Source organism: Phocoena sinus, chromosome X, assembly GCF_008692025.1.
Source record: "Phocoena sinus isolate mPhoSin1 chromosome X, mPhoSin1.pri, whole genome shotgun sequence".
In the NCBI taxonomy this organism is placed as follows: domain Eukaryota; kingdom Metazoa; phylum Chordata; class Mammalia; order Artiodactyla; family Phocoenidae; genus Phocoena; species Phocoena sinus.
Window position 1 is genome coordinate 97,597,452 of NC_045784.1, and position 72,089 is coordinate 97,669,540.

Sequence of the window (72,089 nt, forward strand, 5' to 3'; positions counted from 1 at the left end):
GTTCTTTTTTTTTTCTTTTTTATTCCAAATGTCCACAAAATCTCATTGCCTTTCTATTGTTCTTGTGTTAAGGACAAAATTATTCACGATACTTGCTAAAGACAGTAAAGAAGACTTTATTCAAAGGGGGACTATCGTGAGGTGTAGGGATCTTACAGTGGGGGAGAGAGATTGGTTTCAACCCCGAATACAAGGAAAAATGGGAAATTACAGTCCAGGAACAACGTGTGGTCAGTGGATGAAAAATTACTGAGAGAAAACATCATGGGTAAGGGCAGAGTGTGTCTGTCCTTAATAGGATTAAGGATTAAGTCAGACACACATAGGAGTGTGTCTGACTTAATAGGATTCTTGCTGAATGCAGGCCAGGGTGATTAGACGTCACTTAGGAGAGGGTAGAAGATAACAAACCCAACTAGATATCAAGAGTGATCAAATACGGAGGAAGAGGATTCTGATTAAACTGACTTAGGATTCTTGCTAAAATTTGACAATGCACACATGAACACAGAACTCCAAAAGTTGAGGTCCAGTTGAATAAGTACTCAGAGGAGCCTGTGTAGAGTTTGTCATTGCACTTAGTTTTAAATTTGATTGGGAGCTATGGTACTCCTATGAGGAAAATAAGAAGAGACCTTTATACTTTATGGTCAATAAAAATCATTGTTGCCACTCTCTCTTAGATACCATTGGTAATCAATTATAAAGCAAAATAAAACTTTAAATTATAAGTTTTTTAAGCCCTATGACATCTAAGTTATCCAATCATACAATTGCCCAAAGCTCATATCTTTTCACTATTGATGGTATTTTGCTTCCCTTTACCTAGAAAAGGCTGCTCTCAGAGGCCCCATCTGATTGGGCAGTTAAAAGTTAAAAGGCAATTTTTGTACAAAGTGAAGTACCACAGCTTCATATGTATTAAGAAATGTATAATTTGAGCAGCAACACCCAGGTAAAGCCTAAGTAGGGAATATTATTCTAGTAATCACCCATTAGTATCGAAAATGTAAGATGGAGATGAGCAGAAGAGCAAAATGGAAACCAGTCTCTGACAAATCCTCCATCCAACCAAAAAAAATCCAAACACAGAGCAGTGGCCTATAAAAAATTATATCTTTGTCAAGGAAAACTTAACTTAGAATCAAGAGAAAGTGTTGGGAACAATTAGCTTTTAAAACTCAAAGTTAGTAAATGAAAGCATCAAAAAGATGATACTTTAACACAAATTGGGGTTTTTCTGAATTTTATTTTATTTATTTTTTTATACAGCAGGTTCTTGTTATCCATTTTATACATATTAGTGTATATATGTCAATCTCAATTTCCCAATTCATCCCACCACCACTCCCCCCACCACCACCATCGCTTTCCCCCCTTGGTGTCCATACGTTTGTTCTCTACATCTGTGTCTCAATTTCTGTCCTGCAAACTGGTTCATCTGTACCATTTTTCTAGGTTCCACATATATTGTTTTAAGACCTCTGTTACTTTGAACTTCTGTTTGATAGAGTTAATTCGTACATCAGAACCCACAAAATGGAGGCTGCCCCAGTGGTCGCAAACCTAAACCTAAGTCAGCCTGCATTTATGGGAAGGCCCTGTCAAGAAAATTTAACGTATTCCAATCACAATCCTCCAACTCAGCTTTAGCTAGCTCACCTTACCCTATAAAACAGGACTCACTACGCTTATCAGGAAATCCCTGACCTCCTAGCCAATCATGCCCTGTTTCCACATTGCTGCTTCTAATGCTCTGTAAAACTCGCTTTTGCCCAAAATCCCTCAAGAAGGGTGCTCTACTGCTTGTGAGACACTGTACTCTCCCAATCCATGGATTGTTTTCCTTAAATAAAAGGTATCAAACTTGTTACTAAATTGTATTATTTTTGTCATTTGACATTATTGTCACTTTCCCTCATATTGAAATGGCTCCAGATAATTTTAGGATCCAGCTCAGGAGAGGTAACACATAAAGTGACACATTTATTTTGGTTTCAGTGGGATATGTTTGTGTTTGCCAAGCGTTGTGGTGGAGAGTTAAGTTATTGCTAGCTGTCCCAGTGTAGGAAGGCTTCAATGAATTCTCCTGCTCATCCTGCCACCCAACCATCATGACATAAGAGTGTAGGGACAGAGATTATTTCACCCAGCTGCATAAGTATATAGATGATGGAGGCACGACAAAAGCAGTATGCAAAAAATTAACCTTTATCTTAAAACTCGTATAAGAAAGAAACTATACAGGTTTTCCAAATTTGAAAAGAATTTAAAATATAATATAAAACATTAAATAACAACTTTTGAAGCTTAAAGAAAAATTTCTAATTATCAAAGACAAATTTTGAATAACTGTCCTAAAGGAGAGAAAAGCCAAAAGGATGAACAGAAAATATAAATAAATATATTGGACAACACTAAAGAAAAGTTTTTCTTCATTTTATTTTTTATATTATATGAGACTATGAAAGTTGCATATGTGATTGCAGGCTCTACAAAAACATTTTTATTGTCTTAAATAATTCCCTTAATGAGCTGAAATAAAAACAAAATGTTTATAGTGAGTTTTCAAATACACACCCCAAAGAAAAAGAAAATACTCTAACAATAATATTATCCCTAAAGACAATTATCATTTTATCGTTTTTACATCTAATATGTTTTTGGTGGGGAGGAGCTACAAAGAATTATAGACAGACTTATTTAGAGTTAGGGTCTGGAATTCCTGGTAAAAAAGATATGTTAATATTTAATCTATTTATGTATCAAGAAATATCAGCTGTACTCTGATGCTCTGAGATTACATTAGAACAATTTTGTTATTCTGAACTGGCAAATTCAAGAGAGGGAATATACTTGGAAATCTTGGAATTTCCAAGTGTATCTTGGAAATCTTCTAAAGATTACTTTTAGAGAGTTAAACTTTATAGTGAATGATATTTTTTCCTAGGGCCAGGCCAGTTTTCACTTCCTAGCTTTTGTGACACTTGTATACCTTAGAACTAACTGGTACTTTTAATAATGGAACTGAAAAAAGATTTTTTTCAATGGGGTACTTTTTGTTGCTTCACGTTTTTGATGGGATGCAAACTGCAAGCTATTTAACATAGTCAAAGTGCTGTTAGAAAAAGCTATCATTAGCATTTTGAATGTCTTTAAAAATCCTATCAGTATGATGGAATATGTATGGGATGATAATGAAGTAAGAGGAATGATTTAACGAATGAATAATGTTTTTCTATTCACAGGTACCATATCCACAATGACAACTAGAGCTGAGTAAATGGTCATGGAATAGTTTTATTCAAGCATGCAAAAAATTTTGGTGTGGGGTTTGAGGAACAAATTATAACTTGAATTCCTCCAATGTTGTGTCAGTTATGAAAAATGACACTGTAGAGTAAGACAGCCTTGCTGGGAAATTCCAATTTTTATTGGAGTGTGCAAAATTAATTTTCCTTATTGGTTATAAAAGCAATTTGAGATATCAAACTGTTTAAAAACAGAGAATTGGGAAAGAGTGAAAACTTTAACTTTAAAGGTAAATTCAAAGTGTCATACTCAAGAAGTTGAGACAAGTTGGTAGAGTATGAAGATCCTGGGCTCGCCTCCTCCTATGAACACACCAAAATTACGACTACATGTAGAGAGACTATTTCTGAGAATGACCTGAAGACTAGCAGAAAAGATTTTCCACAACTAAAAGATGAAAGGTAAAAGCCACATTGAGATAGGTAGGAGGGACAGAGATGCAGTCTGTCCAGGTCCCACACTCCTGGCACTGAAACCCATAAGGCAGAAGGGATGCCATAGCTTCAGAGGTTCCCCTGAACTGAGGGCTCCGAGCCTCACATCGGGGTCCCCAGCCCAGGTGAACTGCACCAGGGAGACAAGCCTCCATAAGATCTGGCTTTGTAAACCCACAGGACTTACATCCAAGAGAGCTAAAGGGCTGCAGGAAACCAAGACTCTGCTCTTAAAGAGCAGGTACAAAACTTCAGTCAACCATGTCCTAGTTCAGAGACAGCAGTCTGAAAAGCATCTGAGTCATATGTGGAGATTCATTGACTAATTTTAGAATGTGTGCCCGAGAGGCAGGGACCTGTTGGAACTTTCTCTGGGTACAGAAGAGCTGATGGGTGCCATTTTGTTTGTTTGTTTATTTGTGGCTCACCTTCTACCTAGCTGGCCCAGCACTGTCAGGCATTACTTCTGACTCTCCCCATCGAACCAATTAGTACCACTCAACCTGATCTGTATTCACCTGTGGACCTGACAGCAGGGGCTCCTCCAAAGTGGCACCACCTACTCCACCAGGACCAGTGGCTGCTCTTGACCAAAAGCAGAGCCCCTCCAAGGCAAACCCCCATCCCTCCAGTCCTAGCTGGCACCCTAGGTCAGCAATGGAGCCCCTTCAATGTAGCTCCATGCTGCAACAATCCTTGCAAGCACCTCTAAAGGGGCCCCCTGCCCTATCAGAACCAACAGATGCCTTAGGCAGCAACAGTGTACCCCGAAGAGCCAGCCTTACACACCAGAGAGCCGGCAAGAATTGTGAACAGTCCTTACAGCCAGCTGCTCCAGGGACAGCCCCACATAATAATGGCCCTGCAACAAGTGTAGACCAGCCACAGCAGGAGAACAAACACAGTCCACACAGGGGATACTTCTAGAGCACCTGGCTCTGGTGACTGGGGGGAACAAATTACTGGATCCCCCATGACACATTCTACACAAAATCACTCCTACAAGACTAGGAGATGTAGCTGATCTACATGATACATAGAGTTAGGCAAAATGAGGAGGCAAAGGAATATGTTCCACGTGAAAGAACAACAAAAAAAACCTCAGGAAAAGAACTACATGAAACAGAGGTAAACAACTTTAGAGGTAAGAAGTTCAAAATAATGGTCATAAATATATTCACTGAACTTAAGAGAAGAATGGAGGAACACATTGAGAACTTCAACAAAGAGAAAATATAAAAATGAACCAATCAGAGCTGAAGAATACAGTAACAGAAAAGAAAACTATACTAGAGAGAATGAATAGATTAGATGATGCAGAAGAAATGATCAGCAATCTGGAAGACAGGCTAGTGGATTCCCCCAATTTGAACAGCGAGAAGAAAAAAGAAGCCAAAAAAATGAGGATAGTTTAAAGGGACCTCTTGGACAACATCAAGTGTACTAACATTCACATTATAGGGGTCCTAGAAGGAAAAGAGAGAAAGAGAGGGACAGAAAACCTATTTGAAGACATAATGGCTGAAAACTTTCCTAAGCTAGTGAAAGAAACAGACATCTAAGTCAAGGAAGCATAGAGCATCCCAAACGAGATGAACCCAAACAGAAACACACTAAGATAAAATATAATTAAAATGTCAAAAGTTAAAGAGAGGATCTTAAAAGGAGCAAGACAAAAACTACTACTTATATATAGGGGAGCCCCAATAACACTATCAGCTGACTTTTCAGCAGAAACTTTACAGGTCAGAAGGGATTAGCACAACATGTTCAAAGTACAGAAAAGAAAAAAACTTACAACCAAGAATATTCTATCTGGCAAAGTTATCATTCAGAATTGAAGGAGAGATAAAGAGTTTCTGAGACAAGCAAAAGCTAAAGGAGCTCATCACTGCTAAACTGACCTCACAGGAAATATTAAAGAGACTTCTTTAAACAGGCAAAGATGTCTTTAAACATAACTAGAAATATAAAAATTATGAAAGAAAAAAATCTCACTGGTAAAGGCAAAAATATACTAAAAATAGTAGATCAACTATATAACTAGTATGAAGGTTAAAAAACAAAAATACTAAAATTATATATATCTACAATAATTAGTAAGATATACACAAAGTAAAAGATATAAAAAATTATGTCAAAAACATAAAACATGGGGGATGGGGCCAGCAAATACACAGTAGTGCTTTTAAAACACACTCTACAAGGCCAGCCTCAGTGTGAGAACAAAACCAAAGATACCACACACACAAAATTACAGGCCAATATCCCTGGTGAACATAGATGCAAAAGTCCTCAACAAGATACTAGAAAATGGAATCCAACAACACATGAAAAGGATCATACACTGTGATCAAGTGGGATTTATCCCAGGGATGCAAGGATTTTTCAATATCTGCAAATCAATCAACATGATACACCACATTAACAAAATGAAGGATAAAAATCATATGATCATCTCAATAGATACAGGAAAAGCTTTTGACAAAATTCAACATCCACTTACGATAAAAACTCTCAACTAAGCAGGCATAGAGAGAATATTCCTCAACATAATAAAGGCCATACATGACAAACCCACACCTAACATCATACTCAATGGTGAAAAGCTGAAAGCCTTTCCTCTAAGATCAGGAAACAAGATAAGGATGCCCACCCTTGCCACATTTTTTCAACATAGTATTGGAAGTCCTAGCCACAGCAATTAGACAAGAAAAAGAAAAGGCATTGAAATTGGAAAGGAAGAAGTAAAAATGTCACTGTTTGCAGATGACTTGATACTATACATAGAAAACACTATCGACTCTACCAAAAAACCTATTAGAATAAATGAATTTAGAAAATCTGCAGGATACAAAATTAATATACAGAAATCTATAAAATTTCTATACAAAAATAACGATCTATCAAAGAGAAATAAAGAAAACAATCCTATTTACAATGGCATCAAAAAGAATAAAATAAGAATAAATTTAACCAAGAAGGTGAAAGACCTGTACTTTAAGAACTGTAATTAATGAAAGAAATTGAAGATGACAAAGATCAATGGAAAGATGTACTATGCTCATGGACTGGAAGAATTAATGTTGTTAAAATGACCATACTAGCCAAAGTAATATACAGATTCAATGCAATCCCTAACAAAGTATCAATAGCATTTTTCAGAGAACTGGAAAAAATAATTATAAAATTTGTATGGAAACACAAAAGACCCAGAATAGCCAAGGAAATCTTGAGAAAGAACAAAGTTGGATGTATCACACTCCTTGATTTTAAACTATAATACAAAGCTATACTAATCAAAGCAGTATAGTACTAGCATTAAAAACAGACACATACATCAATGGAACAGAATAGAAAGCCCAGAAATAAAAGTACACTTGCATGGTCAATTAGTTTTTGACAAAGGAGGCAAGAATACAAAATGGGGAAAAAACAGCTTCTTTAATAAATGGTAGTGGGAAAGCTGGACAGCTACATGTAAAAGAATGAAACTGGACCATTTCCTTACACCATATACAAAAATAAATGCAATCAAATAAAGACTTAAATGTAAGACCTGAAACCATAAAACTCCTAGGAAAAAAAATAGGCAGTACACTCTTTGACATCAGTCTTAGCAATACTTTTGGATCTGTCTCCTCAGGCAAGGGCAACAATAAACAAAGAGAACTACATCACTTGAACAGCAAAGGAAACCATCAACACAATGAGAAGGCAACCTATTGAATGGGATAAAATATGTGTAAATGATATATCTGATAGGGGGTTAATATCCAAATTACATAAAGAAATCACAAAATTAATATTTTTTAAAATCCATTTAAATAATGGTCAGAGGACCTCAATATACATTTCTACAAAGAAGACATACAGATGGCACTAGACACATGAAAAGATGCTCAATATCACAAGTTATGTAAATAAACTAATGTAAATGTAAATAAAAGCCACAATGAAATATCACCTCACACCTGTCAGAATGGCTACCATCAAAAACACAATAAATAACACATGTTGGTAAGGATGTGGAGAAAAATGCAACCCTCATGTACTGTTGGTGGGAATGTAAATTGTTTCCCCCAGTATGCAAAACACTATACATAAACACATCAAAACACAATAAATAACACATGTTGGTAAGGATGTGGAGAAAAATGCAACCCTCATGTACTGTTGGTGGGAATGTAAATTGTTTCCCCCAGTATGCAAAACACTATGGAGATTCCTCAAAATAAAATTGAAAATAGAACTACTGCATCATCCAGCAATTCTACTTCTGGGTATTTACCTGGAGAAATCAAAAAACACTAATTTGAAAAGACATACGCACTTCTATGTTCACTGCAGCATTATTTAAGAAAACCAAGATATGGAAGCAAGCTAAATGTCCATTGATAGACAAATGCATAAAGAAGATTATACACACACACACACACACTCAAAAAAGAATATTACTCAGTCACAAAAAAAAATAATGAAATCTTGTCATTTGAGACAACATGGATGGACCTGTACAGTATTACGTTAAGTGAAATAAGTCAGACAGAGAAAGACAAATACCATATGATCTCACTTACACGTGGAATCTAAAAAAACAAAACAAACAAAACAATACAGAAACAGACTTGTAGATACAGAAAGCAAATTGGTGGTTGCCAGAGGGGAAGAGGGGTGAGGGGGTGGGTATAATAGGTGAAGAGGATTAAGAGATACAAACTTCCAGTTACAAAATAAATGTCATGGGGATATAATATACAGCATAAAGAATATAGTCAATAACATTCTTGTAATTTTCTATGGTGACAGATGGTTATTGAACCAGTAGTGGTGATCATTTCATAATGTATTTGATTGTTCGATCACTATGTTGTGCACCTGAAACTAACACAATATTGTATGTCAACTATACTTCAATTTTTTTAAAAGAAGGACTGATTTAAAACCACATCTTGCAACCTTAAAGGAAAAAAAAACTCACAGAAAAACAGATCAGATTTGTGGTTACCAGAGGCAGGGGATGGGGGTGGCACAGGGGAGAGTGAATGGTTGAAAGGTACAAATTTCTAGTTCTAAAATAGATAAGTACTGGGAATATAAACTTATTGCAGCAATCATTTCACAATATATGTATGTCAAGTCATCATGTCGTACATCTTAAACTTATACAGAGCTGTATGTCAATTATAATTCAATAAAATTGAAAAAAAGTAAAAATTAAAAGGCAAAACAATGTGTCAAACTAAAACAAGTGTAAATAGGAGGGAAGAGATTTCAGTATTATCTTGCTACTCAATTAGTGTAGATTTCTTACCAGTCTAAAAAACAAAATTCAAAATGAAGTGGTAGAATTTAATCAATTAGGAAACACAGGAAAATTCCTTGAGGGGAGCAGATTTTACCATCTCAAAATGTGCCTCTTTGGTATATCAATTCTTTTAAGCTGGTTATTAAAAGAAAAACAGCAGACATGAGAGAATCTGTGAAAACTGAGCATAAGTTACCTTTTATAAGAAACATTTACAAGGGAAATCTCCATTTGTGTCTCCCTCTGTGTACTAGGAAGAGATGGATGACGCTGAATCTCTAGAAACTCTTATCAATGGAGAAGGCACAACTTAAATCTGCATAACAACCTTACCCTTGTTTACTGTGATTTACATGGTCACCTCCCATATCTGACTTCCCACCCCCAACATCTTTTCTCTTTAGCTGAGGATGGCACTTAAGGTGATGGTTTCAGCTATTTCAGGGAGTTACTCAGCTTTCCTTGGTCTCTCCCACGTATACAAGAGGTATACATCTTATTAAACTCCTGTTTGATTCTTCTTCTGTTAACCTGACAAATCAGTTTAATTATTAGACCAGCCAAAACAACCTAGAAGGGAGAAGGGAAATTTTTTCCACTTCTACATTCCCTTCCTGTGAGCATGGAGTATATGGGTACAACTGTATGCTGTTGGCAAAATCTAAAGAGCTCGGGGCAAAATCTAAATATTTTGAAGCAAGGAAGTATTATCTAGGGGTACTTACCTTAAGCAATCATACGAGTAATGTCATCTTTTTAAACAAAGGGTCTATTTCCTAAGCTACCAAGGATTATTTTTAAATGAGAGAATGAAATTTTTAAAATGACTGCAACCATTTGAGTTATATGGGAAATGCTGCTCTTTTCCTGTCTCCTACATTTTACTGGTAGTTTTAATTAAAGGCTACAATCTATTATCAAGTCCCATTCTACTGACAGACACTGCAGGGTATATAAGTGGATATCATGATCAATTACTTATAGGATTTCTTGCTTTGATGGCATACTTAGTTTTGATTATACAAATTGTAAAGGCTATACTTTTGCATAATATAGTTGGAAAAGACATGGTCTCATATTTATATGTTGAGATACCATTTTCCCCCTCAATTTCACAAATACTGAGTAAATGGCAGTGATTTTCCTTTTCAGTTTGGGTTTCTTTCCTGTTTTATAACTAGAAGTGTCTTCTCTTGCCAGATAGGTAAAAGTTAACAGTAAGGAGTTATTTGTATTGCTGTCAGGCTTTCTTCCCTCAGTCAGGCACTTAACTTTTTAAATTATAAAAGTAGTTTAACTCAAAAAAATGGTACCTCAAGAGGCATATTAAATATCAACTTGCTAGCTTCCGGTATAAAAGATATCACCCTATTACTTTGAACAAAAACATGGTAGTTACAACATTTGCTAGTTAACCTGTATTTTCTAAGACTACTTTATTATATGTCTTTTTTTTTTTTTAACATCTTTATTGGAGCATAATTGCTTTACAACGGTGTGTTAGTTTCTGCTTTATAACAAAGTGAATCAGTTATACATATACATATGTCCCCATTTCTCTTCCCTCTTGCATCTCCCCCCCTCCCACCCTCCCTATCGCACCCCTCTAGGTGGTCACAAAGCACCAAGCTGATCTCCCTGTGCTATGCGGCTGCTTCCCACTAGCTATCTATTTTACGTGTGGTAGTGTATATATGTCCATGCCACTCTCTCACTTTGTCACAGCTCACACTTCCCCCTCCCCGTATCCTCAAGTCCATTCTCTAGTAGGTCTGTGTCTTTATTCCTGTCTTGCCCCTAGATTCTTCTGATCATTTTTTTCCTTTTTTTTAGATTCCATATACATGTGTTAGCATACGGTATCTGTTTTGCTCTTTCAGACTTACTTCACTCTGTATGACAGTCTCTAGGTCCATCTACCTCACTAACTCAGTTTCGTTTCTTTTTATGGCTGAGTAATATTCCATTGTATATATGTGCCACATCTTCTTTATCCATTCATCTGTCGATGGACACTTAGGTTGCTTCCATCTCTGGGCTATTGTAAATAGAGCTGCAATGAACATTTTGGTACATGACTCTTTTTGAATTTTGGTTTTCTCAGGGTATATGCCCAGTAGTGGGATTGCTGGGTCGTGTGGTAGTTCTTTTTAGTTTTATAAGGAATCTCCACACTGTTCTCCATAGTGGCTGTATCAAATTACATTCCCACCAATAGTGCAAGAGGGTTCCCTTTTCTCCACACCCTCTCCAGCATTTATTGTTTCTAGATTTTTTGGTGATGGCCATTCTGACCGGTGTGAGATGATATCTCATTATAGTTTTGATTTGCATTTCTCTAATGATTAATGATATTGAGCATTCTTTGATGTGTTTGTTGGAAATTTGTATACCTTCTTTGGAGAAATATCTATTTAGGTCCTCTGCCCAATTTTGGATTGGGTTGTTTGTTTTTTTGATATTGGGCTGCAAGAGTTGCTTGTATGCTTTGGAGATTAATCCTTTGTCAGTTGCTTCATTTGCAAATATTTTCTCCCATTCTGAGGGTTGTCTTTCGGTCTTGTTTATGGTTTCCTTTGCTGTGCAAAAACTTTGAAGTTTCATTAGGTCCCATTTGTTTATTTTTGTTTTCATTTCCATTTCTCTAGGAGGTGGGTCAAAAAGGATCTTGCTATGATTTATGTCAAACAGTGTTCTGCCTGTTTTTCTCTAAGAGTTTGATGGTGTCTGGCCTTACATTTAAGTCTTTAATCCATTTTGAGTTTATTTTTGTGTATGGTGTTAGGGAGTGTTCTAATTTCATTCTTTTACATGTAGCTGTCCAGAGTATCCAGCACCACTTATTGAAGAGGCTGTCTTTTCTCCACTGTACATTCTTGCCCCCTTTATCAAAGATAAGGTGACCATATGTGCGTGGGTTTATCTCTGGGCTTTCTATCCTGTTCCATTGATCCATATTTCTGGTTTTGTGCCAGTACCATACTGTCTTGATTACTGTAGCTTTGTAGTATAGTCTGAAGTCAGGGAGCCTGATTCCTCCAGCTCCATTTTTCTTTCTCTAGATTGCTTTGGCTATTCGGGGTCTTTTGTGTTTCCATACACATTGTGAAATTTTGTGTTCTAGTTTTGTGGAAAATGCCAGTGGTAGTTTGATAGGGATTGCATTGAATCTGTAGATTGCTTTGGGTAGTACAGTCATTTTCAGAATGTTGATTCTTCCAATCCAAGAACATGGTATTTCTCTCCATCTATTGGTATCATCTTTAATTTGTTTCATCAGTGTCATAATTTTCTGCATATAGGTCTTTTGTCTCCTTAGGTAGGTTTATTCCTAGGTATTTTATTCTTTTTGTTGCAATGGTAAATGGGAGTGTTTTCTTAATTTCACTTTAAGATTTTTCATCATTAGTGTATAGGAATGCAAGAGATTTCTGTGCATTAATTTTGTATCCTGCTACTTTATCAAATTCATTGATTAGCCCTAGTAGTTTCCTAGTAGCATCTTTAGGATTATCTTATTATATATTTTTAAGGCAATAGCATTTTTTTCTTTTTTTTTTTAGCAATATAAACAAAGATGGTGTCCCACTAATGCTGGCATGAAAACAGTCTGAGAACATTCATAAAATATCAGCATTTTCAGACATCTCTTATGTTTTCCTTATCATTGTGAGTTTCATTTTATGATAATATAAAATATATTTACCTTTGCACTTGATTGCTTATGTTTTCATTAAAATTGAAGCATTCAACTCCTATAGAATATGTTTTGTAATATCACTCATGGGAACTTAGATTTGATTATTCTACTCTCTCTAAACATAACACCTACAAAATAGAAAATTTGGTATTATATCATTCACCTCTGAGGAAAACGTAATTCACCTTTCTTAACATCAGCATGGCAAAGAGCAATTTTTCTCTGATCGGTTTCTGTTCAATACATCTATTTACTTGCAGCTCATACAGGGCAGGAAATAAGTTAAATTTCATTCCTTCTTCAGACATGAATATACAAATGTGACAGTGGCCACATTCTAGAGCAAGTAAAGCTCTTTAACAAAATAATTTTACATGACAGCTCTTTGAAACAATGTAGTTTTTTTTTCCCTTATTTTTTAACAAAGTAGAACTTTCTAAAAGTTAAAAACATAATTCATTCCAATATAAAATTAACACATCAAATAGTTATTCAAATTAGTCATTGATGTGAGAACCAGTAAGTTAGCAAACTGGTTCCAAAAGAATCTGGAGAGCTAGATATCTATAAGCAAGTGGATGGGGTTCAGAACCCACAACTCCCAAAATATAGCCCCTTGACATATTGAATATTTTAAGCTGAAAGAGTTTGAGAAAACAGCAGAAGCAGGAAGTCCACTCTGACCTTCCCCTGACCCCACCTCAACCCTGCCCATCTCCTCAGAAACAAGTCCTTAAGTTCTCACATGAGAGGTGCTCTCCCTCTACCTGGGGGAAAGGAGCATCCTTACCTCCAAAGACAAAGGGACACTAAGAAGAATTCTAACAAAAAGACCTTGCTAAGTTTCCCCCAGTTTATTACACTCACCCCATACTCCTATCATATTCCTCCACAACTGTCCACTCTTCATCAAGCCTAGTATGAAAATACTCAAATATGTTTCTTTGGGTCATCATTTCCTTATGAAGGATCCCATGTCATGTAAAACATATTAAATAACTTTGTATGCTTTTCTCCTATTAATTAGTCTTCATCAGTTTAATTTTCAGAACCAGCTAATGACTCTAAGAAGAACCATGGAAAACTTTTTCCTTCCCTATAGTGTTAATAAAAGAAGCCTAGGATACAATTGTTAAGTTAAAACCAAAAGTTGTCAATATCCTTCAAAATTAATAAACTCTGGGGGTTTATTTTTGATTGAAGGTAAATTATTTACATCTCCATCCAAAAAAAATGTGTACATTAACATGTAATTTCACTAATTCTGGTTCTTTGAACCAATAGTAAGCAGTGAGTCAAAGTATATTAACTTAAATAATTCTTGGGTGAGACTGAAAAATATTGCCTCCATGATACTGAAAGAACATTCTTCTTTCCTTTTGCCTTAATTCTAAGTATTGGATAAAGTTTCTTAACAATTCTCTTCATATGCAAAGTTTGAACAAAGCTATCAGAAGACAAAGTTGTCACATTTAAAATACAGTTGTTTTTCTAAATTTTTGAAAGTCATTCTAACCATGGCTTTCTAAACAATCTATTTGATCCAATAAGTGAATTAGATACAGCCTCCTTGAAAGAAACATAAATGAAAAGGGCAGCTGAATATGGTACCTAACAATCTGAGCAAAATTATCAAGTTAATAAAATTGTGCCCCCCCCTTAAATTTCAGTATCATCTGTGGTTTTTACTGTTGTATGACATTTGGGGTTGACCACAGAAAAGTAAATCTATAAAGTCAGAGTTCAGGCATTCTTTCAACATAAAATAAACTTTGGTAAGCTTTATTTAAAATTGAGTAGTATGGGGCTTCCCTGGTGGCGCAGTGGTTGAGAGTCCGCCTGCCGATGCAGGGGACACGGGTTCGTGCCCCGGTCCGGGAAGATCCCACATGCCGCGGAGCGGCTGGGCCTGTGAGCCATGGCCGCTGAGCCTGCGCGTCCGGAGCCTGTGCTCCGCAACGGGAGAGGCCACAACAGTGAGAGGCCCGCGTACTGAAAAAAAAAAAAAAAAAAATTGAGTAGTATGAACTTTCACTAGAAAGTCACTAGAAAAGTTAAATCTTTCCTTACAGATTTCAGGAAAGCATGCCCATAGCCTTTAAGTATTTAATACTTCACAGGCTTCTTGAGTCCCTTACGTTCCTCTCCTATTATTCATATTTTCTATTTTTTAAAAAAAACATCGGAATTCATGAAGGCAATAATTGTATATTCATTTATATATTCCTAGGACCTATTGCAATGTTTTACCCATAATAGGTACTGAGATAACTTATATGAATAGATGGTATATGAATAAATAAATATGATTCACAGTCATTGGTGTCTCTGTCCCATGCTGAAGGTAGGCTTCCCTTCTGAGATTTTATAGCAGTGAGAGCCGTGTCCCCTTTCTTGCTGTATATAACTATATTAAATATAAGGAGACAGGAGAAGATGGCAAAGAGTAGGACGCGGAGATCACCTTCCTCCCCAAAGATACATCAGAAATACATCTACACGTGGAACAACTCCTACAGAACACCTACTGAATGCGGCAAAAGACCTCAGACCTCCCAAAAGGCAAGAAACTCCCCACATACCTGGGTAGGGCAAAAGAAAAAAGAAAAAACAGAGACAAAAGGATAGGGTCGGTACCTGCACCACTGGGAGGGAGCTGTGAAGGAGGAAAGGTTTCCACACACTAGAAGCCTCTTCGCGGGTGGAGACTGCAGGTGGTAGAGGGGGGAAGCTTCAGAGCCATGGAGGAGAGTGCAGCAACAGGGGTGCGGGGGGCAAAGCGGAGAGATTACCGCACAGAGGACTGGTACCGACCGGCACTCACCAGCCCGAGAGGCTTGTCTGCTCACCTGATGGGACGGGCGGGGGCTGGGAGGTGAGGCTCGGACTTCAGAGCTTAGATCCCAGGGAGAGGACAGGGGATGGCAGCATGAACACAGCTTGAAGGGGATAGTGTGCCATGGCTAGCCGGGAGGGAGTCCAGGAAAAGTCTGGAGCTGCCGAAGAGGCAAGAGACTTTTTCTTCCCTCTTTGTTTCCTGGTGTGCAAGGAGAGGGGATTAAGAGCGCTGCTAAAAGGAGCTCCAGAGACAGGGCGCGAGCCGTGCCTATCAGCGTGGACCTGAGAGAGAGGCATTAGACGCTAAGGCTGCTGCTACCACCACCAAGAAGCCTGTGTGCAAGCACAGGTCACTATCCTCACCTCCCCTCCCCAGAGCCTGTGCAGCCTGCCACTGCAAGGGTGCCGTAATCCAGGGACAACTTCCCCAGGAGAACACACGGTGCACCTCAGGCTGGTGCAACGTCATGCCAGCCTCTGCCGCCACAGGCCTGCCCCGCACTCCATGTCCCTCCCTCCCCCCGGCCTGAGTGAGCCAGAGCCCCCGAAGCAGCAGCTCCTTTAACCCCATCCTGTCTGACCAAACAACAGATGACCTCCGGCGACCTACATGCAGAGGCAGGGCCAAATCCAAAGCTGAGCCCCTGGGAGCTGTGAGAACAAAGAAGAGAAAGGGAAATCTCTCCCAGCAGCCTCAGAAGCAGCGGATTAAAGCTCCACAATCAACTTAATATACCCTGCATCTGTGGAATACATGAATAGACAACAAATCATCCCAAATTGAGGAGGTGGACTTTGAGAGCAAGATATATTATTTTTTCCCCTTTACCTCTTTTTGTAAGTGTGTATGTGTATGCTTCTGAGTGAGATTTTGACTGTATAGCTTTGCTTTCAACATTTGTCCTAGGGTTCCATCCATCTGTTTTTTGTTTGTTTTTTAATTTAAAAAATTTTTTATTCTTAATAATGATTTCTTATTTTTTATTTTAATAACTTTATTTTATCTTAATTTTATTTTATCCTCTTTCTTTCTTTCTTTCTTTCTTTCTTTCTTTCTTTCTTTCTTTCTTTCTACTTTTTCTCCCTTTTATTCTGAGTCATGTGGATGTAAGGCTCTTGGTGTTGCAGCCAGGAGTCAGTGCTGTGCCTCTGAGGTGGGAGAGCCAACTTCAGGACACTGGTCCACAAGAGACCTCCCAGCTCCATGTAATATCGAACGGTGAAAATCTCCCAGAGATCTCTATCTCAACACAAGCACCCATCCTCACTCAACGACCAGCAAGCTACAGTGCTGGACACCCTATGTCAAACAACTAGCAAGACAGGAACACAAACCCACCCATTAGCAGAGAGGCTACCTAAAATCATAATAAGGCCACACACACCACAAAACACACCACCAGACGTGGACCTGCCCACCAGAAAGAAAAGATCCAGCCTCATCCACCAGAACACAGGCACTAGTCCCCTCCACCAGGAAGCCTACACAACCCACTGAAATGACCTTAGCCACTGGGAACAGACACCAAAAACAACGGGAACTATGAACCTGTAGCCTGCAAAAAGGTAGACTCCAAACACAGTAATATAAGCAAAATGATAAGACAGAAAAACACACAGCAGATGAAGGAGCAAGATAAAAACTCACCACACCAAAAAAATGAAGAGGAAATAGGCCATCTACCTGAAAAAGTATTCAGAATAATGATAGTAAAGATGATCCAAAATCTTGGAAACAGAATAGACAAAATGCAAGAAACACTTAACAAGGACCTAGAAGAACTAAAGAGGAAATAAGCAACGATGAACAACACAATAAATGAAATTAAAAATACTCCAGAAGGGATCAATGGCAGAATAACTGAGGCAGAAGAACGGATAAGTGACCTGGAATATAAAATAGTGGAAATAACTACTGCAGAGCAGAATAAAGAAAAAAGAATGAAAAGAACTGAGGACACTCTCAGAGACCTCTGGGACAACATTAAACGCATCAACATTCAAATTATACGGGTCCCAGAAGAAAAAGAGAAAAAGAAAGGGACTGAGAAAATCTTGGAAGAGACTATAGTTGAAAAGTTCCCCAATACGGAAAAGGAAAGAGTTGATCAAATCCAGGAAGCACAGAGTCCCATAGAGGATAAATCCAAGGAGAAACATGCCAAGACACATATTAATCAAACTGTCAAAAATTTAATACAAAGAAAACATATTAAAAGCAGCAAGGAAAAAACAACAAATAACACACAAGGGAATCCCCATAAGGTTAACAGCTGATCTTTCAGCAGAAACTCTGCAAGCCAGAAGGGAGTGGCAGGACATATTTAAAGTGATGAAGGAGAAAAACCTACAACCAAGATTACTCTACCCAGCAAGGATCTCATTCAGATTTGATGGAGAAAGTAAAAGCTTCACAGACCAGCAAAAGCTGACAGAGTTCAGTACCACCAAACCAGCTTTACAACAAATGTTAAAGGAACTTCTCCAGGCAAGAAACACAAGCCAAAGAAAAAACCTACAATAACAAATGCAAAACAATTAAGAGAATTGGAAAAGGAACATACATATCAATAATTACCTTAATGTAAATGGATTAAATGCTCCCACCAAAAGACATAGACTAGCTGAATGGATACAAAAACAAGACCTTTATATATGCTGTCTACAAGAGACTCACTTCAGACCTAGAGACACATACAGACTGGAAGTGAGGGGATGGAAAAAGATATTCCATGCAAATGGAAATCAAAAGAAAGCTGGAGTAGCAATTCTCATATCAGACATTATAGACTTTAAAATAAAGACTATTACAAGAGACAAAGAAGAACACTACATAATGATCACGGGATCGATCCAAGCAGAAGATATAACAATTGTAAATATTTATGCACCCAACATAGGAGCACCTCAATACATAAGGCAAATACTAACAGCCATAAAAGGAGAAATCAACAGTAACACATTCAGAGTAGGGGACTTTAACACCCCACTTTGACCAATGGACAGATCATCCAAAACGAAAATAAATAAGGAAACACAAGATTTAAATGATACATTAAACAATAAGGACTTAATTGATATTTATAGGACATTCCACCCCAAAACAGCAGAATACACACTTTTCTCAAGTGCTCATGGAACATTCTCCAGGATAGATCAAATCTTGGGTCACAAATCAAGCCTTGGTAAATTTAAGAAAATTGAAATTGTATGAAGTATCATTTCCGTCTACAGTGCTATGAGACTAGATATCAATTACAGGAAAAGATCTGTAAAAAATACAAACACATGGAGTCTAAACAATGCACTACTTAAAAACGAAGTGACCACTGAACAAATCAAAGAGGAAATGAAAAAATACCTACAAACAAATGACAATGGAGACATGACGACGCAAAAGCCTATGGGATGCAGGAAAAGCAGTTTTAAGAGGGAAGCTTATAGCAATACAATCCTACCTTAAAAAACAGGAAACATCTTGAATAAACAACCGAACCTTGCACCTAAAGCAATTAGAAAAAGAAGAATTAAAAAATACCAAAGTTAGCAGAAGGAAAGAAATCATAAAGATCAGAACAGAAATAAATGAAAAAGAAATGAAGGAAATGATAGCAAAGATCAATAAAACTAAAAGCTGGTTCCTTGAGAAGATAAACAAAATTGATAAACTATTAGCCAGACTCATCAGGAAAAAAAGGGAGAAGACTCAAATAAATAGAATTAGAAATGAAAAAGGAGAAGTAACAACTGACACTTCAGAAATACAAAAGATCATTAGAGACTGCTACAAGCAACTCTATGCCAATAAAATGGACAACCTGGAAGAAATGGACAAATTCTTAGAAATACACAACCTTTCAAGCCTGATCCAGGAAGAAATAGAAAATATGAACAAACCAATCACAAACCCTGAAATTGAGACTGTGATTAAAAACCTTCCAACAAACAAAAGCCCAGGACCAGATGGCTTCACAGGCGAATTCTATCAAACATTTAGAGAAGAGCTAACACCTATCCTTCTCAAACTCTTCCAAAATACAGCAGAGGGAGGAACACTCCCAAACTCATTCTACAAGGCGACCATCACCCTGATAGCAAAACCAGACAAAGATGTCACAAAGAAAGAAAATTACAGGCCAATATCACTGATGAACATAGATGCAAAAATCCTCAACAAAACACTAGCAAACAGAATCCAACATCACATGAAAAGGATCGTACACCATGATCAAGTGGGGTTTATTCCAGGAATGCAAGGATTCTTCAGTACACGCAAATGAATCAACGTGATATACCATATTAACAAATTAAAGGAGAAAAACCATAGGATCATCTCAATAGATGCAGAGAAAGCTTTTGACAAAATTCAACACCCATTTATGATAAAAAAACCCTTCAGAAAGTAGGCATAGAGGGAACTTTCCTCAACATAATAAAGGATATATATGACAAACCCACAGCCAACATCATCCTCAATGGTAAAAAACTAAAAGCCTTTCCACTAAGATCAGGAACAAGAAAAGATGAGAACGCTCACCACTATTATTCAACATAGATTTGGAAGTTTTAGCCACAGCAGTCAGAGAAGAAAAGGAAATAAAAGGAAACCAAATCAGAAAAGAAGAAGTAAAGCTGTCAGTCTTTGCACATGACATGATACTATACATAGAGAATCCTAAAGGTGCTACCAGAAAACTACTGGAGCTAAACAATGAATTTGGTAAAGTAGCAGGATAAAAAAATTAATGCATAGAAATCTCTGGCATTCCTATACACTAATAATGAAAAATCTGAAAATGATATTAAGGAAACACTCCTATTTACCACTGCAACAATAAGAATAAAATATCTAGGAATAAACCTACCTAAGGAGACAAAAGACCTGCATGCAGAAAATTATACAACACTGATGAAAGAAATTAAAGATGATATCAATAGATGGAGAGATATACCATGTCCTTGGATTGGAAGAAACAACATTGCAAAAATGATTCTGCTAGCCAATCTACAGATTCAATGCAATCCTTATCAAACTACTGCTGGCATTTTTCACAGAACTAGAACAAAAAATTTCACAATTTGTATGGAAACACAAAAGACCCTGAATAGCCAAAGCAATCTTGAGAATGAAAAATGTAGCTGGAGGAATCAGGCTCTCTGACTTCAGACTATACCACAAAGCTACAGTAAGCAAGACAGTATGGTACGGGCACTAAAACAGAAATATACATCAATGGAACAGGATAGAAAGCTGAGATAAACTCACGCACATATGGTCACCTTACCTTTGATAAAGGAGGCAAGAATATACAGTGGAGAAAAGACAGCCTCTTCAGTAAGTGGTGCTGGGAAAACTGGACAGGTACATGTAAAAGTATGAGATTAGAACACTCCCTAACACCATACACAAAAATAAGCTAAAAATCGATTAGAGATGTAAATTTAAGGCAACAAACTATCAAACTCTTAGAGGAAAACATAGGCAGAACACTCTATGACATAAATCACAGCAAGATCCTTTTTGACCCACCTCCTAGAGAAATGGAAATAAAAACAAAAATAAACAAATGGGACCTAATGAAACTTCAAAGTTTTTGCACAGCAAATGAAACCATAAACAAGACCAAAAGACAACCTTCAGAATGGGAGAAAATATTTGCAAATGAAGCAACTGACAAAGGATTAATCTCCAAAATTTACAAGCAGCTCATCCAGCCCAATAACAAACAAACAAACAACCCCATCCAAGAATGGGCAGAAGACCTAAATAGACATTTCTCCAAAGAAGGTATACAGATGGCCAACAAACACATGAAAGAATGCTCAACATCATTAGTCATTAGAGAAATGCAAATCACAACTACAGTGAAATATCATCTCACACCAGTCAGAATGGCCATCATCAAAAAATCTAGAAACAATAAATGCTGGAGAGCATGTGGAGAAAAGGGAACACTCTTGCACTGCTGGTGGGAATATAAATTGATACAGCAACTATGGAGAACAGTATGGAGGTTCCTTAAAAAACTAGAACTACCATACGACCAAGCAATCCCACGACTGGGCATATACCCTGAGAAAACCATAATTGAAAGAAGTCATGCCCCAAATGTTCATTGCAGCTCTATTTACAATAGCCAGGACATGGAAGCAACCTAAGTGTCCATCATTGGATGAATAGATAGAGAAGTTGTGGCACATATATACAATGGAATACTACTCAGCCATAAAAAGCAATGAAATTGAGTTATTTGTAGTGAGGTGGATGGACCTAGAGTCTGTCATACAGAGTGAAGTAAGTCAGAAAAAGAATTTCAAATACCATATGCTAACACACATATATGGAATCGAAGGGAAAAAAACAGGCATGAAGTACCTAGGGGTAAGAGGTGAATAAAGACACAGACCTACTAGAGAATGGACTGGAGGATATGGGGAGGGGGAAGGATAAGCTCTGACAAAGTGAGAGAGTGGCATGGACATATATACACTACCAAGCGTAAAACAGATAGCTAGTGGGAAGCAGCCGCATGGCACAGGGAGATTAGCTAGGTGCTCTGTGACCACCTAGAGGGGTGGGATAGGGAGGATGGGAGGGAGGGAGATGCAAGAGGGAAGAGATATGGGAACATATGTATATGTATACCTGATTCACTTTGTTATAAAGCAGAAACTAACACACCATTGTAAAGCAATTATACTGGAATAAAGATGTTTAAAAAAAGAAAACAAAACAAACATAAAAGAAAAACTACAATGAGATATCTTCTCATCCCGGTCAGAATGGCCATCATCAAAAAATCTAGAAACAATAAATGCTGGAGAGGGTGTGGAGAAAAGGGAACACTCTTGCACTGCTGTTGGGAATGTGAATTGGTACAGCCACTATGGAGAACAGTATGGAGGTTCCTTAAAAAACTACAAATAGAACTCCCATATGACCCAGCACTCCCACGACTGGGCATATACCCTGAGAAAACCATAATTCAAAAAGAGTCATGTACCAAAATGTTCATTGCAGCTCTATTTACAATAGCCCGGAGATGGAAACAACCTAAGTGCCCATCATCGGATGAATGGATAAAGAAGATGTGGCACATATATACAATGGAATATTACTCAGCCATAAAAAGAAACGAAATTGAGTTATTTGTAGTGAGGTGGATGAACCTAGAGTCTGTCATACAGAGTGAAGTAAGTCAGAAAGAGAATAACAAATACCGTATGCTAACACATATATATGGAATCTAAGAAAAAAAAAAAGGTCATGAAGAACCTAGGGGTAAGACAGGAATAAAGACACACACCTACTAGAGCATGAACTTGAGGATATGGGGAGGGGGAAGGGTAAGCTGTGACAAAGTGAGAGAGTGGCATGGACATATATATACTACCAAACATAAAATAGATAGCTAGTGGGAAGTAGCCGCATTGCACAGGGAGATCAGCTACGTGGTTTGTGACCACCTAGAGGAGTGAGATAGGGAGGGAGGGAGACGCAAGAGGGAAGAGATATGGGAACATATGTATATGTATAACTGACTCACTTTGTTATGAAGCAGAATCTAACACACCATTGTAAAGCAATTATACTCCAATAAGGATATTAAAATAAATAAATAAATAAATAAGCAAGCAAGCATGTTGGCTAATCCCCACATATTCACGATTATTTTCCTTACCTTCTCTTTTTTCCTTTCTTCTCTCCTCCCTACTTCCCTTGCTCCCTCCTCCCCTTCTTCCCTCCCTCCCTATCATTAGTTCTTTATTTGCAATGGTAGGTCTTCATTTCTAAGAAATAATCAATCTGACCCAAAATAATATTTCTCATAATACCAGGGTACCTGAAGTTTTAGTTTAATAGTTTTCTAGGATTTAATGGGGAAGCAAAAAGAGGATGAAACAAAGAATGAGGATACTAGAAGTCTAAAATTCAAGTAGAATCATTTCTCTAGTTTTGCTGAGGACTGTACAGAAAATATAGGTAGGGAGCTCTGATAAGCCACCTGTACATACTGTAAAGGTTGAGTTTGTCTACATCAAACTGACTTTTACAAGAAAAGTCATTTCAAGTTGTTATTGGTAGTGCATGGATTCAGAATATGTAGCCAAATAATTTGAGAAATTTCAAACTTTCTGAATTTGTAATCCATTCTTAAGAATTCTGATGGTTGGGACTTCAAATACAGCAAATAAAAGAACTAAAAGAAAAATATTCATACCAGGTTTAAGCTCTTTCCTTGACTGGGCTTTCACTTGGTTGCTATAGCTGTTTGACTGATTGCTAGAGCTACTATAAAGTTATTTTAGTCCATTTCTTTTTGCTTAGTTAGTGTTTCTGTGGTGAAGCAAGGGCCTAGAACCTCCTCATCTACCATCCTGCTGATATCTCAATCTATTTATAGTGCCTTTTGTAATTACATAATTTCCCTTAACAGTTTGCTTTTTTTCATGTGAATTTGAATTAGTGCCTACTTGCTTTCAGCCTGAAGAACTTCCTTCAGTATTTTTTATAAAGCAGGTCAGCTAGCAATGAATTCTCTCAGTTTTTGTTTAACTGAGAATGCCTTTATTTCATCTTCAGTTTTGAAGTATAGCTTTGCTTGATACAGGATTCTTGGTTGACAGTTTTTTACTTTGACTACATTGAATATGTTGTCTCACTGCCTTCTGGATTCCACTGTTTCTAATGAGAAGTCAACTGTTAATGATGTTCCCTTGTTTGTGATGATTTTTTCTAAAATTTTTCAAATGTCCATTTTATTCTGATTTATAAGCACTGTCAGCTATACATTTGAAGTGACTTTTTTAAAGGATTTGACATTTTAATGAAATCTAAGTAAATTCTCTTGCTGCATTCAAGATTTTAATTACTTTTTGTATTCATCATTTTTATTATGAGGCATCTGTTTTTTAATGTTTGTATTTATTCTACATGAAGTTCACTGGGCTTCTTGCATGTGTGGATTAAAATTTTACTTTCAATGTGGAAAAAGTTAGCCATTGACTTGAATATTTTTCTTTCTCTTTTTCCTCTTCTGACACACCCATCACACATATCTTGCTACACTTATGGTTCCACGTTTCTCTAAAATTTTGTTCATTTTTCTTTTTCATTTTTCTCTTTTTCAGAATGAATAATCTAAATTAATCTACAATTACCTTGATTCAAATCCAATTCAAATCTACTGTTGAGCCCATCTAGTGAATTTTCATTTTGGTTACTATACCTTTAAGCTCCAGAATTTTTATTTGGTTCTTTTTTATAATTTCTCTCATGTTGGTATTCTCTATTTGATGAGACTTTAATACCTTCTTTTACTCTTTTAAATATGGTTTCCTTTCATTCTTTGATAGTTATTCTCGTTACTTTAATGGTTTTTTTTTGTTAAATCCAAACCTGTTCACTTTCAGACAGTTTATGTCTTCTTTTTTTCCCCTGGGTATAGGTCAGACCTTGTTTTTTTGCATGTCTCATTTTTTGAGCAGTTTTTTGGTAAGGGACAGGACACTCCACGGCAAATCTGAGTACTGGTCTTCCCACTTCTAGGACTTCTTGTTGTCATTTGCTTATTCATTTGTGTATTGTCTGGCAGGATTATTTTAGGAAAGCCTATCTACACCCCTTCCCACCCTGTGTGAAGCCTTTGATTTTGTTCACTGGAGGGTACAGCCTTGGCATGTGCACAGTCATTATGAAATGACAGGGTTTTGACTGGAGTCTTTCACTATTTCTTTTATCGCACCCAGCTCTTAAGCTCCAGTAATTGCTGGCTGATTGCCTTATTGTTTTGAACAATATCTAGGGCATAAATTGCTCCTGAGATGGACCTAATTAAATTCAGTCTCCTTTAAAAGTATAGTTTTTGAAGTCTCAGATCTGTTTCAGATTTGTCCTGAACCTAGGAAGGCTCTTCTTAGCTGTGTCATTTCCTGGTTCTCTCCGGGAAACTAGCTGACTTATGGTTGAGTTTATATCTCTAATGGATCTACCTATCTCCTCTTTAGTTGTTTTTCAACCCAACCCCGTTTTTGAGCGAATCCTTAAGCTATGAGTCCCCCTATGCTCTGTAGCATATGAAATAAGTTCCTTTTAGGATATCTTCAGCCTGCCTCCATCCACAGGCAAAATTTCAGAGATATGGCCCTGAATCTAGGGGTGGGGATGGTGGCAGACTTCTGAGTGAAACTCCTGCTTTAGTTGATGAGAACTCAACTAGGGGTGTAGGACAGCTGTAGTCGCTGATATTTTCAATGGCCCCTCCCAGTGGGGAACTTTGTTGTCTTTATGATGGAGCCAGGGTGAGAGTGATCAATCACAGACCCAATATTCTCATGGCACTGCACCCAAGGAGAGCCTAGGCCCTATGATTAGGGGTTGGATATAAAAAAGGGAGCCCCTACTTCTTGGCAACATTTAGCCTCTGCAAATTGCAGCTGGGACAGAATGAGAAAGTCTGAAGTCCTGCCCCTTCTAGGGAGATGCTACAGTTCTCCAACTTTCAGCTGGGGGAGATGGAGAAAACCCTGTGCCCTTGGGTGCAACCATCTGTCTGGCTAGTATATTTAGATGTGGGATTTGGTTGTTATTTACCTTTTGTGGGGTTTTCTGAGCTTCATGGATCTGTGGCTTGACTTCATTCATTATTTGGAGGCAGTTATTCAACATTACCTCTTTAAATATTTTTCTGCAATGTTCCTTCTCTCTTCCTTCTATGTTAAAACATTTTTGATATTGTCCCATGGCTCGTAGATGCTCTGTTCTATTTTTTTTCATTCCTTTTCTTCTTTTCCTTTCAGTTTGGGTAATTTCCATTGAATTATCTTCAAATTTAAAGATTCTTTCCTTGGCTGTGTTCAGCCTACTGATGAGCCCATTGAAGACATTCATCTCTGATGTGCTTTTTATTTGTAAAATTTCCATTTGACATTTTTTTTACAGTTTTATCTCTCTGCTAAAATTCCTCAACTGTTCATGCAATTGTTCACCTTTTCCTCTAAATCCTTTAATATGTTAATCATAGTTAATTTAATGATCCTATTTCAAAGTTCCTATGTCTTCTCTGTATCTGCTGATATTGACTAACTTGTCTTTTATAAATAGAATTATTTTTCTTGCCTTTTCGTGTTTCAGTTTTTATAAATTTAATGCCTGACCTCATGTGTAGAACATTAGGGACTAAGGTAAATGTTATTTTTGCCTGCAAGTGGGCATGTCTCTTTGTTTAGGTTGTAAGTGTAGGAGATTAAAAGAATCTAGTCAGAAATTTGTCTGTGTTTGGGCTTTGCTGCTGCTATTGTTTTCTGCAATACACACAGGATGCTTAGGCTGGAGGCAGATTTGGCAGTTGGTGTTTTTCTCTGTTAGTTCTCAACCCTAAGGTTCCAACCATGTCTGTACACCTGGTACAGAGTGGTTCACTCTTCTCTTTCCCCTCCCTACCAACAGACCTCTGTAGCTTGTTGTTAGGTGCTAAATTCATGGTAGAGGCCATAGCGGATGCCATCTAATGGTACTGATACAGGATCCTGGGTTTAGAATTGTTTCATGCTCTAGGAAGACAATTTTATTTCTCCTACACTTCCCCTAGCCACAGTAGAGAAGTTTGCTTGCCCCTTGCCTAGTAGCTTAAAGCTCTTAAATTAAGAAGTTAGGAGTGACATCAGTGAAAATGGCAGCATATGGACCACTGAAAATTTCTTCACAAACAAAACAAAATGGTAAAAACAACCTTTTCAGAACTCTGGAAATTAAAGCCCTGAAGCAATCCAGGGAGCATTTACTTAAGAAAAACAGCTTAATCTCAGTAAGAACAGTGAACTAGGCAAAAATATAATTAAAATTTTTTTATTAAGGACACAAAATTCTCATTGCCAGGGCCCCATTTTCCAACTCCAAAAAATAAAGTTTTTTCACAGGACCATACAGCCTCTAACAGAGACATTCTATAACCAATGATTCTATTTCTAAGAGAAAGTGTTACAGTATTTATGGCCTTCCAGAAAGGTAATTGGTGTCTATATGTACCATTAATGTCACAATATAGGCAGCCACCTTGTTCATCCATTTTAAGCTAATTTTCTAATTCACAAGCAGAAAGTCACAGCTAAAAATATTGAATTATTAAAATAGTTTCCATAAATTAAAATTCCTAATTATTTTACTTAACTCTCTATATACATTTTCATCTCAAAATGAAGGAATTCAATCAAAACTTTGTTACAGGGGCGGAGGGGAAGATGGCGGAAGAGTAAGATGCAGAGATCACCTTCCTCCCCACAGATACACCAGAAATACATCTACACCCGGAGCAACTCCTACAGAACACCTACTGAATGCTGGCAGAAGACCTCAGACCTCCCAAAAGGCAAGAAACTCCCCACGTACCTGGGTAGGGCAAAAGAAAAAAAGAAAAAACAGAGACAAAAGAATAGGGATGGGACCTGCACCAGTGGGAGGGAGCTGTGAAGGAGGAAAAGTTTCCACACACTAGGAAGCCCCTTCGTGGGCAGAGACTGTGGGTGGTGGAGGGGGGAGCTTCGGAGCCGTGGAGGAGAGCACAGCAACAGGGGTGCAGAGGGCAAAGCGGGGAGATTCCCACACAGAGGATCGGTGCTGACCAGCACTCACCAACCAGAGAGGCTTGTCTGCTCACCCGCCAGGGCGGGCGGGGCTGCGAGCTGAGGCTCGGGCTTTGGTTGGAGCACAGGGAGAGGACTGGGGTTGGCGGCGTGAACAAAGCCTGAAGGGGTTAGTGCACCACGGCTAGCTGGGAGGGAGTCCGGGAAAAGGTCTGGAGCTGCCGAAGAGGCAAGAGACTTTTTCTTCCCTCTCTGTTTCCTGGGGCGCGAGGAGAGGGGATTAAGAGCGCTGCTTAAAGGAACTCCAGAGATGGGCGTGAGCTGCGGCTAAAACCGCGGACCCCAGAGACGGGCGGGAGAGGCTAAGGCTGCTGCTGCCGCTACCAAGGGGCCTGTGTGTGAGCACAGGTCGCTATCCACACCCCTCTTCCGGAGAGCCTGTGCAGCCTGCCACTACCAGGTTCCCGGTACCCAGGGACAACATCCCCAGGAGAACGTAAGGCGGGCCTCAGGCTGCTGCAACGTCATGCTGGCCTCTGCCGCCGCAGGCTCGCCCCGCACTCGGCGCCCCTCCCTTCCTCTGACCTGAGTGAGCCAGACCCCCAAATCAGCGGCTCCTTTAACCTCGTCCTGTCTGAGCAAAAAAGAGACGCCCTCCAGCAACCTACATGCAGAGGCGGGGCCAAATCCAAAGCTGAGCCCCTGGGAGCTGTGAGAACAAACAAGAGAAAGGGAAATCTCTCCCAGCAGCCTCAGAAGCAGTGGATTAAAGCTCCACAATCAACTTGATGTACCCTGCATCTGTGGAATACATGAATAGACAATGAATCATCCCAAATTGTGGAGGTGGACTTTGAGAGCAAGATTTATGATTTTTTCCCTTTGCCTCTTTTTGTGAATGTGTATGTGTATGATTCTGTGTGAGATTTTGTCTGTATAGCTTTGCTTCCACCATTTGTCCTAGGGTTCTATCCGTCCGTTTTTGTTTTGTTTTTTTAAAAAATTTTTTTCTTAATAATTAATTTTAATTATTTTATTTTACTTTATCTTCTTTCTTTCTCTTTCTTTCTTTCTTTTTTTCTTTTCTTTCTTTCTCTCTTTCCCTCCCTCCCTCCCTCCTTCCTTCCTTCCTTCCCTCCTTTAGACAACGAATCATCCCAAATTGAGGAGGTGGACTTTGAGAGCAATATTTATGATGTTTTCCCCTCTTCCTCTTTTTGTGAGTGTGTATGTGTATGCTTCTGTGTGAGACTTTGCCTGTATAGCTTTGCTTCCACCATCTGTCCTAAGGTTCTATGCGTCCGTTTTTTTCTTCTTAATAACTTTTTAATTTAATTACTATATTATACTTTTTTATTTTACTTTATCTTTTTCTTTTTTCCTTCCTTCCCTCCTTCCTTCCTTACTTCACTTCTTTCTTTCTTTCTTTCTTTCTTCCTACTTCTACTAATTCTTTCTCTCCACTTTTTCTCCCTTTTATTCTGAGCCGTGCAGATGAAAGGCTCTTGGTGCTGCAGCCTCAGCCAGTGCTGTGCCTCTGAGGTGGGAGAGCCAACTTCAGGACACTGGTCAACAAGAGACCTCCAAGCTCCACATAATATCAAATGGCGAAAATCTCCCAGAGATCTGCATCTCAACACCAGCACCCAGCTTCACTCAATGGCCAGCAAGCTACAGTGCTGGACACCCTATGCCAAACAACTAGCAAGACAGGAACACAGCCCCACCCATTAGCAGAGAGGCTGCCTAAAATCATAATAAGGCCACAGACACCCCAAAACACACCACCAGACGTGGACCTGCCCACCAGAGAGACAAGATCCAGCCTCATCCACCAGAACACAGGCACCAGTCCCCTCCACCAGGAAGCCTACACAACCCACTGAACCAACCTTAGCCACTGGGGACAGACATCAAAAACACGGAACTACGAAGCTGCAGCCTGCCAAAAGGAGACCCCAAACACAGTAAGATAAGCAAAATAAGAAGACAAAAAAAAAAACCACAGCAGAAGAAGGAGCAAGACAAAAATGCACCAGACCTAACAAATGAAGAGGAAATAGGCAGTCTACCTGAAAAAGAATTCAGAATAATGATAGTAAAGATGATCCAAAATCTTGGAAACAGAATAGACAAAATGCAAGAAACATTTAACAAGGACCTAGAAGAACTAAAGATGAAACAAACAATGATGAACAACAAAATAAATGAAATGAAAAATACTTTAGATGGGATCAATAGCAGAATAACTGAGAGAGAAGAATAGATTAGTGACCTGGAATATAAAATAGTGGAAATAACTACTGCAGAGCAGAATAAAGAAAAAAGAATGAAAAGAACTGAGGACAGTCTCAGAGACCTCTGGGACAACATTAAATGCACCAACATTCGAATTATAGGGGTTCCAGAAGAAGAGAAAAAGAAAGGGTCTGAGAAAATATTTGAAGAGATTATAGTTGAAAACTTCCCTAATATGGGAAAGGAAACAGTTAATCAAGTCCAGGAAGCACAGAGAGTCCCATACAGTATAAATCCAAGGAGAAACACACCAAAACACATATTAATCAAACTGTCAAAAATTTAATACAAAGAAAGCATATTAAAAGCAGCAAGGGAAAAACAACAAATAACACACAAGGAAATCCCCATAAGGTTAACAGCTGATCTCTCAGCAGAAACACTGCAAGCCAGAAGGTAGTGGCAGTACATACTGAAAGTGATGAAGGAGAAAAACTGGCAACCAAGATTACTCTACCCAGCAAGGATCTCATTCAGATTTGATGAAGAAATTAAAACCTTTACAGACAAGCAAAAGCTGAGAGAGTTCAGCACCACCAAACCAGTTTTACAACAAATGCTAAAGTAAGTTCTCTAGGCAAGAAACACAAGAGAAGGAAAAGACCTACAATAACGAACCCAAAACAATTTAGAAAATGGTAACAGGAACATACATATCGATAATAACCTTAAATGTAAATGGACTAAATTCTCCTACCAAAAGACACAGATTGGCTGAATGGATACAAAAACAAGACCCTTACATATGCTGTCTACAAGAGACCCACTTCAGACCTAGAGACACATGCAGACTGAAAGTAAGGGGATGGAAAAAGATATTCCATGCAAATGGAAACCAAAAGAAAGCTGGAGTAGCAATTCTCATATCAGACAAAATAGACTTTAAAATAAAGACTATTACAAGAGACAAAGAAGGACACTACATAATGATCAAGGGATCGATCCAAGAAGAAGATATAACAATTGTAAATATTTATGCACCCAACATAGGAGCACCTCAATACATAAGGCAAATACTAACAGCCATAAAAGGGGAAATTGACAGTAACACATTCATAGTAGGGGACTTTAACACCCCACTTTGACCAATGGACAGATCATCCAAAATGAAAATAAATAAGGAAAGACAAGCTTTAAATGATACATTAAACAAGAGGGACTTAACTGACATTTATTGGACACTCCATCCAAAAACAACAGAATACACATTTTTCTCAAGTGCTCATGGAACATTCTCCAGGACAGATCATAACTTGGGTCACAAATCAAGCCTTGGTAAATTTAAGAAAACTGAAATTGTATCAAGTATCTTTTCTGACCACAATGCCATAAGACTAGATATCAATTACAGGAAAAGATCTGTAAAAAATACAAACACATGGAGGCTAAACAATACACTACTTAATAACGAAGTGATCACTGAAGAAATCAAAGAGGAAATAAAAAAATACCTAGAAACAAATGACAATAGAGACACGACGACCCCAAACCTATGGGAGGCAGCAAAAGTAGTTTTAAGAGGGAAGGTTATAGCAATACAAGCCCACCTTAAGAAACAGGAAACATCTCGAAAAAACAACCTAACTTTGCACCTCAAGCAATTAGAGAAAGAAGGACAAAAAACCCCCAAAGTTAGCAGAAGGAAAGAAATCATAAAAATCAGCTCAGAAATAAATGAAAAAGAAATGAAGGAAACAATAGCAAAGATCAATAAAACTAAAAGCTCGTTCCTTAAGAAGATAAACAAAATAGATAAACCATTACCCAGACTCATCAAGAAAAAGAGGGAGAAGACTCAAATCAATAGAATTAGAAACGAAAAGGGAGAAGTAACAACTGACAATGCAGAAATACAAAAGATCATGAGAGATTACTACAAGCAACTCTATGCCAATAAAATGGACAATCTGGAAGAAATGGACAAATTCTTAGAAATGCACAACCTGCCCAGACTGAATCAGGAAGAAATAGAAAATATGAACAGACCAATCACAAGCACTGCAATTGAGACTGTGATTAAAAACCTTCCAACAAACAAAAGCCCAGGACCAGACGGCTTCACAGGCGAATTCTATCAAACATTTAGAGAAGAGCTAACACCTATCCTTCTCAAACTCTTCCAAAATAGAGCAGAGGGAGGAACACTCCCAAATTCCTTTTACGAGACCACCATCACCTTGATACCAAGACCAGACAAGGATGTCACAAAGAAAGAAAACTACAGGCCAATATCACTGATGAACATAGATGCAAAAATCCTCAACAAAATACTAGCAAACAGAATCCAACAGCACATAAAAAGGATCATACACCATGATCAAGTGGGGTTTATTCCAGGAATGCAAGGATTCTTCAATATACGCAAATCAATCAATGCAATAAACCATATTAACAAATTGAAGGAGAAAAACCATATGATCATCTCAATAGTTGCAGAGAAAGCTTTTGACAAAATTCAACACCCATTTATGATAAAAACACTGCAGAAAGTAGGCATAGAGGGAACTTTCTTCAACATAATAAAGGCCATATATGACAAACCCACAGCCAACATCATCCTCAATGGTGAAAAACTGGAAGCATTTCCACTAAGATCAGGAAGAAGACAAGGTTGCCCACTCTCACCACTCTTATTCAACATAGTTTTCAAGTTTTAGCCACAGCAATCAGAGAAGAAAAGGAAATAAAAGGAATCCAAATCGGAAAAGAAGAAGTAAAGCTGTCACTGTTTGCAGATGACATGATACTATATATAGAGAATCCTAAAGATGCTACCAGAAAACTCCTAGAGCTAATCAATGAATTTGGTAAAGTTGCAGAATACAAAATTAATGCACAGAAATCTTTTGCATTCCTATACACTAATGATGAAAAATCTGAAAGTGAAATCAAGAAAACACTCCCATTTACCATTGCAACAAAAAGAATAAAATATCGAGGAATAAACTTACCTAAGGAGACAAAAGACCTGTATGCAGGAAATTATGACACTGTTGAAAGAAATTAAAGATGATACAAATAGATGGAGAGATATACCATGTTCTTGGATTGGAAAAATCAACACTGTGAAAATGACTCTACTACCCAAAGCAATTTACAGATTCAATGCAATCCTTCTCAAATTACCACTGGCATTTTTCACAGAACTAGAACAAAAAATTTCATAATTTGTATGGAAACACAAGAGACCCCAAACAGCCAAAGCAATCTTGAGAACGAAAAATGGAGCTGGAGGAATCAGGCTCCCTGACTTCAGACTATAGTACAAAGCTACACTAATCAAGACAGTATGGTACTGGCACCAAACTGAAAGATAGATCAATGGAATAGTATAGAAAGCCCAGAGATAAACCCACGCACATATGGTCAACTTATCTTTGATAAAGGTGGCAGGAATGTACAGTGGAGAAAGGACAGCCTCTACAATAAGCGGTGCTGGGAAAACTGGACAGGTACATGTAAAAGTATGAGATTAGATCACTCCCTAACACCATACACAAAAATAAGCTCAAAATGGATTAAAGACCTAAATGTAAGGCCAGAAACTATCAAACTCTTAGAGGAAAACATAGGCAGGACACTCTATGACATAAATCACAGCAAGATCCTTTTTGACCCACCCCCTAGAGAAATGGAAATAAAAACAAAAATAAACAAATGGGACCTAATGAAACTTCAAAGCTTTTGCACAGCAAAGGAAACCATAATCAAGACCAAAAGACAACCTTCAGAATGGGAGAAAATATTTGCAAATGAAGCACTTGACAAAGGATTAATTTCCAAAATTTACAAGCAGCTCATGCAGCTCAATAACAAAAAAAACAAACAACCCAATCCAAAAATGGGCAGAAGACCCAAATAGACATTTCTCCAAAGAAGATATACAGACTGCCAACAAACACATGAAAGAATGCTCAACATCATTAATCATTCGGGAAATGCAAATCAAAACTACAATGAGATATTGAATTAGAATTCAATCACCAGTCAGAATGGCCTTCATCAAAAAATCTAGAAACAATAAATGCTGGAGAGGGTGTGGAGAAAAGGAAACACTCCTGCACTGCTGGTGGGAATGTGAATTGGTACAGCCACTATGGAGAACAGTATGGAGGTTCCTTAAAAAACTACAAATAGAACTACCATATGACCCAGCAATCCCACTACTGGCCATATACCCTGAGAAAACCAAAATTCGAAAAGAGTCATGTACCAAAATGTTCATTGCAGCTCTATTTACAATAGCCCGGAGATGGAAACAACCTAAGTGCCCATCATCAGACGAATGGATAAAGAAGATGTGGCACATATATACAATGGAATATTACTCAGCCCTAAAAAGAAATGAAATTGAGCTATTTGTAATGAGGTGGATAGACCTAGAGTCTGTCATACAGAGTGAAGTAAGTCAGAAAGAGAAAGAGAAATGCCGTATGCTAACACATATATATGGAATTTAAGGGAAAAAAATGTCATGAAGTACCTAGGGGTAAGACAGAAATAAAGACACAGACCTACTGGAGAATGGACTTGAGGATATGGGGAGGGGGAAGGGTGAGCTGTGACAGGGCGAGAGAGAGTCATGGACATATATACACTACCAAATGTAAGGTAGATAGCTAGTGGGAAGCAGCTGCATAGCACAGGGATATCGGCTCGGTGCTTTGTGACCGCCTGGAGGGGTGGGATAGGGAGGGTGGGAGGGAGGGAGACGCAAGAGGGAAGAGATATGGGAACATATGTATATGTGTAACTGATTCACTTTATTATAAAGCAGAAACTAACACACCATTGTAAAGCAATTATACACCAATAAAGTTTAAAAAAAAAAAAAAAACTTTGTTACATACAACAAACTCATAGGCATTTAATGTTTTCTTCCTAAACTTATATTCAGACATTCGTAAGGCTGTACAGACAAAAAGTCTGCAAATATACTCAATTTCTGTGGTGTAATAAATATCTTTTTTGTTTCCAAAACAGAAAGTCATTCAGGCAATGTTGGCAATGCAAAACATAGGTACCACAAAAACTAATCTCTCCTTATTGTTATTTCCTACCTTTCTCTCCTACGTTTTATTATTTCAGGATGGAATCCAAGTCACGACTGGATAGTCAAACAGAGAAAATGAGGCTCCTACTTTTCCCAAATACTTCAGCTGACTCATATTTAAGAATCAGTGTACAAACATATTTGGTATCTAACTTTAAAACTATTTTAGCAATCCCTGTAATATTAATGTGAAATTTTTTAAGTTTATTGCATAATAATCAGAAAGAAAATTAATCCAGAGTAAAGAAACGAAAACATGTAATTTCATAAAATAAGCAAATAAATGAATCACTTTGGATCATCTTAGTTCCTAAGCAAACACTGTAGTAGAAACCACTACCCAATGTATATATGAACTATATAGTAAACAATACACACACATGGAAAACTGAATACAATTTGCATCCAAATAAAAGTCATAGGGCTTCCCTGGTGGCACAGTGATTGAGAGTCCACCTGCCGATGCAGGGGACACGGGTTCGTGCCCCTGTCCGGGAGGATCCCACATGCCGCGGAGCGGCTGGGCCCGTGAGCTATGTCCGCTGAGCCTGTGCGTCCGGAGCCTGTGCTCCGCAATGGGAGAGGCCACAACAGTGAGAGGCCCGCGTATCACACACACACAAAAAAAGTCATAAATATTTTGATCCTTTTTCCCAGTTAATGAATGCTTTGAAATTTATATATATATATATATATATATATATATATATATATATATATATGGCAGGTAACCCCAAACCATGCATATTCTAGCATAGACCTAATTTCTATCATTGGGCCCAGAGAATTCCGATTTTAGGTAAAGAAATCTCAGCCCATCCAGCAGGAAGAAAATCACATGCAGAGGAATAAAAAGCAAAGGAGCTCATGAATAAATCAACTAGATTTATTTGAAGAAATGTACATGTAGGTAATAAATATTTTAGCCTTTGGAGAAACCTATGTAGGTTTGCCAGATAAAATACAGGCTGCCCAGTAATTTGGATTTCAGATAAAAAATGAAAAACAATATCAGTATAAGTATATCCCATGCAGTGTTTGGGATATACACTAAAAATTGTTGCTTATTCTGAAACTGAAATTTAACTGGTTCTCCTATATTTCTATTTGACAAGTTCAACAACCTTAAACCTACCCCAAGTATATAAATAGTTGAATCACTGTACTCTCAAATTTACTGCTAAAATACTTACATGTAATAAAAAGTAGTGCTTATCTCCTTCCCAAATACAACAGATTTTATCCACTATCAGTGAGAACTTATTTATGGGAGAAGTATGGGAGAGATATTTACTCAGCACAAGATTTCCCCAAAGGTTGTTAGTTTCTTTTTTCCATCCATCTTTTAAGAAAATGGATTATCTATGCAACAAAACCTGGCCACATTGCCTTGTTGAATTCATAGTAAATTTAGAGGAAATACTCTAGTTTCTTAGAGAGTGGAGCTATTACACAAATGGTGTCCTTGTTTGACCATGTAAATTAAGTACTTTTGATACATAAGTTGTGATTTCTTTTGCTTCTTTCCTATGGCAATTAAGCTGATTTGCAAAACCAAAAAAGTCCTAACTAAAGAGTTTAATATGAGTATATTAGTCCCTGCTAAGCTGCTAATCCTGTCACATATTTCTATAGATCTACACTGTAGGAGACTTATTTTAATACTTCTTTAAAATATTGCCAAACTTTCTTAATATTAATTTTTAGATACTTGTAGTTATTTCATTCTTTTTCAGCATTAGCTCAGGAGCAGCTATTTCCAAAAACCTTCAAAGTTAATTTTAATTTTTTTCTTTTAAAACGTTGAAAGCTTGGCAAGTGTGTAAAGTAATGAGAACAAATTTTAGTTTATATGCTGATCACCTTAAAAGGTGCAGGGCCTTGTCAATTTTTAAAAAATCTTTGCCCTTTGAAAAACCAAAATGCTGAGTCCCTTCTTCAAATAACATACTGGACCTTTCAAAGTAGCAGGAGCAGAGGACATTATGGGTCTGGAAGGGCAGGTGCAAAGCTTCACAGTAAGGTTACCATAAAGTGAATGTGGGAACTGGGACAACCAGATGTCTAGGTGGGTAGGCTTCAGAAAAAATGTAGAGGTAAAGAAGCTGTTTGGCTCAGTAGGAGAAAGGGCAGAGTCCCCAGCATATGTAGGTTCTGAAGTTCTGGGAAGTCGGCTTGATGATGACAGGGAATATCTTGATTGGTAGATAGATCCACAGATAGGTAGATCATCTCCCTCCAAGTCTCTCATTCCTCTTCTCTGTTTCTCTTGCTACCCTCATCTTGCTTTCTTTTTGATACCCTCACTTATCTTTTTCTACAGCTTGGCCATAGCTTTAAGTTTAAATAACACTAGCAGCACCTTCCTGAAGCAATTTTGCTTTACCCCCCCAGGGACCTTTTTCCTATCAGACCTTATGGAGAAGCAGAAAAGACAGAACTAGATCACATTTGACACACAATGCCTCATTGCATTTAGAACAGACCTACAATGCAAGTTTGCCAAGTTATCCTGAGGTTCACCTACCAGATTATTAACACTTAAGAAAAACCTTAATTTTGAACTCTTTATTTGGGAATTAACTTGAGGAAGATGGGGTTATAAATGAGAATTCTCTGAATTGATTTATTGTATGCATTTTCATACGTTTTGCTTAATATAACTTTTGAGTACAAAATAGTATGTTCCCCTATGTATAAAGTCAAACTTCCAAACCATACTTTGAGAACTAGTTCTTTTGTGATGTTGATCTACTTCTCATTTCATTTTCTAGAGCTTTAGTACATTTCCCAGATAAAACGAAATTAAAATATGTGTTAACTATGTAGTTTTAAAATATGCATTTAATGTAAACATTGGGAAGATTTAAATTTAAACACACACAGGAAAATTATTATTGTGTGGATTAGTTTTTCACTGAAAAGAATCGATGGTTTTCCACTGAAAAGAATCGATGGTTTTCCACTGTAAATTTTAATGTTCTGCCTCTTGGCTAAACACTAGAAACTAACTACTGCTAGCTGAAGATTTACCTATTTCCTATTAACTATCTATTCTTTTCTACCTCTTATTTTGAAAGCTTTTTATGTTCTTCCTTCCTTAAAGATGATTTTCATCTTTACCATCCTATTTGATTTATGCAAATAAGTCCAACTTTTTCTTTTCCTTTTTCCTATGGACAAAGAATACATAAAATCCAGCCTGCTACTCATGCATGTCATGATACATGCTAGAAATTGTAAGGCACCTGAAAGGCTGTTTTGACCATAAATACTTTTGCCACTAACCTACATTTTTCCCTTTATTCATCCCTTGTAAGGTAACACGTTGATGAAATTGCTCAAAATGGACACGTTATCAGGGAGTTGCACAATCTATTACACATTATCAGGCATTACTACGTCAGTTCCAAGAGTATCCTATTTTAGTAACCCAGTAGAGATTTAAGGGAATAAGGTAAAGGGAAAATGAATGAGGCTCATTGAAGGGAAAGGCTCCAGAAGGATAGTGCAAAAAGGGGATTTATGAAAATTCCTTTCTCTGCCAATCCAATCCTATTACTTCAGAATTAAGGTGGGTACTCTTCCTGACATTACAACCTTTAAAACATTGAATATACTACTGTCAGTGGATATCTCCTTCCTCCTGCATGTGTATTGATACCAACCTCTTTTCCTACTTTTATTCCCCATCAAGCTACCACATACCTTCATTTACTATAAGCTAACAAAACTATATAAAGAAAACAGCAAATTAAATTTGAGCAAATCAAAACCATCTAAAAAAATGATCTTAAAAATGAAGATAATACATGATAAGAAAATGTTATCAGAGGAAAATATAGCAAGTGCGGTATGTACATCTATGTCTCCTGTTGACTCAACTTTAAGTATTGGATAAAAGCTTTCACTCTCAGCAAAGAATGGATAGAAAAATTTTGAGTTGATCCTAGTGGGGAAGATTCCTGCCATTGGAAGGGAAGAGGAGATGGCTTTAGAGTGGTACAGAGGAAGGATATAGCTTGATCAACACAGAGAAGAGTCACACAAAACAAGTGATCACTCGGTTGTAGAGAACAAGAGAGTATTCTTCACAGCTTCGAGAAGGAAAAAGAACTAGAAGGGTAGGATAGAGGCAGAAACTCTAGAAATCACTATATGATTTTTTTTTTTGCTGAAATAGAAAGAGATATACATAAAATGGTCAATTTAGTTTAAAAAGCAACAGATGAAAAGGAATTGGCAGCATTAAAGAAAATTTTTTATTAAGGTGTTCGTTTCTTAATTCTGCATGAGGGTGCTTTTCCTAAAAAGCCTTTTGCACCTTGGGTACATCCTTTAACACCCTGGTACATGGTGAGGAAAGGAATAAAAAGGTCAATATGTTTTCATAGCTAAGAAAATTACTGTTTATCAGTAACCATAGGATTTAATAACTACTGATGCTTATCAAAAGTAAGTTATGTCACATAGGCTTCAGAATCAAGTGTGCAAAGGAACACTAGAGGACAAAGGAGAAAATGTCCATTTTGTAGTTGACAGAGATAATATTGATAACAGTGAAAAAAATGGTTCCACAAAAAGGCTTAACATATTTGAAAGTAAAACCATTCTGATAGAAGAGGAGAGAGAGGACGTGAAATTTACATCATGCCATGCCCCACCTAAAACCCTTCAGTGGCTCCCTATACAGGGCTGTGCATGATTTGGCCCTGCCTACCTCTCTATATTTCATGTCTTGCTAGTCTTCCTCCGCCCTCTCAATACTCTAGCCATGGTGAACAACAGTACCTTTGCACAAGTTGCTGTCTCCTTTTGCCTCTCTCCCTCCTCCAACTCAAATGCTGAACACTTATTCTTCAGATCTCAGTTAACCACAGGCTGGATTTGATTTGCTTCCCATTATACCATCAGGATAGGTAGATAACATACATATTACTTACATATAATATGCATAGATATATTAATCAGATATCAGGGATAAATTAACAAATACCCCGTTTTCTCAAATAGAAAACTTGTTTTTGAAGAAACAACACCGTAATCAATCTAATAGAATGATACCACAGTATAGTTAGGAAGAAAATATACTTAAAATAACTATCATTCTGCTCTTCTTGGAATTTTTATCAAATGTTCTTGTCATTCCATTAAAAAAAAAGTACTACAGCAATTGAGAGGTTGGTGGTTAGTAGGTATAGTTCCATATTCAAGCTCCTCTACAAAGTACATGGTAATGATGTGACTGATTCAAATGCTTTGGGGGTTGCCACCTTGGAATAAGCAGCAGCAGAATATATGCAGTGCAACTTTTTTCATTTTTATGTGCTGAAAATAAATGATTCAGAGTTCCCCACCACTGATTGGGGCATGCTTTATTGTTATGTACTGAATGCGAACAGACCATTTCAACCTCTTTACACAAAACTGGCCCTGGAGATTTGCAAAACTTTTAATTCATAGCAGATAGTTTAATATAAAACCATTTCTTAAACAAGTGCCAAACATTGTGCTAAAAACTTTTCAAGGAAGGTATGAGATAGATTAGATAGATATATGATAGGTAGATATTTATATATCTATATATGCTTTGTCCATTTTACCCACCTTTTCTCTGCAGTGTATGTCACATGGCAGTTCTCAGTATTTGTTAAATGAATGAATGAAAAGTGATTTTCATTTCATAAAAGTCAGGAACCTATGGATTTAAAAACTTGCCCAAGATCACTCAGCTAGTAAGTGGTGAACTAGATTCATATTTGACACTCAAAATGTTCTGGATTTTTTACAGAACACTTCACTATACACTGCCTCCCTATTATGTAGTCATTAGGTAACAAATAATAGCTTGTTTATTGTCTTATTCAATATATAAAATCCATTTCATTTAAAGTATTTTATATATCTTAAAATTATCAGATTTGTTTTACATATCATTACTACTTCATTATAATTATTCCTTAGACATTTTAAACAGATAGCATATAATATATTATAATTTACTGTTCAGGAGACAAGTCAAATGAGTCAATTATAAGCTTTCATTTGTCTCTAAAAACACTTTTATTGACATCAAAATAAGTTTATGAATATATGATTGGAGTCAGAGCACTGACTCCAATCATATATTCATAAACTTATTTTGATGCCAATAAAAGCATTTTTACAAACAGGAAGATGGCTACTTTGATTCCTCACATCCTCTGCACAAGGGAATATAATCAAATGCACAAATTAGTCCACATATATCATTCACTAAATCATATCTTTGTTTCACTTAAAGTACTTGTTAATGCTATGTAAGTAAAGGTTAAACAGCTACACTGACTACCATTGTTGAATCTGATTCTGTTGTTCAAAACAAACAACTAATGAGCAATGTTTATATATGTGCCAGGCACTGACTCTACTTGGCACTTTGCATCCCTCTGCATTTTAATCTTCATAGCAAAATCTAAAGAAGCAGTTATTATTATTATTTCTATTTTTACAGATTAGGAGATTAAGACTCAGAAAGGTTAAGTGATTTGCTCAAGGTTAAACAACTAAATAGTTGAATCAAACTAGAATTTAGTAAAATCCTTAGTGGACACATGAAAATATATGTATATTTAAAAACAGCCACACTCACATCAGAAACTGAGTTCAGTTTCAGAGGCCAGATAAAGATAAAAATTATAAAGCTGGCTTCAATACCTTAATATTATTTGCTCATTTTTAGACCCAGTTATTTTTACTATTTAAATTTTGCTCTAATCAAGGGCTTTAGTTAATTACCCTTTAATTTATTTGTTCTTGATAATTGCAGCAGTGTTTTTGTTTATGTGTTTTGTTTCATAAGGCCAGGGTGACCAGACTATCTGGGAGATAGCTGACTTTTTTTATACTTAGCTGGAAGAATACAAGTATACAAGTTCTGGATATACAAATAGCATCATTACCATACGTTTTAAAAGTATAACAGAGGGGCTTCCCTGGTGGCGCAGTGGTTGAGAGTCTGCCTGCCGATGCTGGGGACACGGGTTCGTGCCCCGGTCTGGGAAGATCCCACATACCGCGGAGCGGCTGAGCCTGCGCGTCCGGAGCCTGTGCTCCGCAACAGTGAGAGGCCCGCGTACCGCAAAAAAAAAAAAAAAAAGTATAACAGAGAGAATATACTGAATAGTATTAATTGAAAATGACCTATCATTTTACAGTAGAAGTCAAGATCAGATTTTGGCACAGATTCATCAAAAGCTTTTCTATTGATGACAGGATTCTGGACTCTTAGTGAAAATCTATTCAATTTTCACTTATGCCTGAGATTCATCCTGGAAGGTAGGAAATGTTTTAATTGGTTTTGTCTTAATAGGATTCTTTCCCCTATCAAGATGTTTACACTTAAAAGATACTTTTAAAAATTATACTGAACTACTAGAGCTAATCAATGAATTTGGTAAAGTAGCAGGATACAAAATTAATGCACAAAAATCTCTGGCAATTCTATATACTAATGATGAAAAATCTGAAAGTGAAATCAAGAAAACACTCCCATTTACCATTGCAACAAAAAGAATAAAATAGCGAGGAATAAACCTACCTAAGGAGACAAAAGACCTATATGCAGAAAATTATAAGACACTGATGAAAGAAATTAAAGAAGATACAAATAGATGGAGAGATATACCATGTTCTTGGATTGGAAGAATCAACATTGTGAAAATAACTCTACTACCCAAAGCAATCTACAGATTCAATGCAATCCTTCTCAAACTACCACTGGCATTTTTCACAGAACTAGAACAAAAAATTTCACAATTTGTATGGAAACACAAAAGACACCGAACAGCCAAAGCAATCTTGAGAACAAAAAATGGAGCTAGAGGAATCAGGCTCCCTGACTTCAGACTATACTACAAAGCTACAGTAATCAAGACAGTATCGTACTGGCACAAAAACAGAAAGATCAATGGAACAGGATAGAAAGCCCAGAGATAAACCCACACACATATGGACAACTTATCTTTGATAAAGGTGGCAGGAATGTACAGTGGAGAAAGGACAGCGTCTTCAATAAGTGGTGCTGGGAAAACTGGACAGGTACATGTAAAAGTATGAGATTAGATCACTCCCTAACACCATACACAAAAATAAGCTCAAAATGGATTAAAGATCTAAATGTAAGGCCAGACACTCTAAAACTCTTAGAGGAAAACATAGGCAGAACACTCTATGACATAAATCACAGCAAGATCCTTTCTGACCCACCTCCTAGAGAAGTAGAAATAAAAACAAACAAATGGGACCTAATGAAACTTCAAAGCTTTTGCACAGCAAAGGAAACCATAAACAAGACCAAAAGACAATCCTCAGAATGGGAGAAAATATTTGCAAATGAAGCAACTGACAAAGGATTAATCTCCAAAATTTACAAGCAGCTCAATAACAAAAAACCAAACAACCCAATCCAAAAATGGGCAGAAGACCTAAATAGACATTTCTCCAAAGAAGATATACAGAGTGCCAACAAACACATGAAAGAATGCTCAACATCACTAATCATTAGAGAAATGCAAATCAAAACTACAATGAGATATCATCTCACACCAGTCAGAATGGCCATCATCAAAAAATCTAGAAACAATAAATGCTGGAGAGGGTGTGGAGAAAAGGGAACACTCTTGCACTTCTGGTGGGAATGTGAATTGGTTCAGCCACTATAGAGAACAGTATGGAGGTTCCTTAAAAAACTACAAATAGAACTACCATATGACCCAGCAATCCCACTACTGGGCATATACCCTGAGAAAACCAAAATTCAAAAAGAGTCATGTACCAAAATGTTCATTGCAGCTCTATTTACAATAGCCCGGAGATGGAAACAACCTAAGTGCCCATCATCAGACGAATGGATAAAGAAGATGTGGCACATATATACAATGGAATATTACTCAGCCCTAAAAAGAAATGAAATTGAGCTATTTGTAATGAGGTGGATAGACCTAGAGTCTGTCATACAGAGTGAAGTAAGTCAGAAAGAAAAAGACAAATACCGTATGCTAACACATATATATGGAATTTAAGGAAAAAAATGTCATGAAGAACCTAGGGGTAACACAGGAATAAAGACACAGACCTACTGGAGAATGGACTTGAGGATATGGGGAGAGGGAAGGGTGAGCTGTGACAGGGCGAGAGAGAGTCATGGACATATATACACTAACAAACGTAAGGTAGATAGCTAGTGGGAAGCAGCTGCATGGCACAGGGATATCGGCTCGGTGCTTTGTGACCGCCTGGAGGGGTGGGATAGGGAGGGTGGGAGGGAGAGAGACGCAAGAGGGAAGAGATATGGGAACATATGTTTATGTATAACTGATTCACTTTGTTATAAAGCAGAAACTAACACACCATTGTAAAGCAATTATACCCCAATAAAGATGTTAAAAAAAAAATTATACTGGAGGCCCCTCCCCAGTGGCCCTGCCCCTCCCGGCAGCCCCGCCCAGTGGGCCCTCCCTCAGCAGTGGTGCCACAAGCGGAGTGGATGCTGGCTGCCAGATGTCTGAGGAGGGGAAACCCTCACAGGTCACCTTCTGAGATCATCGTGACCCCGCCCACCAACACAGCCTCTGGGTGACCAGGCACTGCCCATGGGCTGCTCCTTTCCATAGATGGCACAATGTTTGCTCGAGGGCTGAAGCGGAAGTGTGCGGTGGATGAGGAGGCCGCGCCCGCCTACAGCCTGCAGCACCAGTCGCTCCTGGACATGTCATTGGTCAAGCTCCAGCTGTGCCACATGCTGGTGGAGCCCAACCTGTGCCATTCACTTCTCATCACCAACACGGACCAGCAGATTCAAGAGATGACCCAGGATGGGAGATGGTGCATGCCGGTGCCCCAGACCACAGGGCGGGCGTCGCGCGACCTCCTAGTATCCACGGGGATCCTGTGCTGCTGCACGTGGAAGGGGGTTCACCTGGCCCCTGACCCCAGAGACCTGGCCTCTGACTTCCAAGTGGTCCCAGCGGTACAGGCTTCCGGAGCCTCTCTGGGTGGCATTTGGGGCAGGGATGGTCCTCGAGAAAACAGAGGAAGCTTTCATAAGTCGCTCGATCAGATATTTGAAACACTGGAGAGTCAAAGCCCCGGTGCGTTAGAGGAACTGTTTACCGACATGGACGGCTCCTACTACGACCTGGACGCTGTGCTGACTGGCATGCTGGGCAGTGCCAAGTTGAGCCGGGACGGGCTGGATCATGTGGTGGATATCCTGGTGGAGACCTGAGCTGTGACTGGGGCACATAGCAGATGTGTTTGTGAGGCTGATGGAAACAGCCGGCGCACTGGGGGTGTGGGTGCCCACTACCCTGCAGCCGGGGCTGGCCTCTGGTTTGTCTGCCACTAGGATAACGACCCAGAACAGCATCTGGCCCGCTCCCCTCTCTCCCTCCCTCCTGGCTGGGAGGCTTTTCCGCAGGCCGGTCATCGTGCCCGCCCTGGGCCCTTGTCTGTGTCCTGCTACAGCCCCACCAGAGGATGCCAGCCCCCTTCCTCATCCAGCCTCATCAAACTTTAGATAGGTGAATTTTCTAAAATTAAGTTTTGTACGTTTTGGGCAATATTTTGTCTTAAGATATATTTTTAAAATTTTATAATTTTATCACTTTAGATTTTTTAGCTATTTTCTTAAAAATAATGTATTTTGTCTATAAATATCCTCTGCTGCTACATTAGAAACTTTTATAACCTAAACAGTTGCAGTTGGTGTATTTCATTTATTTTAAGGTTTAACAAACACTGTTCTTTTTCCAACAAGCGTCACTGCCCTGAGTCTGCAGTGTCCACGCATGGTGATTTCCACTTTAGATTCGGGTGTGAGCCTTGCCCATATGCACTGCTGCGGTCAGAGCGAGGTCAGAGATGAAGGCCTTGCATGGCGGTGCCTTTATCAGAACTGCTGTGCGAGCCACGTCTCCGTTAGACTTCAGTGTAGATTTTGGAGGGTTTTATTTATGCCCATTTATGTATGTGTCTTCAGAGCTGAAGGTCAGGTATGGTCTACCTGGAGATCATGCACGCCCTGAGGTGTCTTGGGCGGTGCCTCCAAAGGGTCTGAGACTCAGGGCCCCTCCTGCGCAGGTTCCCCAGCACAACTGACCTTCCTCCCGAAGATGCTGCCCTCTGTGTGCCCCTGCCTGGCTGGGCTGCTGGACCCGGGTCAGCTGGGCCCATGTGCCAGCGTGTTTGGGGAAGGTGTGTGTCAGTGCACCACTGGATTGGAGAATGTTAGCATAAATTTAAGCCTAGGATTAAAGAAATCTGTACACACGTCATTTATGGGCCCTCAATCTTGAGGGTCGTTGACAGTGGGGTTGGCTGGGTGCTTTGTGATCCTGCCACAGGCACTGAGTCCGCCCACAACTTTTAGATCTTTTTCACTTGTTTACAACTAAGACTGTACTCTCTCCCACCCCCACCCCACGTTTCCCATTTCTCATGCTTTTTCTTCCTTCTCCAGCCCTTAGCGAAAAGGGTGGTTTTCTTTTGCACATATGCTATTCTTAATAGCAGTGGTGTGCACCTCATTTTATTAAAAAATTATCCAACCAAAAAAACTTATACTGGAAGGACATAAAGCGATTAACATTGAATTGAGAAATATTATATTACTTGATTTTTCAGATACCTGTAGTGTGTCCAGTCATTTGGACTTTAAGAAATCTGGAGGTGGATTTTGCTCTGATACTTAATATATCTACAACCTTGGCCAAGTTCTACTTGATAAGTCTCAGTCTCCTCATGTGAAAAAAAAATAGATAATTTTTAAAATCTGTATTAAAAGGCAGTTTTGGGAGTTAGTGATTATGTATGGAGCTTAGCATAGTGCTTCACCCACAATAGTAAGCAATCTAAATTTTAATTACTCTCATTAGTGTAGACACAAGATATATGTAAATCCATTTTGTTCCACTGTGTGTGTGTGTGTGTGTGTGTGTGTGTACACGTATGTCTCAGTTTCGTCAAACTCCTTACACAGGAGTTTCTTCTCCTTTAGATGACCATTTAATAATATAATTGTTACCAAACTGAACTCAGGTTCACTTGCCTAACACTCAGCAAAGCCTGTCTGACACTGAGTTGTGGTGAAGGAAAGTACAGCAGTTATTGCAGGGCACCAAGCAAGATGAATGGGCAGCAAATACTCTAAAAACCCAAACTCCTTGATGGCTTCCAAGGAAGGGTTTTTAAAGGCAATATAAGGGATGAGGGTTGCAGTGTACATGATCAGCTTGTGGACCTTCTTCTGATTGGTTGGAGGTCAAAGTGATGTTTCAAGAATCTTAATCTAGGGACTTTCAAGATGGCGGAGGAGGAAGACGTAGAGATCACCTTCCTCCCCACCAATACATCAAAAATACATCTACATGTGGAATAACTCCTACATAACACCTACTGAATGCTGGCAGAAGACCTCAGACTTCCCAAAAGGCAAGAAAATCCCCATGTACCTGGGTAGGGCAAAAGAAAAAACAGAGATAAAAGAATAGGGATGGGACCTGCATGTCTGGGAGGGAGCTGTGAAGGAGGAAAAGTTTCCACACACTAGGAAGCCCCTTCACTGATGGAGATGGGGGTTAGGCGGGGGAGGAGGAAGCTTCAGAGCCATAGAGGAGAGCCCAGCAACAGGGGTGCAGAGGGCAAAGCAGAAAGATTACTGCACAGAGGATTGGTGCCAACCAGCACTCACCAGCCTGAGAGGCTTGTCTGTTCACCTGTTGGGGCAGGTGGGGCCTGGGAGCTGAGGCTCAGGCTTCACAGGTCAGATTCCAGGGAGAGGACTGGGGTTGGCTGCGTGAAGACAGCCTGAGGGGGCTAGTGCACCACAGCTAGCCAGTAGGGAGTCCGGGAAAAAGTCTGGACCTGCTGAAAAGGCAAGACACCACTGTTTCAGTGTGCGTGAGGAGAAGGAATTCCTTCCCCATGTGCCCAAAGAAGGCAGAGCACCGCCTAAGCGAGCTCCAGAGACAGGCGTGAGCCACAGCTATCAGCTCAGACCCCAGAGACAGACATGAAATGGTAATGCTGCTGCTGCTGCCACCAAGAATCAAGTATGCAACCACAGGTCATTACCCACAGCACACCCCCCGGTCGTCCGGGAGCCTGTGCAGCTGCCACTGCCAGGGTCCCATGATCCAGTGACAAGTTCCCCAGGAGAACACATGGCATGCCTCAGGCTGTTGAAACGTCACACGGGCCTCTGCCACTGCTCGCCCCGCATTGCAGTTATGACTACTGTACCTCTCCCTTCCCATGGCCTCAGTGAGCAAGAGCACCTTAATCAGCCACTGATTTAACCCCTTCCTGTCTGGGCAGGGAACAGACACCTGAGGACAACCTACACGCAGAGGTGGGGCCAAAACCAAAGCTGAACCCCAGGAGCTGTGCGAACAAAGAAGAGAAAGGGCAATCTCTCCCAGCAGCCTCAGGAGCAGCAGATTAAATCCCCACTATCAACTTGATGTACCCACCATCTGTGGAATACCTGAATAGACAATGAAACATCCCAAAATTGAGGCGGTGGACTTTGAGAGCAACTGTAGACTGAGAGTTTGCTGTCTGTGACTGATTTGTTTCTGACTGTTATGTTTATATTAGTTTAGTTTTTAGCACTTGTTATCACCAGTGGATTTGTTTACTGGTTTGGTTGCTCTCTTCATTTTTTATTATTTTTTCAAATTTTAATAATTTATTTATTTAATATTCTTTCTTTTATTCTCCCTTTTCTTTGGAGCCATGTGGCTGACAGGGTCCTGGTGCTCTGGCCTGGTATCAGGCCTGACCCTCCAAGGTGGGAGAGCCAAGTTCAGGACACTGGACAACCAGAGACCTCCCAGCCCCAAGTAATATCAGTCAGTAAGAGCTCTCCCAGAGATATCCGTCACAGCTCTAAGATGCAGCTCCAACCAATGGCCAACAAGTTCCAGTGCTGGACACCCCATGTTAAACAGCTAGCAAGACAGGAACACAACCCCACCCATTAGCAGAGAGGATGCCTAAAATCAGATCAAGTACACAGGCACCCCAAAACACACCACCAGATGCGGCCCTGCCCACCAGAAAGAGAAGATCCAGGCCCACCCACCAGAACACAGGCACCAGTTCCCTCCACCACAAAGCCTACACAAGCCACTGAACCAAGCTCACCCACTGGGAGCAGACACCAAAAACAATGGGAGCTATAAACCTGCAACCTGCAAAAAGGAGAAACCTAACACAGTAAGATAACAAGATGAAAAGACAGAGAACTATGCAGTAGATGAAGGAGCAAGGTAAAAACCCACCAGACCAAATAAATGAAGAGGAAATAGGCAACCTACCTGGAAAAGAATTCAGAGTAATGATGGTAAAGATGATCCAAAAGCATGGAAACAGAATGGAGAAAATACAAGAAATGTTTAACAAGGACCTAGAAGAACTAAAAAGCAAACAAACAATGATGAACAACACAGTACATGAAATTAAAAATTCTCTAGAAGGAACCAATAGCAGAATAACTGAGGCAGAAGAATGGATAAGTGACCTGGAAGATAAAATAGTGGAAATATCTACTGCAGAGCAGAAAAAGAATAAAGAATGAAAAGAATGGAGGAAAATCTCAGAGACTTCTGGGACAATATTAAACGCACCAAGAGTCAAATTATAGGGGTTCCAGAAGAAGAAGAGAAAAAGAAAGGGTCTGGGAAAATATTTGCAGAGATTATAGTTGAAAACTTCCCTAAAATGGGAAAGGAAATAGTCAATCAAATCCAGGAAGCGCAGAGTCCCATACAGTATAAATCCAAGGAGAAACATGCCAAGACACATATTAATCAAACGATCAAAAATTAAATACAAAGAAAAAATATTAAAAGCAGTAAGGGAAAACAAACAAATAACATACAAGGGAATCCCCATAAGGTTAACAGCTGATCTTTCATCAGAAACTCTGTAAGCCAGAAGGGAGTAGCAGGACATATATAAAGTGATGAAAGGGAAAAACCTAAAGGAAAGATTATTCTACCCAGCAAAGATCTCATTAGATTCGATGGAGAAACTAAAACCTTTACAAACAAGCAAAATTTAAGAGAATTCAGCACCACCAAACCAGCATTAAAACAAATGCTAAACAAACTAACCTAGACAGGAAACACATGGAAAAGACCTACAATAACAAACTCAAAACAGTTAAGTAAATCGTAATAGGAATATACATACTGATAATTTACTTAAATATAAATGGATCAAATGCTGCAACCAAAAGACATAGACTGGCTGAAAGGATACAAGAACAAGACCCATATATATGCTGTCTACAAGAGACACACTTCAGACCAAGGGACACTTACAGACTGAAAGTGAAGGGATGGAAAAAGATAATCCATGCAAATGGAAATCAAAAGAAAGCTGGAGTAGCAATTCTCATATCACAAAATAGACTTTAAAATAAAGACTATTACAAGAGACAAAAAAGGACACTACATAATGATCAAGGGATATTTCCAAGAAGAAGATATAACAATTGTAAATATTTATGTACCCAACATAGGAGCACCTCAATACATAAGGCAAATGATCACAGCCATAAAAGGGGAAATCGGAAGTAACACAATCATAGTAGGGGACTTTAGCACCCCACTTTCACCAAGGGACAGATCATCCAAAATGAAAATAAATAAGTAAATACAAGCTTTAAATGAAATATTACACAAGATGGACTTAATTGATATTTATAGGACATCCTATCCAAAAACAACAGAATACACTTTCTTCTCAAGTGCTCATGGAACATTCTCCAGGATAGATCATATCTTGGGTCACAAATCAAGCAAAGTAAATTTAAGAAAACTGAAATCATACCAAGTATGTTTTCTGACCACAACACTATAAGACTAGATATCAATTACAGGAAAAATCTGTAAAAAATACAAACACGTGGAGGCTAAACAATGCACTACTAAATAACCAAGAGATCACTGAAGAAATCAAAGAGGAAATCAAAAAATACCTAGAAACAAGTGACAATGAAAACACGATGACCCAAAACCTGTGGGATGCAGGAAAACCAGTTCTAAGAGAGAAGTTTATAGTAATACAATCCTACCTCAAGAAACAAGAAACATCTCAAATAAACAACCTAACCTCACACCTAAAGCGATTAGAAAAAGAAGAACAAAAAAATCCCCAAAGTTAGCAGAAGGAAAGAAATCACAAAGATCAGATCAGAAATAAATGAAAAAGGAATGAAGAAAACAATAGCAAAGATCAATAAAACTAAAAGGTGGTTCTTTAAGAAGAGACACAAAATTGATAAACCATTAGCCAGACTCATCAAGAAAAAAAGCAAGAAGACTCAAATCAACTGAAATAGAAATGAAAAAGGAGAAGTAACAATTGACGCTGTGGAAATACAAAGGATCATGAGAGATTACTGTAAGAAATTATAAGTCAATAAAATGGACAACCTGGAAGAAATGGGCAAATTCATAGGAAAGCAAAACCTTTCGAGACTGAACCAGGAAGAAATAGAAAATATAAACAGACCAATGACAAGCACTGGAATTGAAACTGTAATTAAAAATCTTCCAGCAAACAAAAGGCCAGGATCAGATGGCTTCACAGGTGAATTCTATCAAATATTTAGAGAAGAGCTAACACCTATCCTGCTCAAACTCTTCCAAAATATAGCAGAGGGAGGAACTCGTTCTATGAGGCCACCATCACCCTGGTACCAAAACCAGAAAAAGATGTCACAAAAAAGAAAACTACAGGCCAATGTCACTGATGAACATAGATGCAAAATCCTTGACAAAATACTAGCAAACAGAATCCAACAGCACATTAAAAGGATCATACTCCATGATCAAGTGGGGTTTATCCCAGAAATGCAAGAATTCTTTAATATACACAAATCAATCAAAGTGATACACCATATTAACAAATTGAAGGATAAAAACCATATGATAACATCAATAGATGCAGAAAAAGCTTCTGACAAAATTCAAGACCCATTTATGATAAAAACTCTCTAGAAAGTAGGCATAGAGGGAACTCACCTCACATAATCAAGGCCATATATGACCAACAGACAGCCAACATTGTTCTCAATGGTAAAAAACTGAAACCATTGCCTCCAAGATCAGGAACAAAACAAGGTTGCCCACTCTTACCAATATTATTCAATATAGTTATGGAGGTTTTAGTCACAGCACACAAAGAAAAAGAAATAAAAGGAATCTAAATCGGAAAAGAAGAAGTAAAACTGTCACTGTTTGCAGATAACATGATACTATACATTGAGAACCCTAAGATGCTACCAGAAAACTACTAGAGCTAATCAATGAATTTGGTAAAGTAGCAGAATACACAATTAATGCACAGAAATCTCTTGCATTCCTAAACACTAACGACGAAAAATATGAAAGAGAAATTAAGGAAATGCTCCCATTTACCATTGCAACAAAAAGAATAAAATACCTAGGAATAAACCTACCCAAGGAGACAAAAGACCTGTATGCTGAAAACTATGATACTGATGAAAGAAATTAAAGATGATACAAACAGATGGAGAGATATACCATGTTCTTGGACTGGAAGAATCAATATTGTGAAAATGACTATACTACCCAAAGGATTCTACAGATTCAATGCAATCTCTATCAAAATACCAATGGCATTTTTCACAAAACTAGAACAATAAATTCTACAATCTGTATGGAAACACAAAAGACCCCGAATAGCCAAAACAATCTAGAGAAAGAAAAATGGAGCTGGAGGAATCAGGCTCCCTGACTTCAGACTATACTACAAAGCTACAATAATCAAGACAGTATGGTACTGGCACAAAAACAGAAATATAGATCAATGGAACAGAATAGAAAGCCCAGAGATAAACCCACACACATATGTTCACCTTATCTTTGATAAAGGAGGCAAGAATATACAGTGGAGAAAAGACAGCCTCTTCAATAAACAGTGCTGTGAAAACTGGAAAGTTACATGTAAAAGAATGAAATTGGAACACTCCCTAACACCATACACAAAAATATACTCAAAAGGGATTAAAGACCTAAATGTAAGGCCAGACACCATCAAACTCTTAGAGGAAAACATAGGCAGAACACTTTATGACATAAATCACAGCAAGATCCTTTTTGACCCCCTCCTAGAGTAATGAGAATTAAAACAGAAATAAACCAATTGGACCAAATTAAAAGCTTTTTCACAGCACAGCAAACCATAAACAAGACGAAAAGACAACCCTCAGAACGGGTGACAGTATTCACAAACGAAGCAACTGACAAAGAATTAACCTCCGAAATATACAAAGAGCACATGCAGTTCAATGTCACAAAATCAACCCAGTCCAAAATTGGTTAGAAGACCCAAATAGACACTTCTCCAAAGAAGATATACAGATTGCCAACAAACACATGAAAGGATGCTCAACATCACTAATCATTAGAGAAATGCAAATCAAAAGTACAGTGAGGGGCCTCCCTGGTGGCGCAGCGGTTGAGAGTCTGCCTGCCGATGCAGGGTACACGGGTTTATGGCCCGGTCCGGGAAGATCCCACATGCCACGGAGTGGCTAGGCCCATGAGCCATGGCCGCTGAGCCTGCGCATCTGGACCCTGTGCTCCGCAATGGGAGAGGCCACAACAGTGAGAGGCCCACGTACCACAAAAAAAAAAAAAAGGACAGTGAGGTATCGCCTCACACCATTCAGAATGGCCACCCTCAAAATTTCTACAAAGAATAAATGCTGGAGAGGGTGTGGAGAAAAGGGAACCCTCTTGCACTGTTGGTGGGAATGTAAATTGATACAGCCACTATGGAGAACACTATGGAGGTTCTTTAGAAAACTAAAAACAGAAGTAACATATGACCCAGCAATCCCACTACTGGGCACATACCCTGAGAAAACCATAATTCAAAAAGAGTCATGTACCACAATGTTCACTGCAGCTCTATTTACAATAGCCAGGACATTGAAGCAATCTAAGTGTCCAATAACAGATGAACGGATAAAGAAGATGTGGCACATATATATAATGGAATATTACTCAGACATAAAAAGAAATGAAATTGAGCTATTTGTATTGAGGTGGATAGGCCTAGAGTCTGTCATATACAGTGAAGTAAGTCAGAAAGAGAAAAACAAATCACGTATGCTAACACACATATATGGAATCTAGAAAAAAAAAAGGTTCTGAAGAACCTAGGGGCAGGACAGGAATAAAGACTAAGACATAGAGAATGGACTTGAGGACACAGGGAGGGGAGAGGTAAGCTGGGACGAAGTTAGAGAGTGGCATGGAGTTATATATACTACCAAATGTAAAATAGATAGCTAGTGGGAAGCAGCACATAGAACAGGGAGACCAGCTTGGTGCTTTGTGTCCACCTAGAGGGGTGGGATAGGGAGGGTGGGAGGGAGACACAAGAGGGAGGGGATGTGGGGATATATGTATACATATAGCTGATTCACTTTGTTATACAGTAGAAACTAACACAACATTGTGAAGCGATTATATTCCAATAAAGATGTTTAAAAAAAAAACTTTTCATCAACTTTTTGGTTCCAGTCAGTCGGGGATCTACATGCTTGTGGTCATCATGTAGTCACCATGCTCCACCTAGGTGGGGTCTTATTTCCTACAAAACAACTCAAATATATGCATTACATTGTTGTGTATATCCCTTCAGTAGGAACTAGGGGTCCTGTAATTCTCTTTTGTCACTGAACTATTCTTTAAACTACCATTACTTTTCTTGCTTGACTGCTTTTCCTTTGTTTCTGCATTACTCACTTCTCTAATTAGTAACACTTGAGTGTGCGCTTTGGAACTTGAGAAAGGCCTAGAAGACTAATGCCTTTTTTTAAAGCAAGAAATGGGGAACACAGAAGGGCTTTTGTACCCAGGAAGGCCCTACAGATTCCTGCTCAGTTTCAATCCCCCCTTTTGATACTCCCCAGTTGTGAGGGGAACAGGGGTGAGACAAGAAAAGGAATAAAGTTTTGAATAGAGAGGTAAATCATAAACTTTTCAGGGAAACTCAGTATTAGAAGGACTTGGTTTCATAATCATTAAATCAGTTCATTTTACTGTCTAGCAAGCAACCTCAAGATCCCATTTGCAAACAACAAGTACTTATTGTTGGTGTATCTGAGATTGCGCTAGGCCATTCTGCTTATCTTGTCTGGGTTTGCTCACATGTCTGTGGGTTAGCTGGCTGGTCTGCTGTCTCAGCTTGGGTATATACGGTGACTCAGCTCTGCTCCACATGTCTCTTTTCCTCTAATTTATGGGTTGGTGGGCTAAATTCAGCCTACCACCTGTTTTTATAACTGAAGTTTTATTGGATCACAGACCTGCCCATTTGTTTACATACTGTGTATGGCTGCTTTTGCACGACAAAAGCAGTGTGAAGTAGTTGCAACAGAACTATATGGCCTGCAAAACCTAAAATATTTATTATCTGTTACTTTACAGAAAAAGTTTGCCTACCCTTGTTCTAAAAGGCCAGCCCTGGCAGTTCTCCTGGTGATGACAATGATAGAAAAGCATGGGCACCAACTCATGTGCCTATTTTGAGCCTCCGTGTCACATGTGCTAATATTCAATTAGCCAAAGCAAGTCACATGCTTGAGTCCAGGGGCAAGGGGCAAAGAGTAAAGAGTGGTAAAGAGTGTGGAAGCGGGAAGGATAAAATGACTGAGGCCAATAATGCAATCTACAATTCATTATCATGATCTTTCTTTTTGAAGAATAGTCACATGTGTGTACTTGTTTAGAACTTGCTACTTTCTCTTCCAGCAACTCTTTCAATACATAAAGAACCAATGATCTACCCCAAGGGTCAGCAAACTTTTTCCATAAGGGGCTAGATATTAAATAATTTTGGCTTTGTTGGACACGATCTCCTTCACAACTACAAATCTGTTGTTGTCACGTAAAGTGGCCATAGACAATATGTAAACAAATGAGTTTGGCTGTGTTCCAATAAAACTTTATTCACAAAACAGGCCACAGTTTGCCTGTTCCTAATCTACCACATATAAAAAATAAGAAAACTGAGACACAAAGTATTTAGATAACTTTTTCAGGATCACACAACTAAGTGATGATTAAATAAGACGAGAGCTATAGTCATACAGTGGCCAACCCAGAAGATATATTTTGTTTGGTTCCACATAAAGTTACAAGATTTGACTTGTCTGTCAACATGTAAAAATTGGGAGAATTTATATAAAAATCTGGATGTCCGGGTTTTCTTAAAAATTGGATCCCATGGAAATACTGGACTCAAATTCCTACAATGCAACAATTGGTAGGAGTCAAGTAACTGCCATCTCATTAGATATACTGTCAGTTCCACCATTTTTTGAGACACTGCATTTGGCCCAGCTCACTCATTTACATTATTTTACTGACCCCTGTGGGCATAATTTTACTACCATGGACTTAGAACACAGTCCTTTTAATTCCCCAGTCCTGGGTTTTTTCCACTTGACTACTTCATCTGGTCAAGTCACTCTGATATGGTTAAGTGTTAGGTTTTAAGATTTCTAAGAACTGCTTTCTCTTTGAAGAAGTGTTTCCCTCCTCTATGGATTTCTGGAGATGATGAGACTTTCCAACTTAATTAGTTTAGAATCGATAAAAATGTGTTTCAGAGAAGTAATTTATGATCAAATCTCTTCTTTATTACAATTGAAGGTATAATTTGCAATGCCTACTGAGTTGATTTTAAACTTTGGACTGTCTTTAATAAATATTTCTTAGCACCTGAGCTAGAAATATTGGAAAAGAAAGTGAACAAAAAAGTGGTTTAAGGGAAAATGCTCCTTGAACATACTCCTTATTAAAATTTTATGGTCATTAAATGAATTGAGAATTATTTGGTGCCACAAAAGTTGATAGATTCACATTCAGAGATTCTTCATCTTCATTTGAAAATAGGTGAAAGTAATGACATTTTTAGAAAATTCCACCTCATGTATTGAAGTTTGTATATGACACATCTTTTTGGTAATTAGCTTCCTTTGCTCAAGGGCTCAAATCAATCACCTGATTATGATTAAAGATCATCTTACAATTTACATCATATAACAAATATCAGCAACTAACATCCCCAAACACTTGTAGCTAATCACATATCATAGACTAAAGGTCATGCCTGTGGAAAAGAGGAAAAGAAAAAGAATACTAATATTAACTTTTACAACAATGCCATTCAATGTGCTAGGTGCTTTATAGACATTTATCCTCATTTAATCTACAAAGCAATACAGTGGAATTGGTGCTTTTATTATTTCCAGTTTATAGTAGGGGAAACTGAGGCTCAGAGTACATAAGTAGCCTACCTAAAATCATCTAGTTAGGTGACAAAAGCTGGATTCTTTTAGGCAGGTCTGTCAGACTCCTGTGTAGAAAGCAACATGGGGGTAGCATGGAAGATAACAGTACTGGATCTATCTAGGAGGTAGGAAAACTGGACAGTGTAGTAATAGCTTTCTTATTTAGTGAGCCAGCTTGACTAGATCAGAGCAAGGCCCAATCAAGGCTAAAAGCAAGGATCATAGATAAAATAAGCAAAGCTACTATAAGGCTTAAAGATTATCAAAAGGCATCTCTTCATGACTATACACAGAATGAGGTTAATGCTGTTGCGCTTATTCTGGCATTCAAATGAAAAATTCCAGCTTTGGAAGGTTTGTTCACAAAAGTGTTCCGAATTTGCAGAATTATAATAAAAGGCTTTCGAATATTTCATCAATCCATTTTGAGCTATTGTGGCATTCTTTTTGTCAAGGATTTTGAGTGAGTTTATTTGCCTGTGATTATTAAGGCTCTCATAGAAGCATAAAAAGTAAGCTCTCTTGAAAAAGAATTTAACTCATTAAGTTCTGTTCTGCCTAACCTGCACATTTGCATTGTTTGGTCCTCCCCTCAGAGAAAATTGATGCATACTCCCCTTGTCCTGCAAAACTACTGGCAATTTTGCCAAGAGAAAATTTCTAAGAATGCCTCTTGGTATGGAAGAAAGTGAAGTGTTACATGAAAATAAGTAGAAATAGTTTTCAAAAGAACTATTTAAGCAGTTGAGTGCAATTTGCAACAGGATTTTGTACACACTGTTGCAAGACTAACTGAGCATGAAGTTGTATGTGCAAAGCATCAGATGTTCAAAAAAGATTTTGTGTCCAGACTGACATTCTGATCACCACCCCTTTTATCTTTGACATAAATGAACCAAACAGTAGACCAATAGCTTTAAGTACGTTTTCTGTTGTGGCAAACTCTTCAACATTTATAGGAATTGCTTTGTGAAAAAACTGGAAGGTCACATGATAGGCTAGCCATAACCAAATGATCATGGTCAAATTCTTTATTTTTGTCTTCCTGTTTCTATCTCCATTAGATAGCGGTTATTTTTAATATTTTTGTAACTTTTTTCTATTTTTTTCCTGGAACTCTCCTGGATGCTTTTCTTACATTAGCAATATTAGAATAGTCAAGATTATGCAAGGCAATAAAAGCTTAAGTAAAATAAAGATTTTTATATATGAGTTCTCACACTGCCTAGCTGAGACCATTCTAGATAGCTGATACAACCAGTTTTTGGAAAACTGGTTCATGCAACTTGAAATAGGAAGAAAACTCAATTCTTAGTATACCAAAATTAGGATGCTTGCACATTTTTACCTACAGGACATAATTAATAATGTAGGACTTCAGAAATGAAGTTATAAGAAGTATCCATCTGGGAGGGAGGGAGACGCAAGAGGGAAGACATATGGGAACATATGTACATGTATAACTGATTCACTTTGTTATAAAGCAGAAACTAACACACCATTGTAAAGCAATTATACCCCAATAAAGATGTTTAAAAAAAAAAGTATCCATCTATAAAACAAACCACTCTAGCTATTTTGAACAGAAAGATTTGTATTACAGGGAATTTTGTGCTTATGAAATCATTAGAAGGTATAAGTGAGCAAGATTTAGACTGGGAACCAAGAACAACTCCCAGAACAACACAGAATTGTCCCTCCGCAGGAGCTGATATCTACACCACAATCAGCAATCCGGAAAATTAAGACACCATTGTAAAAAGTGCTGCGGAAAAGTACCAATCACCTAAGTTATGACCTGGAAATCAGAGAGCTACTAACAGAACTGCTGGATGCAGAACCACACAGGGCTCCCCAGATCTATACCAGCAAAATAGATGTTTTATATGTGTGTCTCTCCTAACATTTAATGCAGTTATGAATGCAAGTGTTGGGTGAATGCCTCTGGTGGAAACCTGAAACCCTAGCTACAAAGGGATTTTGGAAATGTAACTTTTAGCTTGCTAGCGTCTGCCATTCAGAAGGATAGCCTAAGAGCTGAAACAGATATTGAATCAATGTACCACATCTGCTGTACCAAAGGGCCTGGAGGAAACCTTATCACAAGTACTAGTTTTAAAAAATAGATTATTTTTAAGAAGGGAGTCAATACCTATAAATCATTTTAGTATAAAAATGATATAATTAAAGTGTATTTCTGGTACATTTATACCCATCCTAAATTGATGTATTTGAGAACTTGATATTTCAAATAATACTTATTGAGCACCTGTAACACTTAAGAAGTTGGGCAAGGGGAGTCAGACATGGTCCCTGTACTTGAGAAATCCACATTCTAACTTGGAATAGAAGAGCTGGGGACAATTGACAATACAAAATAACGTGTGTTAAATACTGATAAAGTGCTGACTGTACTAGAGAAGACTCAGGAAAGGTTTTAGGAAGGATGTGGCAGTTAAACTTGGCCTTACAGAATGAGTGAGGGCAAGCAAAAGCAAATACTTGTAATTTTACAGCAATTTTCAGTTTAAAAAATATGTTTACATATATTTTTTCATTTTACTTTCCCAGCAATTTATAACTAGAGAAATGTTTTCCATATTCCACAGTTTTTTTTTAATTGAGGTTGAGACCACATAGCTAGGAAGCAGCAGAGATAGAAAATGAACTCATGTATGTTTCACTCCAATCCTGCTGATCAACCATGTCACACTGGCACTCTCAGAGGGATTTAGACACATAGAAATTCCTATATAGAGAAAGAAGAATGAACAAAATAACACTGGAATAAAAGCTGTTATACTTTAGAAACTGCAAGCAATTGCATTTGGCTGGATTGCAAAGAATATAAAGAAAGTAGAGAGACTAGAGAGCAAAGATGAATTAGGACCAGACAGTAGGTAAGTCTGAATATCAGACTAAAGCAATAGACATCTAATTAAATTTTTAGAAAGAAATGATTACTGCAGTGATTTATTAAAAAAAATCATGCACTAATTTGTAGGGTTGAAATGCAGTGTGAAAAAGACTAGAGACTGAAATGGGGGAAATAAGGATCTCATAATTGCCTAGGTGAGAGTAATGAGGGTATAAATTAGTTTGGTAGGACTATGAATCAAGACTTCTATCTCCAGCAATATGATTAACTACATATTTTGACATACAGCCCCAACAATCTCAAAAATGCAGAAATGATGGATCAAACCTAATAAATATCTTTCCAAATCAATACATAGCTGAGCTCATAGGAAAGCAAGGGAAATTCCCATGGATTAAAACTGAAGACAGCTGTAAAACAAAATGGTACACTGAAGCTAAGCCTACTAGAGCCCTAGAAATATTTGTCAATCTCCTTAAATAAGAGGCTTGTATTTCAATAATCTGCCACGTAGACGTAGGTGACATAGCCTTGGGCCAATACAAGGTAGAGAGTTGCAAAAGAACTTTCTCACCCTCGAAAAACCTGATATAACTAAATACTCAGTGAATGGGTAGAAAACAACTGGCAGAATACATATGGCTCTGAGTAGATAAAAGCTTCCTGAGAGTAGTATCCTATCAATAGGCCTGATTATGTCTATATCTAGTCTTCTGGTTTTAAGGTATAATAGCTATGTGATCCAAGAAAATATAAACTGAGAAATTAACTTAATCCTTGGTTGGTAGTCAACTAAGGCATCTTTCAGAACCTAGTACACATTAACGGAGAAATGGACCCTCAAACCAGGCTTTCCAGGATTTCCACGGGTAAAGTTACATTAAGCATAAATTCACAATCCAAAATCATATATATTATGACCAGGCAGGACATCTCATAGTAGTAGCAATAGAGGCAGTAGTGGCATTATGATTTTTCACTCTGCCTAAACTGAGCTTCAGACTATCAAAGAAATATTGAAGTGCTTGTGAGCATTAAATATATTTAACTACATCACTAAGAATAAATGATGGGAATAAGGATGAATGAATATATGTAAATGATATGGGTTCTAATGATGATATATTACAACTATCGAAAATCATGGTGAGAAGAAGGAAAAATCAATGGTAAGTAGAATAAGCTGGTTCATTGTCTTATATATATTTTTATTGGGAATATAGGGATATAGCTTTAATTTAGATGATTGGGGAAAGGAAAATGAAAAAAAAGATTTGTAGCTATTTTCAGTAATGCTTATAGTAACAAACTAACAGAAAGTACCTTAAAAAAAAAAGATTAAGGATAGTAAGAATATAATGGCAATTATCAGAACAAAAAATAAAATCTTCCTAAAGATCAACGTTAGTATGAGAAAGATCTCATAGAAAACCCTTTAGCTACAGAGTTTGATAGAGAACAGAACTGACACTAAATATATTACACATAATATAGTCATGACTCACAGATTAAAAGAAAAATATTTTAGATTAACTGAAGCAGAATACAAACCTATACTTTATACAAAGACACATCTAACATACAGAGATTCAAAAGGTTAAAAATAAAAGGATACATATTTTCATACCAAACAAGCAAATAAAAAGAGAGCAAGAGTCAAGCTCTTAATATCTAACAAGGTAGAATTCATATTAAAAAGCATTAACACAAAGACAGATTTTATAATGCTCAGTCTATAATTCATAATGATGTAATCAATATTGTACAGGTAAATATTATCTCTGGTACCCTGGATTATAAAGAATATATCTTTTTTTAAGTGTATACTAAATTTATGAAAACTGAATATTTGGTTGTTTTGAAAAATCTCAATTCCAAAAATGGGAAATATTACAGACATAATTCTCTAACTCCAGTGTGATAAAATTAGAAATTAAACACATTTTTTTTTACAAGATATTTCCACCTGAAAATTTTTTAAAAAGCATGCTAGTGAGCAACGCTTAGGTCAAAGTAGAAATATAAAACAAAAATTGGAGAATTTCTTATACATAACAATGGAATACAGCAAAAGCAGTTGTCAGAGGAAAATTATGCAATTAAATACCTCTATCAACAAAATTGAAAAATCAAAATAAATGAACCACTCAGTTAAAAGAAATCCATAATTAAAAATAAAGAGAAACAATTAAGGAAATAATGAAATCAGATATTAGTGAGCTAGAAAATAGAAAACTACAGCAATCATAAATAAACAATAAAGCTGGTTCATTGCAAAAAAATTTTAATACTGCATTATTAAATAACCTAATGGAAAGGGGAAAGGTACCACAAATGCACATAATCAGAAATGAAAAGTGGAAAATAATCATCAATTGTTTTAAATGAGACTATTTTGCACAAATAAATGCAATTCAATTTTAAAATCTAAAAACATAAATAATTCCCTAGGAATTATAGTTTACAAAATTTGACTGCAGTCAAACTAAAAATACTAAAGAGACTATTTCCCATAGAAAAAAATAGACAGTCATAAAGTACTCACTTGCAAAAAAAGCACTAGACCTATATATATATATATATATATATATATATATATATATATATATATATATATCTTCCCAAGGGAATTCTATAAAACCTTTAAAGATCTGTTAACTCCAGTGTTTCTAAAACAATTACAAACCACGTAAAAGAAAATCTCCATATTAGTTTTATATGGCAAGTATAACATTGACATCCAAATGAAATCTACAGTCTGGTATCACTTATAAATATTTAATGCAAAAAGTGTACATAAAACATTAGCAAACAGAATCCAGCTGCACATTAAGAATAACATATTATTTGGGATTATATAACTAATTGGGTTTTATTTGAGAATGCAATGGTGATTCAACAGAAAGAATAAATGAATACAATGATCATATTAATAAAACTAAAAAGAAAAAAATCATCTTTATTAGATGCCTAAAAGGCATTCCATGAAATTCAGCAACCATTAATTTTTTAAAAACATTAAATCAAATAGGAATCTATGGATATTTTTATACAATCATCAGCCCTGAAACCAGCATATTTCTCGATTAGTAAATTTCACAGATTTCCCTACTAAAGTATGCTCACTGTCTCTACTACTACTTACATTGCATTATATGTATTAGAACACTTGGATAAGAGAAAGCAATTGAAAATATAAATCTAGAACAGATAAAACAATGTGTTTGCAGGTATGATTATATAACTGAAAAACCAAAAGAATCAATGGAAAATTATAAATAATAAAAGAATTTAGTAAAGTAGCAGTAGCAATATATAAAATTAAGATATAGAACACAATAAACTTCATATATAAACCGAGAGTAAAAGATCTATTTACTAAAAACTATAAGACATTGATGAAAGAAGTTGATGAAGACACAAATAAATGGAAAGACATCCTGTATTCATATATCAGAAGAGTTAATTGTTAAATGTCCATACTATCCAAAGCCATCTATAGATTAAATGCAATCCCTATCAACATTCCAATAGCCTTTTTCATAGATAGAAAAAAAAAACTTGAAATTTGTATTGAACTAAAGAAGACTCCAAAAATCCACAGCAATCTTGAGAAAGAACAAAGCTGGAGGACTCCCACTTCTGGATTTCAAACTATAGTACAAATCTACAGTAATTAAAACAGTATGCACTGGCATAAAAATAGACACAAGGACCATTAGAACAGAATTGAGGGCCCAGAAATAAACCCTCACACACATGGTCAATTAATATTTGACGTGAGCCAAGAATACTTAATGGTGAAACATAGTCTCTTCAATAAATGATGTTGGGAAAACTGGATATTAACATGCAAAAGAATGAAACTGGACCTTTATCTTACACCACTCACAAACATTAACTCAAAATGGATTAGGGACATACACTTAAGACCTGAAACCATGAAACTCCTAGAAGAAAACAAGGATAAAGCTCCTTGACATCAGTCTTGGCAATGATTTTTTTTTATATGACACCAAAAGTATAAGCAACAAGATCAAAAAAATCAGTAAGTGAAAGCTTCTGCACAGCAAAAGAAACAAACAAAATAAAAAGGTGGAAAATATTGCAAACCATATACATGATAAGGGATTCATATCCAAAATTTATAAGGAACTCATAACTTAATAGCCAAAAATAAGTAATTCAATTAAAAAACTTAATTGGCAGCAAATCTGAATAGACATTTCTCCAAAGACAAATAAATGGCCAACAAGTACATGAAAAGGTGCTTTACATCACTAATCAGGGAAGTGTAAATCAAAACCATGATGAACTATCACTTCACACCTGTTAGAATGACTGCTATGAAAAAGACAACAAATAACAAGTGTTGGCCATTTACAACAAATAACAAGGATGTGGAGAAAAGGGAACCTTTGTTCACTGTCAGTGAGAATGTAAACTGGTACAGCCACTATGATATACAGTATGGAGTTTCCCCCCAAAATTAAAAATTGAGCTACCATATGATCTAGAGTTGGGCTGTACTTCGCAGGCCTGCAAACCTTGTAATTGCCCAGCCTCAAGATTAAAGAAAGAGCCTGGAGCAGGGCTGCTACTTTTAAACGGGAAAGAGACTCTGAGGTTTATAGGATATCATCAATATAATGGAAGGGAAAGACATCGCTCATGGTAGTCAGCTGCCACAGGGCCCCACATGCTAGTGGATGGCCACCTCAGGATTACCCCAGTAACTTTTCATTTCTCGTCCTTATTTTCCAACATCTCAGTGCTCATAGGAGTCTCCTCGGGCCTCTTGGCTGCCTCACCAATTGTTGGGCTGCACCCTGCAGGCCTGCAAGCCTTGTTTATTGCCCAGACTCAAGACCGAAAAAATAGCCCAGAGGCAGTGACAGAGACATTAACAGTTTATTGGACAGGGGATCTTACATGTTTGAAGCAAAAGGTCCCGGAGCAACACCCCATGATGTACGGCAGACGGCAGACGGCAGACGGCAGACGGCAGACGGCAGACGGCAGACGGCAGACGGCAGCCATCTTTGCTACTGGGGGGCAGGGAGAAGGAGGCTACAATTTATAGGGTGAATTTACGTCAGATTGGCTCATCAGTTACCAGGGAAACCAGCAGCTGGGACCCATCCCTCACAGCCTCTCAGGTTAACAACCATCAGGAGGGCAGGTATTTGCCTTTAATAAACTAGCAGGTGGAGTCATTCTGGCCTAAGGATTAGAATAATCACTAGTTGGGGCAGGGGGCAAGCACATTCATGTGAGTAAGGTGTGGGTGAAGCAGGCACTGGTTGAGCAGGGGATGAACAGCCATTTTGAGTGGCCTGACCATACATCCAGCAATCCCACTTCTGGGTATATATCTGAAGGAAAAGAAATCTCTATGTCAAAGAGCTATCAGAACCCTCACGTTCATATCAGCACTATTTACAATAGCCAAGACATGGAAACAACGTAAATGTCCATGGACAGATTAATGGATAAAGAAGTTGTGGGGGGTGTGTGTGTGTGTGTGTGTGTGTGTGTGTGTGTGTGTTATTCAGCCATAAAAAAGAAGGAAATCCTGCCATTCAGGACATCATGGATGGACTTTGAAGGCATTATGTTAAGTGAAATAAGTTGGACAGAGAAAAACAAATATTGTATGATTTCACTTATATATGGAATCATTAAAAAAAAAACTCGTAGAAAGAGATCAGATTTGTGGTTACCAGAGGGAGGGGGTGGGTGTACGGGAATTGGATGAAGGTGGTCAAAGGGTACAAACTTCCAGGTTTAAGATAAATAAGTCCTGGGAAAGTAATGTACAACATGATGACTATACTTAACACCACTATATGGTATATTTGAAAGTTGCTAAGAGAGTATATCCTAAAAGTTATTTTCACAAGGAAAAAAACTGTAACTATACAAAGTGATGGATATTAACTAAACTTACTGTGGTAATCATTTCACAATATATGTACGTCAAGCCATTATGCTGTACACCTTAATGTTTTCGTATTGGGATTTTTTTTAACTTTTTATTTTATATTGGAGTATAGTTGATTAACAATGTTTTAGTTTCAGATGTACAGCAAAGTGATTCAGTTATACATATACATGTATCAGTTCCTTTTCAAATTCTTTTCCCATTTAGGTTGTTACATAATATTGAGCAGAGTTCCCTGTGCTATACAGTAGGTCCTTGTTGGTTATCCATTTAAAATATAGCAGTGTACATCTTATATTTATACAGTGCTCTATCTCAATTATATCTGAATAAAACTGGGAGAAAAAACCTAAAGAAACCTAAATGTCCTTCAATAGGAGAAGAGATAAATTGTGACTATATTCATGCAATGGAATACTATGCACAATATAAGTGAATATTACTCAACTAAAGTCATCAATACAGATGAATATCAAATAAAAAGTAAATTGCATAATGATGTATATAATATAATTCCATTTAAATAAAATTTTAAAACATTTAGGTCAATATTATTTTGAAGTACATATATATGGTAAAAATATAAAAATGAATATTAAAGATAAATACAAAATTCAGGATAAGTGGTTTCCTGGAAGAAGGAGGAACAATAACTGGGGGGAAAAGGAAATGTGACCAGAGAACGTGAGTTTTATAATGTATTAGGTATTAAAGCACTTAGTTGGAACTCAGACATTCACTACATTATTCTTTGTATATTTTTGTATGTAGGAAATATTACAGAATATACTGGTTTAAGGAAGTATAAATTGTGAGAATTGTGAGACATAACAAAAAGGGATAGGATTAAGGGTAAGCTGTCGAATTTAGCCAGGTCATTGGTGATCTTTCAGGATGAAATTTCCACAGAACGATAGGACCAGATGCCAGATTGTGAAGAGTGAAGGAATGACTTTAAGGTAAGAAAGTAAAGGCATTGAATACATTTTAGTTTTTCTAGAAGTTTCTCTAGAGTTAGCAAAAGCAAGGCAGGGATTTTTAAAACAGGATTGTATGTCTTAGGCTGAGGAGAAAAAAATTTTAACTTTTGCATACAAAAGTTCAAATCCTAGCAGTGATATTTGCTGAGACCAGATGGTGAATCAATTCCATATGGAGGCAGATTTGCCTTGCCAAGGAGCAGAGATTCTTCTCTGAAACTACTAATAGTAAAGAGGAGGGAAGGTAAATATCCAGAGTTTGTGGTTGTCAAACATTTCATATAAAAAATCTCTGGGGAATGAAGGGATCAATCTTCCAAGCAGTAAATTAATAACATTGATCATACCATTGAAAATATGACTATTGTATACATACAAATATATACAAACAGGTTATATCACGGGTTTACTCATTTCTCTAAATGATAAAGATACTCATGTAACACAAACAACCTATAACGGGAATGTAAATCTTTTCCCTCTAACACAGCATAAAAAGTATTTCTTTGTTAGATAACTTGATTTGGACAAAAATATACATTAGTGTTTAAGTAAATCGTGATACTTTTTATCACCATGCAACATCGTTGAATTAGCTACCTGCATTCTATTAAGTTTAGGGTGTCTGGAAGCCTCTGTAGTCTTTTTGAGATTCTTGCCACTAGATGGTGATTCTGAGGAGCAAGGATTTTAATAAGATCTCTGATAACCACTTTGCATCAATGGATTTTTCATGAGATTGTAGATTGTTTATCTGTATTACAATAAATATTACTATGACTTAAGTAACTAATTATTAAGTGACAAAGTCTAGGATATGACTGAAAATAAAAATAACAAAAGGAGCAAAGAGTTAAAAAGAATAATCTGTTCAGTATTGATGTACTTTCTACCTCACTAAACATGCTTTCAGAGTTACTGTTTCTGAAAAAGTTGTGTCTACTTGAAACTGAAAATGATGACTCATTTTGAAGTCACACTGAAACTTTAATGGCTCTCAATTTGAGCAAGACCTCAAGTGTTGCAGCCTCTATCTACTGGCTGCCAGCCAATGTTAAGCCACGCAAGTTGGGTAGGGAATATGAGCCGATCAGGCACGTATCTAAACATTTCTTTTCTGAAGTTGGCTTCCTTTTTGATGTGTTTGGTCTCATTTAGTAAATAGTTGAAACTCCACTTCTAAAATTAACCTTACATTAACTTTCAGGAAAACATTATTATTTTTTGGCTTTCTGCTTTCTGAGAAAAAACTATGTTTCATTGGCTGCTAGGAAATTGTTTCAACTGTTATAGATGTGGAGCAAGCCTCTTTTAGCCTGTCTTACTGCTTCGCTTTCTTACAAGAAAGGGCATCGTCAGACAATATCTGACTGGGGACACTATTCCCGCAGCCACTAAGTCACTGGTTGATATGTACTTCTGCATATAACTCATTTAAAGAATAATAGCCAACATATTTTAAACAAATAGATACTAATACCCTTCCGTTTATCATCAAGAAGGTGTTTCTGTCTTCTGAAAAGTAAAAAATATGAAATAATTACTGGTTATGCAAATCTCCCCAAGCAAAAGAGAAAATAATTCTTCTGGCTTTTCCCTATTACCCTGTCAAGCTATGTCCTTTCTCACTCAGCTAAACTTGAGAGATAATGAGAAGAGTTAAAAGTAACTGAAATATCAAGACTGGTGACTGAAAAGATGGTGGGACCAATTATCTGAAATAGCGCAGCAGGTTTAGAAGAGAATTTGATGTGATGTTGATGGCCGGCAGATCCTGGAAAAGGTTGTTGAAAGAGGATAAAGAACTCTCCATAGGAAAACATTGTCCCATAGAATAAGTTCTCATACAAGGTATTCAATATTAACAGAAAATACTGAATATCCAATGCTCATATGAATATTCAATATTCACAGAGGACACATATAAATTAAGTGACCTTTCTATTACTTTTTCTGTATCATAATTAATGCTTCTTACAGAGCTTTCTGCTCCCAAACCCCAGAGTAGGCAAGTAGTCCATTAAGAGTACCATTGAAATGCTTTCAAAATTTTATGACTTTTGGTGGGGAAATGTTGAGCTTTTGAATTACATCAAATTGTGACTGTGTATAAAGTAAGTTACTTTACTTTTTAAAAATCTTGCCATTTATTTTCATTCTCCATAATAGTATAGTTCATTCATTTTTATTTCCTAAGATAACTAAGGATGGTATTATCTTTATACAATTTACATATACACTCAGTGAGTGTTTTCCACTTACTAAATGCAACACATAGAGTTTGGAGTATTTATTAAAATAATGTCACAAAGTTCCAGACTACTGTTCCCCAAAATAAAATGTTAACTTCTATGATTTAAAATTTCTTTCTATGGAGTTATTCCTCTTGAAGCTTTATCAGAATACTGACTGTGAAAGAGAAAGCTGTACTGATGCTGATTTCTATAATTAAGAATATAATTTCTATCTTTTAAAAGAAATGTAAATTTTCTCAAAAAAGTGCAAGTAGAGTGAGTTTTGCCCTCACTTAATTGGATTGAATTTTAAACGTAAGCCCAGTATAGATTACTAATTTTCCCAGAGTCACTATCTATAACTGTGGTAACTGACACCAGATGATACATGGCACTGATATTACATTTACACTCTACTGAGTATAACTCCAAGAGGTGAGACAAAGTCTGTGTGTCCATATGCTTTCTATTACAAATTTAGTGATGATGGTGTTGTGTATAATAATGATGGTAAAAGTAACTCATTCATTAAGCACATTGTTAATGTACCAGGCACTGTGCAAACTGCTTTACATCTGGTATCTCATGTATTTGGCTGCTGCGTCTCACATCACAAAAGTAGCTCTGCCAGACTTTTGTCTGAATTTGTCAAAATTTTTGGTAGGACATATAATGTATTTTGCTTTCCCACATTATTCACTTCAGCACTATTAATATAAGGTGGGTCTGTCTTATAGTCTATGTAAGTAGGCTTTTTCATAAAAAGAATTAAGCACAAACCAGCCTTTTCACATCATCCAGAATTTATCCTTTTTAAGAAAGCTTTATAATTTAATTTACATACCATAAAATCCATTCATTTAAAATGTACAATTCAATGTTTTTTTTAGTTTTTTACAGTGTTATGCAACCATCACTACAACCTAATTTTAGAACATTTGCTACACCCCAAAAAGAAACTCCATCTGTACTCACTAGCAGTCACACCACATCTCCCTCAACAAGTCCCCAGCTCTAGGTAACCACTAACCTGCTTTCTCTATATATAGATTTGCCTCTTCTGGACAGTTCATATAACAATATGTTATATTCTGTGATTGATTTCTTTCACTTAGCATGGTGTCTTCAAGGTCCATACATGTTGGAGCATGTATCAGTACTTCATTATTTTTCATTGCCAAATAATATTCCATTGTATAGATTATATCACATTTTTGTTTGATATAAGTCAACACTGTTTTCTGTGGGGTTTTTTTTTGCAGTACATGGGCCTCTCACTGTTGTGGCCTCTCCCGTTGTGGAGCACAGGCTCCAGATGCGCAGGCTCAGCAGCCATGGCTCACAGGCCCAGCCGCTCTGCAGCATGTGGGATCTTCCCAGACCAGGGCACGAACCCATGTCCCCTGCATCGGCAGTCGGACTCTCAACCACTGTGCCACCAGGGAAGCCCAACACTGTTCTTTTGTGTTCGGTTTTCCAAATTAGTCTGTGTGACGTTTTGAGCTTCAAATGAAAGGGAAATAATCTTTCAAAACACTTAAATAGAAAAATGCAGGTCAAATTCAGGAGAAGTGATGTTAATATTTATGGTTCTTTTCCAGGTGTGACAAAAATACAATTGGAATATTATGTTAGATTAGAAATTTAAAGCATTTAGTTAACATACCATCTTCTAATTTCCTTTTTTATATGTAAATATATATATGATATGTATGATTTACATATATATGATATATATATATGATTTAAAAATAGAAAACTATAATCTCACTATATAAATATATGAATCCATCAGAATGTTTCACACAGACATGACTCCTATTTTGATATTTGGAAATTAAGTTTTCTAAATGCTATTAAACTTGGTCTTAAGGAAACGTTTTCCTAGGTGATGGTATCACATGAGGCATCTTCTAATCTTTACTGAGTGAATAACATTTTAATTTCAAATGAAATTATATATAAATGATGTAAATATATAACAGATGCAAAACTTGCAGCATAAATTGAAACATAAGTGCTGTTATTTTCTGCTGAGACTGTAAGGTCCAAAAAGATATAATGAGAACGTGCAGAGGTAAGTTTAAAAGAAAAATATCTTGTGTTTTTTTTTTAGTTGTTGTTGTAGTAATCAACAACTGTGT

At 37.5% G+C, this 72,089-nt stretch overlaps 1 protein-coding gene across 1 annotated transcript; it reads left to right on the forward strand.

Annotated features, from left to right (window-relative positions):
• The first annotated feature begins 45,246 nt into the window (after positions 1-45,246).
• Positions 45,247-45,792, forward strand: LOC116747166 (cell division cycle-associated protein 4-like). Its single transcript, XM_032618961.1, has one exon. It carries the CDS (start codon positions 45,274-45,276, stop codon positions 45,790-45,792), a length of 519 nt encoding a protein of 172 aa, XP_032474852.1. The 5' UTR covers positions 45,247-45,273.
• The last annotated feature ends 26,297 nt before the right edge of the window (positions 45,793-72,089 follow it).

Excerpts from the sequence above, each read along its gene's own strand:
- LOC116747166 (XM_032618961.1), top strand. The coding sequence starts at position 45,274 with ATGTCATTGGTCAAGCTCCAGCTGTGCCACATGCTGGTGGAGCCCAAC.